Below are 70,416 nucleotides of genomic sequence, written 5' to 3'. Positions count from 1 at the left end.
TCCAAGCATACAGACTATGCAAACCTTCTCCCATCTCAAGGCTGTATTTGCTGCTGTCCTCTTCCTCCTGTAAGAACCCACCAACCCCCCTCAAAAAAATAATCCCTACCTGAGCTGGCTCCACTGCAGGAACCCATTTCTCTTCCTGTGTCATGGGAGGATGGGATGAGCTGGAGAAAAAACATGCGATGCATCATTCTGCAGCCTGGCAGGGCAAGAAGGGCAGTTGTGGAGGTTTCAGAACAGGCTTTAGTTAATTTCTGCAATATGCACGAGTCCCCAGGCCCTTTCCCTGCACACAGACATCGTAGACTCCACCATGCTGGGAACATGCTTGGTCTTTAATTACAGTGTAGACCTGGCCCTCCTGCAGAGGCTAAGCCCACAGTAGAGATATTTTTAACCTCCCTTCTCCCTCCCCTCACCCCCGTAAAATAAAGTCTCTCGAAACACAAGGCGGCTGAAAAGAGCCCAGAACCAAAGGAGTCACTGTGGGGATTCCTCAGACAGTGACCACAGGGGCAGCCACACACACTCCCTGGGCAGGGGAATATGGAGTCAAGAACTGGTTTTCTCCTCTGTCTGAGCCTTTTCTTGTTCACTGGAAAGTGGTTCCCTGCCCTAGGGGATGCTGCAATACATGTGTCTGGGTGGGACTAGAGAGCTGGAAATCTCCCCCACTCATTTCTCCCACTGCCCCTTTCAGTCTCTCCCTTCCCCTCTACTCTCTGCCTGCCCCTCCTGGCTGGGACAAAGTCCCATTCCTGGAGGCTTTGATTTCCCAGGGCTGGATTTTCTCCTGGCAACTACTAATGGGAGGAGAAATGGGGGGGAGGGGGCTGTTTGTGCAGAGTCACTTTCTTGCCAGTCCCCAGCACTTTTCCTGAGGTCTGTTACCTGGAGTCTGTGGTAGAATTTGTATTAACAGGGCCCAGGGCTGCCCTAGGGGCTAGGACAGCGGAGAAAGTCATCACTTTGGCAGGGCAGAAAAGAAGCTTTAATTAGGTCACTTCCCAGCAGAGAGGCCCACTGGGGAACAGCAGCTGCTAAGCCTGGTCTCCCAGATCACAATGGAGGCTGCAGCATCTGACCCAGGAAGCTGAACCCCAATATCCTGAGCAGAGAGGGACAGAGCCTTTGAGCAACTTCCCCCCTTTAGCTCTCTGGGGAGAGCAGCTCTGCTGATCTCAGTTGCCCCACTGTCCATCCGGAGTCACTCCTTGTCTTTCCAAGCAGTGACTCTGGATTAACGATAGTCTCAATGAAACCAGATTTCAGGAAGAATGAGTCCAGAGCAGCTGTGGAAGAGACGATTGTGTGGCATTTCTAGCCCCTTCCCATTCCTGCCGCACCCCAAGATCTAGGACAAGGACTTGAGGGGGGCATAGTCATATTCCCTCTTGGGACCAGAAGTTCCTGCAGTTTTCAAGAGGAGGAAAAGCAAAATCTGTGATTTCACCTGACAGTGTTTGAAGTAAGTGGATGAAAGTTACCAGGGTGAGTGGGCCTGGCTGGAGGCTGCCTGGCCGCGCTTGGAGCCAGGATTGTGGCACAAACTGATCCGGGAGCAGGATCAGGGTTAGCAGCAGCCCCCAGACACCCCCAGTGCCCAGGACCCCACAGCCGAGCTCCCAGACACCCCACAGCCCAGCCAGGGTCCTGCCAGATCTTCCCTGGCCCCCCAGTCCCCAGAGTCCTGGCCAGGGCCCCAGACACCCCAGAGCCCCACCAGCCCCAGGGAGCTGGACACTGGCGAAGGGGAGAGAAAATGGGGCACAATCGGGGGCAGGGAACTTCTCAGGGAGTTGGGGAGTGGGGTCACCCTGGGGCTGCTCGTGGCTCTAGGGAGAAAGGGGGCCCAGGGCAGGGGGTCCCCACGGGGGCAGCGGTAAATCCGAGGATCTCAGCCCCACTTTCTCTCCCCGCTCCTCAGGGTCACCAGCTCCCCCCCGGCCATGTCCGGGCTGCACCGACACTTCCCCCCGCCCCCGGGCGCGCGCCGGGACCTGGAGGCTGCAGCTCCGCAGGGGGGCGGAGCCCGGGCGCGAGAGGAGGGGTTAATGAAGGTCTCCCGCCGCGATCTGCGCATGCCCAGAGCCCCAGCGGCACAAACCTTCTCCGGCCGGGAGGCTCCAACGGCCCCCGCACGAGCCAGGCAGAACCGCAGCTCCCAGCGCGCGTTCACCTCCTCCGGCTCCGCCTCCCTGTCCGACGTCACTTCCGGTCCAGGGAGAGTCCGGAACTACATCTCCCAGCCTGCCTCGGGGGCGCGTCCGCCCTCTCCAGCCCGGGTGAGGGAGGGGTCAGCAGTTGGAACTGCGCATGCTCCGTGCGTGAGCCGCTGGCAGCGGGAGAACAAAACTGCTGCTGCCGCCTCCGTGTGAGCCGCAGTGAGTAGAGAGACCCCGGCGGGGCGGGCGTGACTCTGCCCCGGGGAACCTGGGAAGAAGCCTCGGGCCGCCTCGGGGGTGAGTCGGGGTTGCGGGGGTGTCATTGAGGCAGAGTAATTTGAACTGTTTGTGCAGCCAGGAAATTCCCCGGGAGGGTCCAGTTCACTGAATCCTGCCCTGTTTGTGCCACGTCCTCCCACGTACAAAGTCTGTCAAGTTTTCCCCTTACTACTCTCGTTATCACCCGGGGCTATAAAATCCAGGAGATTCCCTCCGATGATCAGCTCTGTAATCTCTCCCCATATTGCTCCTCTGGTCTCCCCACACACACAATTTCTCAAGTGTCCATTTAAAATCTCTCCCATGAGGTTCCCCTGTTTTACCTGCAGCGATTTGTCCTTTTTGTCCGGGTGGGAAATTGTCGCTCCTGGGTCAGTCCCCAGCCTTGCGTGGCTGCCCCTGGCCGTGTCTGGGGGTGAGATGCCGGTTCTCTGCCAGGGCGGGGACGGGAGGGGCACGTGTCCCCCGGGGGGGCGGCCCGGACCCCGGTTTCCCCGATCCAGTTACTGCCCCCAACTACCACCACATCCACCAGCCACCTGCCCATCCCCACTGCTGCCCCCTTCCCTCATCCAGGACCTGCCAGCTCCCCCTTTGCCCTCTTAAAGCAGCTCCTCAAAGGGCTCCCTGCTGCCTGTGGGAGGAATGGTGGCAGAGGGAGGTGCCATCACTTTGTGTCTATGTATTGGATAGTCTCATAAAATCCAGTCAAACAGCCCCCCTTTTCCCTCTAGTTATTTAATAGCAACATAAAATCCCCCCCAGATCTTGGTGTTTTTCTCTCGTGGTGTCAATTGCTTAGCTTGTTACACGTTTATCCCCTAAACATTTGCTCCACTTCCCTTTAGTTGTCTATTTCTAAGTGAATATCCCCAGAGATTTTTTCCTTGTCTCTCTAATGATAAAATAAAAAGGAAATCTGAGATTTACACCTTTCCTCAGATTCTTAAACATGGATAAAAAATGTTTGCAAATGTTGCCCATTTCTGCTCTATTCATTTATCAAATATTGATGTGAAATACACTCAGATTTTACCTCATACCAACAACTGATATAAAATACCTCCGATTTTACACTATCTTCTCTATAATTGGCAAAATGGATCCAAAATCGCTCAGATTTCCACCCTTTCTCTTTCATTTCTGAACATTGATCTCAAAGCCAAGGATTTCTCTTTCTACGCCATTATCAAATATCAATTAAAATCCTGTCGGGTTCGGGCTGTTCCCCATGTCTCTAAATCCCAGCAACTTCTCCTTCATTGAGGGGACCTGTTGCCCTAAGTCATTGTCCATCCTTGAGGTGGGGGTTAAATTGCCCAGTGATTATCTGTCCCCTCTCCTTTGAGAATCATTTGTTCCTCCTTTATCTCTGTTAAAATGTTTGCTGATGAAAGAGACCAGACACACGTTTAATACCCATCAAAGCCAGAGGCCTCCCCTGTTTGGGGATCAGTGGTTCCCAGCTGGTAACAGGAGAGTTGGCTGGACCCTTTTCTCCAGCTGACATGGGATGGAGGAGGTCACTGAGTGCAGCGTGGGTCCAGCAGTATCCCAAACCCCATGACAAATGGTCTCTGGGAGGGGCTGCTTCCCACATTGCTAGATGTAGCCTCCTTGGGTGGATCCATGGTGACCATTATTTGCTAGTGACAGGGCATGGACATGTCTTACCTTTCTGCTGAAGGGCAGGCGGGGGTCCTAGGCAGGCAGTGAGTTCTCAATTGGGGTCCCTGGCTGGTGGGGGCTCTTGGTGGGGGGAACCCTTTGGGATTCCTAGCCTGGCAGTGAAGATCTGGGGGGGGGTTCTCTGGCTGGTGGGGCTCTGAGGGGTATCTGGGGTCTCTGGCCAGGGATTCTGGGGGTTGGGTCCCAGGGAATATATGGTGGGACCCTGGCTGGGGGGGGTCTGGATTCTGGGTACTGGGGGTGTTTGGAGGCCCCTGGATGGAGGCTCTGGAGGCTGCTACTAACCATGCTCCTTCTATCTCATCAGCTTGTGCCAGAATCCTGGCTCCAAGCACTTCCTGGCATTCCCCAGCCAGGCCCAGTCACCATGATAACTTTCTATCCACTTATCAAACACTGTGAGGTGAAGTGACAGATTTTGCTTTTCTCTCCTCTTGAAAACTGCAGGAACTTCTGGTTTCATAGGGAAAATTCCTGCCCTGATTCCTTGTCCTAGATCTGGGGGATGAGGGAGGTGGGAAGGGGTTTATCACTATCTTCCACAGCATTCTGGACTCATTCTTTCTGAAATCTGGATTGATTGAGAACATTGTTAATCCAGAGTCACTGCATGGAAAGACAAGGAGTGACTCCGGATGCACAGTGGGGCAAATGAGATTCTCCCTGCGAGGAGGGGCTCTCATTAGCTGCTCTCCCCAGAGAGCTAAAGGATGGAAGCTGCTCAAAGGCTCTGTCCCTCTCTGCCCGGGATATTGGGGTTCAGCTTCCTGGGTCAGACGCTGCAGCCTCCATTGTGATCTGGGAGACCAGGCTTAGCAGCTGCTGCTCCCCCAGCAGGATTCTGTGCTGAGAAGTGACCTTAATTAAAGCTGCTTCTCTGCCCAGTCCAGGTGATGACTTTCTCCAGCTGGTACTAGCAGACCTGGGCTTTGTTAATACAAATTCTGAGCCACAGACTCCAGGTAACAGACAGACCTCAGAGAAAGTGCTGGGGACTGGCAGAAAGTGACTCTGCACAAACAGCGTCCCCACACACACAATTTCTCCTCCCATTAACAATTGCCAGAGCAAATCCAGCCATGGGAGAGCAAAACCCCAGGAATGGGACTGTCCCAGCCAGAGGGCAGGGAGAGGACAGGGAAGGAGAGACTGAAAGGGGCAGTGGGAGAAATGAGTGGGGAGAGATTTTCAGCCCTCTAGTCCACCCAGACACATGTATTGCAGCATCCCTGGGCAGAACCACTTTCCAGTGAACAAGAAAAGGATCAGACAGAGGAAAAAAGGGTTCCAGACTCCATATTCCCCCTGCTGGGGTGTGGCTGCCCTGGGGTCAGTGTCGAGGAATCCACCACAGTGACTCCTTAGGTTCTGCTCTTTTCTAGCTTTGTGTTCAGAGACAAAGGGCAGGTCTACACTACCACCGGATCGGCAGGTAGCGCTCTCCCATCAACTCCCGTACTCCACTGCCTCAAGGGGCGAATGTGGAGTCGATGGGTTAGCAGCAGCAGCAGTCGGATGCTGCAGTAAGTCGATCTAAGTAAGCTGACTTCACCTACGCTATTCTCATAGCTGAAGTTGCGTATCTTAGGGCTTGGCTACACTTACAAGTTGCAGCGCTGGTGGAGGCTTTCCAGCGCTGCAATTACACCCCGTCCACACTTGCAGGGCACAACCAGCGCTGCAACTCCCTGGTTGCAGCGCTGGCTGAAAACCCATCCCGGCAGGGGGTATAAAGTGCAGCGCTGGTGACACCAGCGCTGCTCAGCAGGTGTGGACACTCACCAGCGCTTTACCTGTCCTCCAGGGAATAAGGAGCTATCCCAGAATTCCTGTTCAGCCACTCTGCACATCAGTTTGCACTCTACTGCTCTTGCCTCAGGTGACCCGCCCTTTAAATGCCCCGGGAAATTTAAAAATCTCCTTCCTGTTTGCTGCAGCCAGGTGTGGAGTGCAATCAGTTAATCAGTTACAGGTGACCATGCCTCCACGCGGCAAACGAGCCCCAGCATGGAGCACAGGTGAATTGCAGGACCTCATCAGTGTTTGGGGTGAGTCATCTGTTCAGGCACAGCTGCGCTCCGGCCGTAGGAATTACGATATCTTTGAGCAGATATCAAGGGCCATGATCGGGACGCAGTACAATGCAGGGTGAAAGTTAAAGAGCTGCGGAGTGCCTATTACAAAGCCCGAGAGGGGAATCGACGATCCGGAGCTGCTCCCACGACCTGCCGTTTACAGGGAGATGGGCGAGATATGAGGTGACCCACTGCCAATCCCAGGATAACGATGGACACTTCTGAGCAGGCTGGGGACAGGAGGAGGAGGAGGCTGCACGGGGAGAGGAAACCGCAGTGAAGCTCCTGGGATGGGGAAGAAACCGCAGATTCCTGGAGGCATGCAGCCAGGAGCTCTTCTCAAGCCAGGAGGAAACTACCCAATCGCAGCAGCCAGCAGTTGCAGAAGGACAAGCAGAGGAGCGGTTTACGATGGCGGCTTTATTTTCTGAAGTGAAATGTTTCTGGAGAGGAAGGGGGGTTATGGATGCATGCATGGCAGCGTCTAGATGTGGAATAGCCCGTTGATGTGGTCTATCACGTCGCGGTAATCTGCTTCAGTTATCTCAGCAAAAGCTTCATCCAGGCGTGGGCAATATGCCTGCGCAGGTTTATCGGCAGCGCCACTGGGTCCCTTGTCCCAGTGACGGTGCCGCGTCCGCGCCACTCTTCGGCCAGTGGGGGGGGGACCATTTCTGAACACAGGCACGCCGCATAGGGTCCCGGGCGGAATCCACATTGCTCTAAAAGAGCCCCCCGCTGTTCCCTAGTGACTCGCAGGAGGGAAACATCTTCCAGGATTAAGTCCTGTGAAAAATGTTGGGAGACTCTTTAGTGAAGAGATAGGGAGATAAGATCACCCCTGCATCTGCATCTTCACTCAACCCCTCTAGCACTCCAGATTACCCAAGCAACCAGCTCCCCTCTCACTCAAGCCCCTCTTCTCCCTATATAAGTAAACACTCCTCACTCACCATTTCGTGGCTTCTGTTGTGTTTTCCTTTTGGGATAAAGAATGCAAGTGAGAACTTGCAAGTGAGAACTCCTCAGAGTAACAATTCATGTCTGGAGATAGTGGATACAATGCTGCCCGTGTTAAATGTTGTCATTTCTGTTTCTACAGTGACCTTGACTACTGGACTGCCCAGATGTTCAACATCACAGAGGCTTCAACATTTGAGAAAAAATCCCCGAAAGAGCAAAGAGGACATGCTGAAAACTGTTCTTCAGCACTCTGCTACAGAGAGAAAAGAATTGAAGGAGTGGCGAGAAAGAAAGCAGGACCAAGAGAAATGCAGTGGCCAGAGGAAAAGCATGGAGCGGCTGCTAAGCATCCTGGAGCGCCAAGCGAGTCTATAGAGTCACTCGTTTCCATGCAAGCAGAGCACTACCGTGCTACTCCCCACCCGCCCGTCCTTTGTGCCTTGTGCCCCAATGTCAGCTCAAACCACCTTTCCCCAGCATCCAGGCTCTTACCACCACCAGCTGCCTCCAACACCTGTCGTTCCCCAACCAGCCCTGATACCTACCACCACCCTTACCCTCTGCATTCAACCCCCATCACCATGCAGTATATGAACCCTGAAGTGCAGGATTCATTAAACAGCAATCCAGACAGGGCATATGCAAACTTGTGACTGTACAGTTCACCAACCCACACCCTTGCCCTCTTGTGTTAATGAAATGTTGTGTGTCTGTCTGTCTGTCAAGGAAGTTTTTTTCTTTTCAATAAAACAATTCTTGGCTTTGAAAACAGTCTTTATTATAGCAGATAGTGAAAGATACCTTAGCCCAGTGAAGAAAGAGGCACTGCAAATCATATTATTATTATGGATAATAGAATAACAGTGTAAGCAGTGCAATTCACTCCCATGCAAGGCAGCAAACATTACTGTTGGCTTTCAGCCTCAAATTCTTCCCTCAAGGCATCCCTAATCCTTGTAGCCCTGTGCTGGGCCTCTCTATTAGCCCTGCTCTCTGGCTGTGCATATTCAGCCTCCAGGACTTGAACCTCGGTGGTCCATGCCTCACTGAATGTTTCACCCTTCCCTTCACAAATATTATGGAGGGTACAGCAAGCGCTTATAACCGCGGGGATGCTGCTTTCCCCCAAGTCTAGCTTCCCATACAAACATCTCCAGCGAGCTTTTAAACGCCCAAAAGCACACTCCACAGTCATTCTGCACCGGCTCAGCCTGTAGTTGAACCGGTCCTTGCTCCTGTCAAGCTTCCTGTATAGGGTTTCATGAGCCAAGGCAGTAACGGTCAGCGAGGTCTCCAAGGATCACAGTGGGCATTTCGACATCCCCTACTGTGATCTTCCTGTCTGGGAAAAAGTCCCTGCCTGCATCTTCCTGAACAGGCCACTGTTCCGAAGATGCGTGCATCATGCACCTTTCCAGGCCAGCCTGTGTAAATGTCAATGAAACGCCCGCGGTGATCTACAAGCGCCTGGAGAACCATAGAGAAATACCCTTACGATTAACGTACTCTGATGCCAGGTGGGGGCCAGAATAGAATATGCGTCCCATCTATCGCCCCTCCACAGTTAGGGAAACCCATTTGTGCAAAGCCATCCACAATGTCCTGCACGCTCCCGGAGTCACGGTCTTTCTTAGCAGGATGCGATTAATTGCCTTGCAAACTTGCATCAAACGATTCCCACGGTCGACTTTCCCACACCAAACTGGTTCCCGACCGACCGGTAGCTGTCTGGATTTGCCATCTTCCAGATTGCAATAGCCACCCGCTTTTCCACCGTCAGGGCAGCTCTCAATCTTGTGTCCTTGCGCCGCAGACACCGGGCGAGCTCAGCACACAGTCCCATGAAAGTGGCTTTTCTCATACGAAAGTTCTGCAGCCACTGCTCATCATCCCAGACTTCCATGACGATGTGATCCCACCACTCAGTGCTTGTTTCCCGAGCCCAAAAGCGGCGTTCAACGGTGCTGAGCATTTCCGTGAATGCCGCAAGCACTGTAGTGTCACACGCGGCAGACAAATCCATATTAATATCATCGTCGGACTCCTCACTGTCACTTTGGAGCTGAAGGAATAACTCGACTGCCAAACGTGTTGTGCTGGTGACACTCATCAGCAGAGTCCTCAGCAGATCGGGCTCCATTTGCCACAGAAATCGCGATTCACAGAGAGTAACAGAAAGACACTCACAATGGCGCCAAACGCTGCCGGAAAGAGTGAATGCTGGGATGTGAAGCGATGCACCACGGGGCGCTGGCAAACAGGAAGCGGAATGACCCGCACACTTCCTTCCCCTTCCCACAATACTCAGCGCCAAAATGGGACGAGGTGCTCTGTGGGATAGCTGCCCACAATGCACCTCTCAATACAGCGCTGGAAAGTGCTGCAAGTGTGGCCACACTGCAGCGCTGGTAGCTGTCAGTGTGGCCACACTCCAGCGCTGGCCCTTACACAGCTGCATGACCAGCGCTGTAACTCCCAGCGCTGCAACTTGTAAGTGTAGCCAAGCCCATAATCTGTTTCCAAAACTGGTTTCTGTAAAATCGGAATAATCCCATAGTGTAGACATACCCTGAGACAGCTTTAGAACCCTCTATGCACTATACAGCCAGGAGACAGCAACTGTCAGATCCTGAGTGGATTGTCTGATGTGCTTGGGGCCAAGAGCAAACTGCGTACCCCCTGCCAGAGCAGGAAAAGTAAAAATAGGGGCTTCCCAAAAATGGGAAGGGAGAAGCGGAGAGGCAAGTGGAAAAGGAAGAGAACATGCAGACACAGGACCCTACCTAAATTCTGAAATGGATTACAAGAAAAAAAGAGATAGAGCAGCATAAAGAAATTTTAAATTTTTTTCAGTAAGTACTGAACTAGAAACCTTTAAAACACCATTTCCACACTACCTTTACTTTTCTTTCAAAATCTACCAAAACAAATTAAGACTCACCACTAAACAGATCTCAACAAAAGCTTTAAACAAATTCAGATAACAGAAAAGAAAACCAAAACATTTATTTTTAAACTTGCTTTATAGGAATTAATTATTTAGTCTTTGTTCTTTCTCTTTCAGCTTCCCAAAAAGAAAACAAGAACAGTCATGAATAGCAAATAGCAGCTGTATTAAAAAACACTGTCCACTCACTTTATGCTCAGAAAAGAACACTTTAACTTCTTCTCATGATTAGCAAGATCAGACTCTTTCACCCACACTTCTCTAATTACAAACTATAGAAACAATTTCTGAAAGTATAATCTTAACAAAACTGTACTTGGCTACACACCCAGGCTAATGTGCACAAGTTTTCTTCCCATACAACGGGTTTCACCTCCAGCGAATTAAAGAACAAAAATCTAAAACCAGGTCCCCATTTCATTAAGCACAATTGAGACAGCTTTAGCACACTGTCCATTAGAAGATGTTTATGTCGCTATTTACAGAAACACACCTCCTGATTAGCATGTGGAGCTCCTAGCAACTAATCAAACCCTCTTGCTTTGCCATACCTCTCACAAGCTCCTCTGTACCACATGACAGCCTGTCAGGCACAGAGAATCCGGACAGGTCAGCCCTTTCTAGCATGCTCCACAGCTGTTTCTCTCTGGCTTGCCCTCAAATTCATCTGCACTAGAAGTTTTTGCAGGGTTCTATGTTACCGGTGGTACCTGCACTAAATCAGTGGGTCTTAACCTTTAGAGACACCTGTACCCCTTTCAGGAGTCTGATTTCTCTTGCATACCCCCAAGTTTTACCTCACTTAAAAACTACTTGCTTACATAATCAGATGCAATATTTATAAAAATAAATCCCTTGAATATAAGTATTGTACTTACATTTCAGTGTATAGTAGAGAGAACAGTATAAACAAATCAAAGTATGAATTTTAATTTGTTACGAATTTGCTAGTGCTTTCTATGTAGCCTGTTGTAAATCTAGGCAAATATCTAGATGAGTTGATGTACCCCCTGGAAGACCATTGGATACCCCTGTTTGAGAACCACAGCACTAAATCACCCTTACTTTTAGAACTGGTGCCACTTGACCCAAGGCATTCTGAACCATTTCAGTGCTAGTAGACAGTGGCAACACAGCTGCACTAGGTCTGTTGTTCCTCCCTGTACAATTCCCACTTGGAAAGAAGAGAACTTCTGGTCTGACTTTATTTACTGTTGTGAGCTGCATAGGCAACTTTCTCTGTGTTATGTGAGCAGACTCCACACACTATATACTACCTGTGTGGCAGCAGCCATGGGTGGCGGGGAGCCCCCCCCCCCCCACTGCGTATGGACCCTGCAGCTCCTACGAGCGGACCCCAGAGCTCCCAGCCGCTGCGGATGGACCCAGGATTCCCCAACAGGCCTTGATGGCGGGAGGACCCCGCAGCCCCACGTCGTTGCTCACAGACCCTGCAGCGCCGCAGCCCCGGGAGCTCCCAGCCGCCCCGGGCAGGAGAGGAGCCCCCGGCGCTCAGACCCCGCCGGCCGCGCCCGCCGCGCCCCGTCACGGGGGGGGGGGGTGAGGAGAAGCCGCAGCCCCGGGAGCTCCCGGCCGCCCCGGGCAGGAGAGGAGCCCCCGGCGCTCAGACACCGTAGGCAGAGCCCGAGCTCCCAGTCACGGGGTGAGGAGGAGCCGCAGCCCGGGAGCTCCCGGCCGCCCGGGCAGGAGGAGCCCCGCGCCAGACACCGCAGGCAGAGCCCGGAGCTCCCAGTCACCGGGGTGAGGAGCCGCAGCCCGGGAGCTCCGCCCGCCCTTGGGCAGGAGGAGCCCCGGCGCCAGACACCGCAGGCAGAGCCCGGAGCTCCCAGTCACCGGGGGTGAGGAGCCGCAGCCCCGGCCAGTGCAGGGGCCCCGCAGCTCCCAGCCGCCGCGGGCGGGCGGACGCCAGAGCCCCGCTGCCATCGGGACCCGCGGCTGCCCCGGCAGGACCCGTCACCCGCGACCGGCAGGAAACAGCCGCCGCGAAGCGCCTCGCGCCCTGTGACCCCGGTGCTGCGGCTTCGCCAGGCGGGAGGCGGCGCGCGGCTGCGGTCTCGGTCCTCCGCCCGGCAGCGGGACCCGCCTCGCGGCCTCGCGCGCTTCGCGGGCGGCGCTGAGCTCTGAGCGCACAAGGCCCTGGCGGCTCCGCCCCGCATCGCTGTCAGACAACGCGTCACCAATGGGAGCTGAGCCTGTCAGAAACGTCAGGTGGGGAGGGCCCAATGGGAGACCAGCTTTCAGAGACCCGCCCCGCGTGAGGGCCAATCAGAGATCAGCTGTCAGAAAACACTAGGCAGGCCGGCACCAGCCAACCAGGAACCGCCCCTCATCTCAAGCACCCAGACAGCCCCGCCCCCACCTGTTTATGCCTCACAGCAGCAGCCAGCGCCGGGTGTCTGGTGTGACGCCCCCACAGCAACCCCCAAAGCAAAGTTTCAATTCCCCGCCCCCACCCCGGCTCTGCATGAGACAACAAGACACAAAAAAAGAAAAGAGATTTTTACCTTCCACAACCCCCTTCCCCTCGCAGCCCCTTCCCCATGTCTGGCCACATGCTCCAAGCTCAGGGTGACCACACCCCGTCGGGCAGGCTCTGCTCAGCCCGGCTCCCCACAGCCTGCACTAAACATGTGGGGCCCAACCCCAAAACTTACTCCTATTTTACCCCAATGGCCCCAAACTGCCGCTGTTAATATATGCAAATAAGGTGCTGTTACGCTACGGCCACACCCCAGCTCTCCTGTGGAGCCACCCCGCAGAGAACCAGGTGATATTTAAATTAGCCAGGACGTCGCTCAGTCATTGCCCTCTGCTCCCAGCAGGTGGCGCCGGAGAGCTCCGAGCTCGCTCCCTTCCCTTTCTCGCGTGGGCTTCAGCCCCCGGGTTACAAAAGCACCAACCGGGGAGCAGGAGTGCGGGGCAGCTCCAGGGTGACCAGATGTCCCATGTTTAAAGGGACAGGCCGGTCTGGGAGGACTTTTTCTTATATAGGAGCCTATTACCCCCCCCCACCCCCGTCCCGTTTTCCACAGTTTCTTCAATGTCACCCTATGGGGCAGCTCTGCGGGGATGGACTTGCACACTTGGAAGCCATCAGCCGGATCTGCGTGCCTGGGAAGCTGCGTCCCTCCAGAGGCGCTTGAGAAGCCAAAGGGGCTGTGGGTGAGTTTGTGATGAGGTGAGTGTGAAGTGTGGAAGGGGGAGGGTGGCAAGAGGAGGTTTTGAGAGGAAAAAAGGTGCTGCTGAGCTGGTAGGGGAGGGCAAGGTCCCAGGCGGGTGTTGTGTGAGGAGCTGTGTAGGCCCGGAAAGGCGTCGTGCTGGGCAAGGGCAGGTGAGGAGGGCCAGGGCTTTTCCCAGGGCTGTTGCTGCGGCCAAAGCCTTTGGGACGCAGAAGAGGGCCAGGGGTGTTGTTGCCTGCTGGGAGCCATGCGACGGTGTAGGTGTACGCTGACCATAGCTGGTCTGTGGGAGCTGGGGCCACTCCACGTGCCCGTTTCCTCGTTAGTATAGTGGTGAGTATCCCTGCCTGTCACGCGGGAGACCGGGGTTCGATTCCCCTACGGGGAGGGTGACCCCTTTTGAAGGGGGGACAAAGAAATCCCTGGCCTGCCCGCCACATGCCTTGCATTCTCCTTCGACGGCCACTTCCCCTCGCACCCCGCACTGATGACTTTCACCTCCAGAGAGACAGTTACCTCGCAAGGACACGCTCGCCCTAGCCAAAGCCTCCCCCGGGGCCTGCACGTGGGGGCACGTTTCAGAGCGGCAAAGGGAAATAGGCTGGCAAGGGCCATGAGGATAATGGCCCAGACAAACGGGGAGGGACTTGGTCCAGGGGTGGAGGAAGACAGAAAAAGTGACAGGCATGGGATTGGCTTGCTGGCTTTTTTCCTTTGCTCAGCATTTGACCTGTGACTGTAATGGGGAGACTTGAGAAAGACCTGTGGCCGCCGGCGAGGTAGGTGGACGCCCCGAGGGTGCACAGCTGAGCATTTGCCACAGGGCTGCTGCCTGCCATCCCAGCACCTGGCCATGATCGTATAGTGGTTAGTACTCTGCGCCGTGGCCGCAGCAACCTCGGTTCGAATCCGGGTCATGGCATTAATTTTTGGTGGGGAGGGGCTATCCTGCAGCACGCCTCGTGGCTCAGTCTGATGGCGTCCGTTTGCAAAGAGAGCCATCAGCCGGTCCTTAGTCTCTGCTTGGTAAAGGCAAGTCAGTGGGGTCCATCCATCAGAAAAAGAGTCTCAGGACTTCTTGCTGGGCGCCAGGGTCCAAAAGCTGCACATTCTCTCCTGAAAAAGACTGTGTTTCACACGTCCGTCCAGTGCGCATTGAACAGAAGGATCTGCGTGCCTGGGAAGTTATAAGGAAGAATGATGAAGGTGCCCAAAAGTACAGGACCTGTGGAAAAAGAGCACTCCCAAAATTACAGAAAAAAACCCTGCTCTCCTTAGAGTCTATTTTGCAGTGCACTAAGCCTAAGCAACCCACTTTTGGTTTTCTGTTGTTCCAACCAATTGCCAGGGGAGAGTACGAACACAGTCCCCCACTACCACAAATTATGCAGTTGAGTTTCCCGCATTTGGGGAAATCGCAGGGGTTAGCACACCCACAGTGCAATGGATGGCCCTCACCCTGGGAAAACCATCCTCATGATCATGGTATCTCCCCTACCAGGTAAATATGAGTTCCTGCTGCCCGGCCGCCGCCCGCCCTCGCTCGCCCCGCACTTATAACACACGGGGCGGACCGCTGCGCCCCCACCGACGGCCTCGCCCACACCGGCCCCCACTGCCGACAGCCGCCCCGACACGTCCCCCGGAGCCCCTCCCTTCTCCACGCCGAGCTCCCGGTGCCAAAGTCGGGCCCTGCCTGGCAGCCTGCGTCCGCTCCCACAATGCTCTGCTCGCACACAGATCTGCATACCCACTCACGTGGCTCCGCCCCTCCGCTCGGGCCCCTCCCCCTGCCCGCCCGGGCCGCCGCTCTTGCCTGGCCTGTAGCGGTAGCCGGGTCCCGTCCCGGGAAGCCAGGCCAGCAGAGAGACCACGTGGCCCACCTGCTGGTGGGGATAGTGCGGAGCTTGAGTGTAGCTCATCTCTCTCTCGCGCTCTCTCTCTCTCTCCCCACCGGAAGCTGGTCCAATACAAGAATGACCTCCCCTCCCCTCGCAAAAAACCCACCTTTCCAAACAGTCCTTTCCCAGCCCCCTAATTTGCTTTCACACCCTGGGACCATCTCCTCTCTTTGTCTCCCCCCCACCCCCCAGGTAAAGCAGAGATGGAGGCAACTTCAGCCACTGGAGACAGCCCCAGCGAGCGCTGCAGCCCGCCCCGGGGGAGGGTGTGTGTGTTTGCAGACAGAATATATATATTCCAGAATTCCAGCCCTGGGACACTGAGGAGGGGAGGAGTCAAAAATGCCCCCTTCAATTATTACCTCCTCTCCAGAGCTCAGGTGAGAATCTACAATCCTTTCTCCCCCACCAGCCCCTGTGCCAGGATCCCTCAAGCAGAGCCTGGAGTCCTGCCCATGGCGTCTGTTCTATTGACAAAGACTAAATGACAGGGACAAAACACTCAAATCCCGCCTGGTGCGGGGAGCCAGGTTTGCTCTTCAAATTCTGTCGTTGGTACATTTCCAGGTCTGGGAATGTCCCACAACAGCATTTAATGGGAAGCTGCCTGCAGAACAGTTACACTGCACAGAGCTCCTGTGGAGGAGGGGTGGGAATTAGTAACTTTTTGAGGATCGTTTGGGAAATGAGCCTTTGCTGACAAGGTTTGTCTCTGTTCATATTTCACCTTCAGGTGTTATGTTGAGGGATCTTTAGTATAGTTTTGGGAGGTTAATAACTATCTCCTCAACTTAAAAATTGGTGTCATTTGATTTTTGCATCTCCCTGTGAAAATACAACTGACACGTGTGGCTTTCTACAGGGGGTCATGATGTTAAAGTTGGGGAATTCAGTCTCTGTACTTCTTGGGGGGAGGGTTGCTTTTTTACAGCTGCCTCACTGCCAGGCACACCGGGCTGTTAGCTGCACCCACTGTCCTTGCCAGGGGCCCCTGCTGAACCCTGGGCGGCTGCACTGCCGTGCTGGGGTGACTCTGCAGGGGGAGAAGCTGCTGTGGAGCAATGTAGAACAGGTGCAGGAAGGAGACGAGGTCACTATTCACATTCTGAACTGCACAGTTTTCCAAATTTGGGAATAGATTCATAGATTCATAGACTTAAGGTCAGAAGGGACCATTATGATCATCTAGTCTGACCTCCTGCACAATGCAGGCCACAGAATCTCACTCATCCACTCCTGTAACAAACCCATAACCTATGTCTGAGTTATTGAAGTCCTCAGATGGTGGCTTAAAGACCTCAAGGTGCAGGGAATCCTCCAGCAAGTGACCTGTGCCCCACGCTGCAGAGGAAGGCGAATGTCCGAGAACAAGTCTAAGGGGAAGGTGAATGCAGAGCAATGGCACTGGAGATGCCCAGACCTCCAGTGGGGGCAGCGTGAAAATTAATAATGGGAAGATCATTTGCGAAATTATTCATCACCGACAAGATTTGTCTCTGTTCCTATTTCAAACTGTGGTGTTAATTAGAGGAATCAGTACAGATTTTACTATATTAATTAAACAATTTTATTTAACCAAGCTAAAAACTTAGTGTCACTTATTTTTTCTCTGTCCTAGCAAGAATGAATTGAATTTTGTGACTTTCTGGAAAGTGCAGCGAGATTAAATGTGGGAAATTCAGTCTCTGTGTTTGTGAGCTGATGTTTTCCTCTCACAGGTCAGTGCCTGCATTGAAATACCAAGAGGATCTAAGGGCTGGTGTACGCTGGGCACTGAACTGGCAGAGCGACGTCTCTCAGGGTGTGACCCCCCCAACCCAACCCAACCCATAGAGTTAAGGTGACCTAAGCCCTGGTTAGATAGTGCTAAAGAAAAGGAAGAATGGTTTTGTCCATGTAGCTATTACAGGGATGGGAAAACCCCTCCAGTCACTGTCTACTCCAAAGTGCTATAGCAGTGCCACAGCAGCATTTTAAGTGTAGACAGAGTGAAACTAGATTTATCTCCAGTTCGCACTGTGGATGGTCAGGCACTAAGACTACAATAATAACAACAGCAGCACAGCGCTTGCATAGTTAGCAGGATTTGAACCTGCACAGGGAGACCCCCAATGGATTTCTAATCCATTGCCTTAACCACTCAGCCACAACTACTTAATCTACAGGTGTTCTATTACATGATGATTCTGTTCTCACTGAATTGTCGCTTCAAATTGTTTGCTCAGACCAGCTTCCCCAGCACACTCATGGCTGCATTAGTGTAAGAGTGTCCTTGGCTGAACAGCGAGAATTCCTGCCCATTTCCCTTCTGGTTGGAGCAGGATGAGAGTGTGTTTGTGTGAATGACATTGCTGTAGATTGTTGTTCATTCCCCACTCTGACAATTCAGACAGTCCCTTTCCTATTCAAATCTCCAGCACATCATTCCAATAGCAGGGGGCAGGATTTCTCTAGGGCACTGAGGGCTGGTGCATGAACTCAGCCTTGCATTCCACCCTTGATGTTTCATGGTCTACGAACAGCAGCAGAAAGAAAGAGCCGAGCCAATATCTCCCTGCCAGTGATGCAGGTGCCACGTCCCCTCTGTCTGACCATCGCCATTGCAGGAGAGAAGGGTTCACTGGAATCAAATGCCCTGGCTCAGACCAGAGACACAGGAAGATTTTGCTGTTCATGGATCTGTGCAAAGGAAATTTTGTCTCTGTGTGAAACTGAGGTCAGAAATGAAACGTCCACATGGTGGCCCAATGCTCCAGGGAATGTGGGTGAAGGACTCGGGCTGAGAAATGATTTAACAGGGGTTTGTTTCAATTTATTGCCCCGATTAAAATCTATGGCTAAAAGGCAGCCACTGTTGTTAGTACTTGTACCTTTGTTGGGACACCCCAGTGGGTGTCAAGTCCATTGCCTTCACCAGGGGCAGTCGATTATTTTATCAGAGTACAAATTTCTTGGCCAAGGTATAGTCAAGGTCTAGACTCCAGAGAAAACAATACACTGCTGATAAGAAGAAGTACATCAAAAGATTTTGCAGCCACCGTGGGCATAACTATGATGTGTCGTGTTTCACTCTTTATACCTGGTGCCACCTCCTTTCCCTTTAGCCTTGTAGTTGACCAAGGGCAAAGCTGAACATCTCCTCAGATACCAGGGAGTGTTTATGTCCATTCCCGCGAGCTACACGGGGGTTGGATGTTGCTGCTTTCAGTCCTCTGGCTCTGGCGGGATAAGGAACAATTCAGGCTGTCACTGAACTGAAGGAGGACGATCAGTTTTTGACAGGCAGAGGGACGCCTCCTCTTAAAGGTGTTTGTCTGGCTGGCAGTCCTGGTTCCCAGGTCTCGCCCGTGGGGCTCCAGCAGTTTTGGGACCAGGTCACTCCCTTAGCCGCACCTGCTGCCCCCAGGCGCTCCCTGCCAGGGACCCCAGCAGTGCAGCGGAGCTGAGCAGCATCTGCCTGCTCGCTCCAGTGGCTGCCGGCCCCTCCCCATGGCAGGGCAGGGTGGGGCTGTGCCTCCGCGCGCTGCCCCCGCAGCCAATGGGACACTGCGGGGGTGATGCCTGGGGGCAGAAGCACACGGAGGCCCCCCAGCCTGCCCCACCTTGGAGCCCCAGGTAAGCACCACACTCCTGACCCCCTCCTGAGCCTGCACCCCCACCCCATCCTCATATACTCACTCCCACCCCCAAACTCCCTCCCAGAGCCTGCACCCCAATCCCCAGCCCCAACCCAGGGCCTGCACCCCAGACCTCCTCCCCCCACTCAAACTCCCTCCCAGAGCCTTAGGCAGGTGGGGGGGTGGAGTTTTGGGGGGCGGGTTCTGGGCAGTATGAGTGACATTATTGGCCCACTGGGAGGACTGGAGGACTGGCACTGGCCCTAAGGTAAATTGAGGTTGAGACCCTGCTTTAAGGGATTGGAGCAACGCTGGAGAGACTGACGGGCAGGGAGCTGGGGAGCTGTGTGTGCCCCAAGGAGAGTTGTTGTTGTGCTCTGGTGACACGGAGCGGGGGTGGGGAGTTTGTAAGCTGTGGTGTTTGTATAGAGATAAAGTTTACTAACCCCCAGGTTAAAAACTGGTCCTGCTCTGGGCTATACATGATACTCTTTGTTGAGAGTGTAGGTCAGTGGGTGAATGTTTCCTTGTCGGATAATAGGTTTGTAGTTCCAATCCAAGTGATTCCCTTTAAAAACTTTTTCAAAGGAAAATCAATTTCCAGACCCATCTCCAGTATGTTCAGGAGTTCGCTGAATGGGGGCAGGGGGCTTGAAATGAATTTAAACACTCAGCATTTTCCTGTGCAAATGAATAAAGACCTAGCAGAGCTGTCCAGCAGCTGAAATCAGTTCCAGTCCTCGGCGTGTCTAAGAGGGACACTCGGTAGTTGAGGCATGTGGGACACCTCTGTGGTGAGGACAGGTGAAAAAATGCTGGATTCAATGAAAGCTGAGCCCATAGGAGGGGAAGGTGAATGGCAGCACCACACAGGGTCATAACACTCAGACACGGGGCTTCACTGCAACTGCCCCTGTGTTTTCCATCATTTCTATCCTAAGGAACACACCCTCCCCAACCCCCACACACTGTCACATACAACCTTCTCCCCTTGAGCCCCATCCCACCCCTCCCCCTCTCCCCCACACACGCCATGGGACACAGCCTCTCGGTGACTCACCCAGATGGGGGCTTGTCTCTGCATCTCCCCAACAGGGGAGCAGAGCCGAAAGGGCCACAGGAGACCAATGGAGCTAGACAGGGATAGAAAAGACTTCCCCGCCGTTCTCTTCTCAAGAGTCCCGTTAATCTCACCCATGGGATGTTCCAGCACCGGGTGGGCTCAAAGCACCAACCTTCCCCTCAGCAACGGAAGGGGGAACCAGCTCTATCACATGGAAGGAGACTCCCCACCTCTGCTGCTGCAATTCTGCAGCCATTAATATGGATTTGTTTTCGCTAATGCAACCCCCTCAACCCCTAATCCATCCATGAATCAAGGAGACAAGACCCTTAAGTAAGCCCCAGAGGTGCAATGGGTTAGGGCACAGGACTTATAATAGCAGGGCTGAGTGGAGCAATGCTGAGCTTGTGAGTTCAAACCTCACCTAGAGCACTAGTTTCCTTTAAGCAAATGGCTTCTGCCAATCATTTTGCCTTGCAGAAAATACAATTGCAGCTCAGAAGACACCGAGGTCCCCTTGCTTTACAGAGAGCAGGGCAGATTCCACAGATCTACCAGGCTCTGCTCTCCAGCAGCCGCCTGTGTCAGGAGGGGTCGAGCAGAGCCCAGAGCACTGCCCCCGACTCCCCCTCAGTCTTTGCTCCCCAAACCACCTGTGTGCTCACCCTCTTCACTGTGAGACTCAAACCCTGCCTGGCTTTCTGTACGTTGGGTTTTTGTTGTCTGTCGTGTTGCTGTGCATGTGGGTCCTGTGTGATTTTTGTGGATGACATGCATAGTTTTGTGTGTGTGTGTGTGTGTGTGACTTTTGCATGCAGATTGTTTTTTGCTAAGTATTATTTTGGTATGTGGTTTTTGTGCTTTCCTGTTGTGGGCTTTTGCTGTATTTTTTGGTGTGGATTTGTTCTCTGTTTTGTGTGACTTTCCCTTATGTGTCTATGGCTCTGTGTGCTGTGCGGGTTTGGTTTTTGTTTATGTCTGTGTGGACCTGTGCAGTCTGTGATGTTCTCTTTCTCTCTAGTTGTCTCTCTGTTTGTATCTTCATGTGTAAATTCACTGGACCTTTTCAAACTCTCCACAGCTTTGCCAATTTTCACCAGGAATTTTACTCATTAACAAATTCTCACTTGTTCCCTACCAGTTGGTGACCATTGCCCCAGGGGCATGTCAGTCTCAGGGTCCTGATTTCCCATTGACCCTTCCCCCTTCTATTGGGACTGGGAACTAGTCAACCAAAAAACCCCACTCAGTTTTAGTAAAGGGCCAACAGTCCCTTACACAAGCTGGGCCTGTGAGGGAGGGAGAGCTCAGTGGTTTGAGTATTGGACTGCTAAACCCAGGTGTGTGAGCTCAGCCCTTGAGAGGGCCATTTAGGGATCTGGGATAAAAATCTGTCTGTGGCTTGGCCCTGCTCTGAGCAGGGGGTTGGACTAGATGACCTCCTGAAGTCCCTTCTAACCCTGCTATTCTATGATAGTGTTGCCGGCACAGAGGGCCGAGGACAGCAACAGTGGGGGTTCGTTGCCCGGTATGCGCCACATTAATTAACACACCAGGGTGGAGAAGCAAAACCAGGTTTATTTGAGCCCAAATAAGGTGCAAGGGAGACATAGCAATCTCAAATCCTGCACACAGATACAAACAGCTCTCTCTCTTTATACATGATTTCAGCTAAGCATTTCCATTCCCCCCACACTCCTCATCCCCCTTTACCCCCCTTCTTGCCCCTCCCGTCTATTCCCATGTACCAAATACACTTTGCAATAGCAATTACACTAAACAGGTTAAATCATACTTGGCAAAAACCACTTTAGCTCATTAGTACCTCTTCTGTTAACAGTTATCGGTACTTTCCCACCGTGGAGGCTACGTTCTCATGCATATAACTTTAATTACAGCATCTGCTTTCCACCTATCTTATTTAGTATTGGCTACATCTAGTGTCAAGCAGCCTTGCAGCTGCCAGAAGTCAGCACATAACACAAGAGGTTACAAAAGTTTAGTAAGGCTAACAAAAGCACTTTACATAAAGGTACTTTGGGTCACATAGGCCCAAAGCCATCCTCCCGAGTTACCTAGATTTATGCCTAGTGACACCAACAATAGGGTCACCAATGTTCAGAGAAACTAGCACAAGCTGGGCCCATGGTGTAATGTTTGGCATGCTGAAATCTGAGTTCAAATCTCAGTGGGACCTTGTGGTAAATCCCTGGAGATCCAAGTGCTTTCCTATCTCCAGCTGTCTAAGAATGAGTTGTTTACCTTGTGCTGAGTGACTCATACCCACGTCTTTGGTTGGAATGGGGTCTAGAAGTGGCTGTGGTTTGACTGGGTGTTTGGGATTTCTGATGCCCACAAGTTTGGCCCTTGTGCTTTCTACCACACTCTTCCTCTTGCCCACATGGCGCTTGAAGAAAGGAGTGTCAGGGCCAGGTTCCATAGTCAGGGAAAGGCAGGAGGGAGGAAGAGTCCCAGGCTGGAGCCCAGCACCTCTCCTCCTCTGGGCACCTAGGACAGAGGTGGCTGGTGCTGACAGCTCCAAGGGAAGCTTAAAAGCCACAGAGCAACCAAGGGTAAGGCAAGAGGAGGGGAGAACCATGCCTATGCGTGGCCAGCAGACAGCCACAGAGACACCCGGCCAGACTGCTCCCTGCCATGCAGAACCCCCACTGAAAACCACCAACAGCCAGCTGCTGATGCTCTGCGGCCAACATCACAAGATGGTGGGAAAGCAGGGCCAGCCCCCATGGATGGGCCTCTGACTGGTCCCACTCAAGGTGCTCACTTTTGCAGTGCGGCAGGAGATTTTTCCCCAAGAGGCTTTTCCCCAGCTGGTGAGAAGCAGAGGAACACCCAGGCTCTGAAGGTGCTATGTAGCAATCCCCTCAAGCACAGGGACAGGCGCACACTTGGAAGAGGGAAACTGCTCCACACTCTAGCCCGGGCAGCCGCCCAGTTTCTTTGGCAAGTCAGGAACGGCAAAGGGGAGACCGGAAGCACCTGGGGCTCATGCCCCAGCATTTGTGACACCCAACCCGCAACTCCTTCCCGGGGCTCTAGCTGAAGCCAGAGCATTGTCCTGAGCAGCCAAGAAGAGGTTCCAGCCCTGAAAGGAGCAGGACATTCAGCACAAAGGTTAAACTACACAAGCACAACCACGAAGGGACTCGAATCCTCAATTACCTGATCCAAAGTCAGACGCCTTATTCCTTAGGCCACGTAAACAAAACCTTTCCAAGCACTGATTTGGCAAAGGCAGACACTGTGTTTCTCAGGTCCTCTACTGAGTGGGGCCGAGACTCTCTGGGCACATGAAGTCGAGTTCCCAGTGAGATGTGAGACAATTCTCTGGAGCCAGGTGCAGGACTTTGGCAGGGAGGCTCAGGCATTGGGGTGCAGCGGACAGACCAGCTATCTAGGTGCTTAGATTTGGTCTCACTGAGGAGAAGGAGGAGGAATCCTGCTGACAGGCAGTGGCTGTGGAGAAAAAGAGGGATGTCCAGGCTGCTCAGGTCTCCTTCTTCCAGCTCCTCATCTGGCTGAGCTGCTCCACCGGCCTGGACAAGTCCTCTGCATGCACAGCAAATAGCCCAAGAGCCATTTCTGCCCAAACCTGTGTTGGGGGGTGAGCTTCTGTCTTCCCTGTCCCATCCGCGCTAGAGCAGACCACTAGATTGAGAGAGACAGTCAACAACTATTAAGGCTAAGATTATATAAAGGGGGTCACAGAATTTGTGACTTTCAGAGATCTCAGTGACATTTTCCACCTCAGCCCTGGGCCAGCAAGACTGGAGCTGTCGGCCGGTGGGGGCCTCACAGCTATCAGCCACCAGTGTTGGAAGGGGCTCCCACAGGCCCATGCCACCACGGATGGACCCCACAGCTCCCAGCTGCTGTGGGTGGATCCAAGAGCTCCCAGCAACCACATGTGACAGGGGGACCATGGAGCTCCCAGTCAGGTGACCGGGTTATAACTCCGGTCAGCCATGCTGCGGGGCTCAGGCAGGCTGGTCCCTAGTGCCCCGCGCTGCGCCCTGGAAATGGCCAGTCGGTCCCCCCTGCGGCGCCGCTGACCCGGAGCCGCCTGAGGTAAGTCTGCACCCCACCCCACGGCCCCCGCCCTGACCCCCCCCAAACCCAGAGCCCCCTCTTGCACCCCAGAGCCCGCCCCCCCCTGCCCCAGCCCAGAGCGTCCTCCCACACCTGGACCCCCTCATCCCTGCCCCCACCCCAGAGCCATCACCCCGTCCTGGACCCCGACCCCTGCCTCAACCCACAGCCCCTCCTGCACTGCGAATCCCTCGGCCCCACCCTGCAGCCTGGAGCCCTCCCCACCCCAACCCCCTCGTCTCCCCACAGCTCCCACAGGCAGACCCTGGGGCTCCCAGCAGCCATGGGTGGCGGGGAGCCCCCCAGCCCCACCCCACTGCCTATGGACCCTGCAGCTCCTCCGAGTGACCCCAGAGCTCCCAGCCACTGCGGATGGACCCAGGGTTTCCCAACAGGCCTTGATGGTGGGAGGGCCCCGCAGCCCACGTCGTTGCTCACAGACCCTGCAGCGCCGCAGCCCGGGAGCTCCCGGCCGCCCGGGCAGGAGAGGAGCCCCGGCGCTCAGACACCGCAGGCAGAGCCCGGAGCTCCCAGTCACCGGGGTGAGGAGAAGCCGCAGCCCGGGAGCTCCCGCCGCCCCAGGCAGGAGAGGAGCCCCGGCGCTCAGACACCGCAGGCAGAGCCCAGAGCTCCCAGTCACCGGGGGTGAGGAGCAGCCGCAGCCCCGGGAGCTCCCGCCCGCCGCGGGCAGGAGAGGAGCCCCCGGCGCTCAGACACCGCAGGCAGAGCCCGGAGCTCCCAGTCACCGGGGCGTGAGGAAGCCGCAGCCCGGAGCTCCCGGCCGCCCCGGGCAGGAGGAGCCCCGGCGCTCAGACACCGCAGGCGGAGCCCGGAGCTCCCAGTCACCGGGGTGAGGAGGAGCCGCAGCCCCGGCCAGTGCAGGGGCCCTGCAGCTCCCAGCCGCCGCGGGCGGGCGGACGCCAGAGCCCCCGCTGCCATCGGGACCCCGCGGCTGCCCCGGGCAGGACCCGTCACCCCGCGACCGGCAGGAAACAGCCGCGCGCGGAAGCGCCTCGCGCCCTGTGACCCCGGCGCTGCGGCTTCTCGCCAGGCGGGAGGCGGCGCCGCGGCTGCGGTCTCGGTCCCTCCGCCCGGCAGCGGGAGCCGCCCCGCGCGGCCTCGCGCCGCTTCTCGCAGGCGGCGCTGAGCTCTGAGCGCACAAGGCCCTGGCGGCTCCGCCCCGCGTCGCTGTCAGACAACGTCACCAATGGGAGATGAGCCTGTCGGAAACGTCAGGTGGGGAGGGCCCAATGGGAGACCAGCTTTCAGAGACCCGCCCCGGGCTAGGGCCAATGGGAGATCAGCTGTCAGAAAACACTAGGCAGGCCGGCACCAGCCAACCAGGAACCGCCCGTGATCTCAAGCACCCAAACAGCCCCGCCCCCACCGGTCCTAGGCCCCACAGCAGCAGGCAGCACCGGGTGGCTCGTGTCACCCCCCCCAGCAACCCCCAAAGCAGAGTCTCAAGTCCCCGCCCCCACCGCTGCTCTGCATTAGGTAACAAAAACCCCGCCCAGGCACGCAAAAAAGGGGAAACTTTCTGCTTCCCACAACCAACCCCCCCCCCCGCAGTCCCGTCCCCATGTCTGGCCACACGCTCCCAGCTCAGGGTGACCACACTCCCCGTCGGGGCAGGCTCTGCTCAGCCCGGCTCCCCACAGCCTGCACTAAACATGTGGGGCCCAACCCCAAAACTTACTCATATTTTACCCCAATGGCCCCAAACTGCCGCTTTTAATATGCAAATAAGGTGCTGCCACACTCAGGCCACGCCCCAGCTCTCCAGTGGAGCCACCCCAGAGAACCAGGTGATATTTAAATTAGCCAGGACATCGCTCAGTCATTGCCCTCTGCTCCCAGCAGGTGGCGCCGGAGAGCTCCGAGCTCGCTCATTTCCCTTTCTCGCGTCGGCTTCAGCCCCCGGGTCACAAACGCACCAACCGGGGAGCAGGAGTGCGGGGCTGCTCCAGGGTGACCAGATGTCCCATGTTTAAAGGGACAGGCCGGTTTGGCTGGACTTTTTCTTATATAGGAGCCTATTACCCCCCCACCCCCGTCCCGTTTTCCACAGTTGCTTTAAGGTCACCCTATGAGGCTGCTCTGCGGGGACGGACTTGCACACTTGGGATGTTAGTGCAAAAAACTTCTCCTGGGCTGAGTAAAGGGCAGAGACCCGCCCTGAGCCTGCCCTGAGTGGGGGTCACCCAAACCGACCCTCACTTGCCAGGCAGGTGTCACCCTTCTGCCTGGGGAAAAGGCAACAGGCCCCCACTCCCCAGCTCTGCGCGGGCAGAGAGCCAATGAGAACTTCTATTAAAAGGGAAAGAGAATCTAGCCTGAGTTTGGGAAAAACCCACAACCACATTCACATCTACGCTCATCAGCAACCCCCCACCCCAGAGTACGCTGGGCAGTGCTGTGCCTCAGTTTCTCGCCTTGCAGTGTGACAGGCCAATCCAATGTTCCTTCAACAGACCCCTCCGCTCTCCTTCCCCCAAACCCCACTCCCCTTGGGCAGCAAAGCCCCAGGGGTGGGGGAGGGAAGGGAAGGCATCAAGCGAAACCTCAGCTTCTGCTGCCGACACTCCTTCAACTGGCTCTCGGTTTGCCCTGTTCACTCTGCGTCGCTGCCGCTCCACGGCATTGTCCTTCACCCTGCTGCTGAGAGCTCCTGTGTCGCCACTTCCCCTGCTGCCCCCTGCCTGTCTCCTGCAGCCTCTGCGCGGCCACGTAGTGGGGGAACCTCGCTACAAGTGCAGCCTGGGCAGCCTCTGTCATTGCAACACCATGGGCAGGGCGTGAACCACCAGCTGGGGGAGACTAACGCCCTGCCCCGCCCCTTGCACCTGAGACCCCACCCCTCCTGCAAACACCCCTGTGCCCAGCGTACACCAGCCCTTAGATCCCTCTTGGTATTTCAATGCAGGCACTGACCTGTGAGAGGAAAACATCAGCTCACAAACACAGAGACTGAATTCCCCACATTTAATCTCGCTGCACTTTCCAGAAAGTCACAAAATTCATTTAGTTCTTGCTAGGACAGAGAAAAAATAAGTGACACTAAGTTTTTGGCTTAGTTAAATAAAATTAAGTGTTTAATTAATATAGTAATACTATGTCCTGATTCTGCTAAATAACACCATAGCGTGAAATAGGAACAGAGACAAATCTTGTCAGTGACGACTAATTTCGCAAATGATCTTCCCATTATTAATTTCCACACCGCCCCCGTTGCAGGTCTGGGCACCTCCAGTGTCACTGCTCTGCATTCACCTTCCCCTTAGAATTGTTCTTGGACATTCCCAAATTTGGAAAATTGTGCAGTTCAGAATGTGAATAGTGACCCGGCTCCTTCCTGCACCTGCTCTACATTGTTCCACGGCAGCTTCTCCCCCTGCAGAGTCACCCCAGCACTGCAGTGCAGCCGCCCAGGGTTTTGCAAAAATTAATAATACAGAGTTTGGAGGAAAGTAAACATTTGGGAGTTGTGGAAAAAGTAAAAGGCAACAGTTGTGGTGTTACAAGAAGGCAGTTTTTGGATTACTAATAAAACCCAGTTATATAAATGTAACTGTATGTGCAGCTCTGCGCACTCACGTTGGATGGAAGCTTCGTAATTAAATTATACAAGAGGGTCAGGTAAAGTGCCTACTACCACCACTGTGTTTTGTCCTGAGAAGCCTTTACAGCCATTCTGAGGGGAAATGGGCCCTTTCCCACAGAAATGGTCAATACGGGATGACTGCAGGCAGCAGGCGGAGAGATAATCTCATCAAAATGATTTGACTCCTGGGTAATGTAAGCAATATCACTAAAGGAATGTCCGGGGTTTCTATTGGCACTTAACTTGCCTGCCCCTGGCTGTCCCTGGTTGTACAAGATGGAAGTGTAATCGGGGTACAGTTGTGTAAAAAAAAATTATTGCAGTGCAAGGGATGTTAGACAAAATTTTTTGTATGTAATTGTGTAAGGTTTTAAAAACCTAAACTGAGACTTATGGTTTGTAATATAATGTTATGAAGGTTAAACTATGAAAGGAATGTGCGTTTTCCCAGGATGTGTGCAGTGTATATTGGAGAAGGGGTAAAAGGAATGCAAACAAAACATGGTACTTAGCTCAAACCCTATTAGGACTCCAAAGGGAGCCGCAATAGGTTGTGGTTTCTTTTTCAGATCTGTGTGTTTTGAAGCAGAAGATGAAAGTGGAAAGTAATCAGAACTCGGGTGGAAGTTGTTTGTGTCCCTTTTAAGACAGTCTCTGAGCTGCTGATGGTTTTGGACCCAAAAGCAAGCCCGAAAGCCTGTGTGAATGCAAATGACCTAGCTGATGGGGGAAGGAGAGAACTGCCCATAAGTAGCAGCATAAAGGAGCTGCAAATAATAAATACATCTGGTCAGCAAACAAGCTACTAGAAGACTCAGACTGTGGCCCTCCAGGAAAGGGAGGTGAAAAAACAAGTCAAGCTTGAAAATAAGGGGGACAGGTTAACCCTAAGGAGTGTGTGTTTCTCTGTGTGTGTGTGTGTGCGTGCATACGTACAGTGCTAAAGCTGTCTCTCAGATATTACCCAAGAATAATCTTGAAGCTTGGTACAGTAGAGAAACTATTGCAAACCGTGTCTGTTGTACAAGAGGGGACACTGAGGCACAACACCTCATGAATTTCATAAATGACCCGCGAGTGGGGTAATTCACTATCTGACTACAGAACAAAATAAGGACAGCCTGGAGGTAATTCTTCTGTTTTTCCTGCAATTAGCAAGGAAATTTGTAAAAAGAAGTGGTATTATTATTATTAATCACTAATCTGTCCCTACCGGGGGTGTGTGTGGAAATTGTTTCTTTTGTTTTTCACACACTCTACAAGCAAGCTGGTGCCAGCAAAAGACTAACCCATAATACCATGAATCTATGTTTTGTGTTGTTTGTCTGTGGTGTTTGTTTTGTTGTTAGCATTGTTGTGTTTCAATGAACATAAAGCCTCATGACATGGGTGGGGATGGCTTCAAAAGGCTGACCTGGGGGAAGATGTGTGTGGAAATTCAAAATGCTCGACTAGGAGGCCAGCACCTGTGTAATAGCTACCGTGGTGCCTGGAAGTGAATGGGCAGCTAAGGTGGGCCCCACAAGCCCTGTGGGAATAATGAGAAGGGGATTTGCTCGCTGGGAATCAATGGAGGGGTGTGTAAAATGGTGTAAATCCAGAGAAGATGTTTGACTGTGCCCCTCCCTGATGGCCATGGAGGAGCACACCCAATGGCCCGTGGCAAGGGGTGGACAATTGGGTGTACTGTGTATGAGGTGTTTTGCTGGAAATGTACGTATTATTGGGGGCACAATTACACCAGCCCCTAACCAAATTCCACACTACACACTGCTCTCTGGGCTTTGGCGCACAGATAGATCTGTGACTCTTACTGCTGTGAATAATCGAACCAGCGCATACAGCCTGATTCCACACCATGTGGTTAAGTTGGTTTGGACAATAACCCATTTCTCTGTGGACATTCAATGGACTTATGATATGGACAAAAGCACGAAAACCTGCAGCGGCAGCGTATTGCAGCTGCCAGCAACTGGGCATGTTAAGAGCTTGACCCCGTCGAAGGAGGAGAGGAGGTGTTTCGGTGGTGGCCGGGATGTTGGACCATGCGGCAGTGCTCAGGTCTCTCGGTGTTGCTGTGGATTGTTACAGCGGCTGGTGTATTGCTAAGTATACTTGTGATACGTTGCCTACAGAAATAACCTAGAAGTAATGGAGTAAGCCCCTCCCCCCTGTACTAGACAACCTGGACCCAACCTTCTTGGGCCCACTATAGTGGGAAGTCTGGAACACTAATTGGAACAGGTGTGACACACCCGTATGAGAGAAGGTGCAGGGCACTGCACTACGCATGGGGCAGTGGGACAAATGGAATATCAACACCTTCCACCTTGATGCCTGGCCCTATCAGGAAATGTGTCACCATATGTCCTATGTTTTGCTAAGGGGGAGAATGGGAGCAGGGACACAGGCAAGGCTCTGTGGTGTCAGGGCTGGGATGGGGACACTGAGGAAGGAAACTGGAATCATTGCTTGCTGGAAGTTCAATCTAATAAACATCTCATTGTTTGCACCTTCGGACTTTGGGTATTGCTGCTCTGTGTGTATGCAAGAAGGACCCGGTAATGGGAGGGTGAATGGATAAACCCTCTAACACTAAGTAACATCTAACACATTTCAACCTCTTCTTTTCACACCATTGCTCGTTCTCAGGGGCTGCTTTGTCTCCAGACAGATCCATTCTCTTTCAGGACGGCCTTGCTCTTTCTGTCTGTTTCACTCACTGAGGTGTTGGAGTAAACACTCCCCTTCCCTCTAGTCTCAGACAAACACTAGCATTAATTGTTTGCTACTGATGGGTTTAGAAAGCATTTGTCAAAATACCATTTCTGGGGCATTTTTCCCAAGATCCAATATTTTGTGTTCAAACATCTCCCAGCTTCCTTGGTGAAAATAAGGCCAAGGTTTCCTTGCAATGTAGAGGCAGTTTTTCACCCCAGATGGGACTTGAACCCACAATCTCTGACTTAGAAAGCCATTGCCTTGTCCATTAGGCCACTGGGGCCCTGTGCAAAAATGGAAATTCAATCTCCTAAATGCATATTTCTCATATTAACTTGGAAGCCAAATACCCTCTTTCTGCACCTTACAGAAATGTCTGCATCCCCTGGCAGCGAGGCTACTGGGGAGGTCGCTTACAGAGCTGAGCACCACTTTTCTGCCAGCCATCTTTAGAGAAGAAGGCTCTTTTCCCTGACAGCCACACAGCGCTGCCTAGCATCCCGAGAGCCTCCCTCGTGTTCTCCCGCAGCAGCCGCCTGCCCGTGTGGGTGGGAAAAGGGGACGAGGAAGCACTGCGGCCTCAGGCCGGGACAGGAGGCCCTCGCCACGCCCAGGCCTGCCTCTTGCCTTCAGCCCAGGCAGCCAGAGGTGCCAGGGAGCTCCCTGGCAGGCCGCCGCCTCATCCAGGAAATAAGGAAAAGGGGATGAATGAAGAAGTCAGGAAATAACAAGGAAATGAAGAGGTTTGTCGAACAGGTTTCTGCCCAATTTACCATCTTCTCAGCTACCGCTCAAAGTTAAAGACCTAAAGTCAACCTATCGGCATAAGTACAGATGGTTGGATGGGAATTAAAAGGAGCTGCTGTCACAAGTGTTAGGTGCCTGCAAGCAGCATGCAGAGCATTTAAAACCGCCGCAATTAGAGGCTCAGATGAAACGTTTGCCCTAAATCAGAAACGACAATAGGACGACCAGCAGAACGCCACTCTAGGTAAACGTCCGAATAATGGAAGTTGTTAGAGGCAAAAAGTCATTCCTCAAAATTTGGAAATCAGATCCTAGTGAGGATAATAGGAAGGTGCACAAACTCTGGCCTGTTAAGTGCCAAAGTGTAACAAGTCAGGCTAAGAAAGAATCTGAGAAGCAACATGCAAAAGACAAAAAAGCTAAGCATAAATCCGGTCAGTGCGAGTCCTGGTCTGTCCCTGCAGAAAGGTGAACCCCCTCTGTGGCTGGAGTGAGCTCCTCCAAGCCGACCTCACTACAGACCTGCGCCAGGTAGTGCTCATTGTAAAAATGTTTCCTCTGACGGTTGGGAACACGGGACCAGCGGTGCTCAGGCCGGCTGACACAATTAAAATCCCCCCCAACACCAAACATCATGCAGTCCAGAGGAAGGGAGCCTTTGAGCTTCCCTCTCATGCCTTAACTGGGGACCATACACACTAATATAGCCGTAACCAGTGCCACAAAGCCCACCAGAAATGCCCTCCCTGGTCGGAGCTCCAGCCCCTTCTGTACTCGCACCGCGAATGTGAAGAACAAGACTCCAGCCCCATCATTCTTCCCTGGCCCTTCCTCCAATCACCCTCTGCCTATTGAGCTACCCTAGAGTTGTTAATGTGCATTTCCTGAACACCCACCATGGCCAAGTCCAGCTGCTCCAAGGCACTGAACATCAAGCGCCTCCTCCTGGGCCCCCAAATCCCTGCCACCTTCCACAGGGCCACTTTTACAGACTCCCCTTCCCTGGTACTGCCCTCGCTCAGCTGCACAGAGGAGTTTTCATCCCCAATCCCTGCCTGTCACTGCCCAGCAGCCCTCTGGCACCATTCCTGAGGGTCACCCTGCCTTGCTCTCTTCCTGCCATGTTGGGAAAGACAGCTCCCATCTCTCCTTGTTAAAAGTCAGGTGGGCCAACTAGGGGCAGAAGCCCATTCTATGTTTTCCTACTGCAGAGCCCAAGATCAGAGACACGCTTTCAGGGCCACCCAGAGGGGAGGCAAGTGGGGCAATTTGTTCCAGGCCCCACAGGGGCCCCATGATAATACAGTATTGCAACTTTTTTTAATGGAAGGGGCCCCCAAAATTGCCTTGCCCCACAGCAGCTCTGCTCACCCTGGGTGCAAGTACCACTGGGCTGCCAGAGAACAAGCTGCCCCCCTGTACAAAGAGAATGAAAGAACCTGTCAAAGCCTGGGATTGAACCAGGAACCTTTAGATCTTCAGTCTAACGCTCGCCCAACTGAGCTACTTTGGCAGCTGTATTGCAGTATTTTGGCCTGTTGCTTTTCTGTCCTGGATGTTTTTGCAGCAGTTTTACACAAAAAGGACGTCATTGTGAGGTGCCCATGAAGACAAGACTCACTTTTGCCTGCCTTGCTCAGCTTGACTTGCTGCCTCACCCCGTTCCTGCCCTAGTGCCTGGGTTGACCTGGTGGTGGAAGGGGACTGGGGGCCAGTGGCACGGGGAGGAAGTTGAGCTGGACCCTGAGCTAGACTAGACCCTGGCGGTGAGAGTCTGGCCACCACTTGCCGCCCCACCTGTTGTCCTGGCTTCCCCCACTGGGCGTCATTTCAGGAGGGACGTGGGGCTTCTGCCTCCCCTCCCCGATTTTCACACCGCAGAGGAGTGTGAACAGGAAAACGAACGGCTGCTCCACACCCCCACTGGAGGAACCCGACGCCCTTAGCTGTGGGGAGTAAGAAGTGGCTGTTGGCTGACAGGGCCTGTCCCCGAGGAGCTGGAACAGCAGCTGCCGCCTCCCCCTCGGCTCCAGGCTGTGGGAAATGCTCATTGCCTGGCTGCATGGGCGGCTGCTGCTCCGTGCTCTGGAGAGCATCTGTATTGCTCTGTCAACCCCCCGTCTTCACTGCGCCAGTCTGGTAAGGTCCCACATGCCCCCTCCGGCCTGGCAGCTGAGAGTCTGTGCAGACATCAGCCCCCCTGCCAGCCCCACAGGCAGCAGCAGCGCCAGCCCCCCAGCACCACAGGGGCACTCAATGCACTTCCTGTGGGGAAATGGCTCCTTGGCATCCAGCTGCTAGAGTGAGAGCCAGGAGAGAGCAGTGTCTGGCTCACCGTGGGGGAGAGAAGAGACCTGGTGAGTGCGGATCTCCCTCAGCCTCCCCCGCAAAGCTGGTCAGTTGTATTGTCACTGTGATAGTCGGTGCTTCCCTTCAGGGCCGGCCTAGAGGGATCCGGGGTATGGGACAAATCCCCCCTTTTCTCCCCAGGCCCTGTCCCCACTCCACCCCTTCCCCCAAGCCCCCACCCCTCTCCCACCTCTTCCTGCCCTGCACCTTCCTGCCCCATTCCTTTCCCTCTCCCACTCTCCCTGCTCCTCCTCCTCCCCCCCCAGCGCCTCCTGCACCCCACTGAACAGCTGATCACTGGCAAGTGTGAGGAGCTTGTCAGCAAGGCCTGTAGTGGGTGGGGGGGAGCTGGCTGCCAGTGGGCACTGAGCACCTTTTTTTCTCTCTGTTGGTTCTGCAGCCCCGTAGCTCCCATGGAGTCGCTGACTCAGCTCCTTTCACATGCTAGAGAGAGGAGCAGAACCAGGGCTATGGCTGATCTATGGGGCACCAGGTGAGTGGCAGAGGCTTCAGGTGCTGAGAGTTTGCCCAACCCCTCAACAACACAGTGTGAGGTGGTGTCCCAGGCATCTCGATGAAAGGAGCAGAACAGGATTTACTTGGGGTGGGGAGAGAATTGAGAGTGTCTCAGGGGGTTGTACAGAGGTATTGCCCAGGTGAGAGACTGGCTAAAACACAGGCCTCGCTGTGAGCAGGATTTGAACCTGCGGAGGGGAACCCTATTGGATTTCAAGTCCAACGCCTTAACCACTCGGCCATCACAGCTGTAAGCACAAAACTGCCCCAATGCTAGAGAAACTGGTAAATAATCCCAATGCCCAAGCGTGAAGTCATCTGAACTACAGAATTCCCACAGCAAACCTGGCTCCCAAAGCACAGGGGGGATTTGGGGTTTGTTCTGTTTGCTTAGCCAGGTGCCACAGGAGTCTTTGCTGCTTTTACAAATCCAGACTAACACAGCCCCTCTGATACTCCTAGTGACACTCTCCAATGGATCCCCATCCTCCACCCACCTTGAGCTAGGTAGGAGCGGATCATCATTATCCCTACTTGAGAGAGGGAGAAGCTAAGGCTGAGAAAGGAGAATTGACTTGTCTTAGGTCACACAGCCAGCCAGTGGCAGAGTTGGGAATAGGACCCAAGAGCCCTGATTTTGAAACTAACGATCAGATCGTGAATTTCAAACACTGAATGACCTGAATAAAGTGCTCTCAGATGAGCTCCAGACCAACAACAGTTCACAGTAATTATTCAGCAAGTATTTGAGGAGAACTGCAATGTTAGAGAGAATCATGAACTGCTCAGAGACGATTAATGCAGCAAAGCAGCAAAATTTGTCAACATATAACAGGTTATGACTTATTTCCTTGGTCTTAAAAGAGAACAACAAGGACCTGAATCTCCTCCCTGTCAATAACCCCCTGCTCAGCCAATCAGGGTAGAGACTGAGGACGGGAGGCTGAGGGTTCTCACCAGAGAGCCCAAAGGATGGCCCAGGTCACTGGTGGGGATCATTGCCCGAGCACTATTTCAGCCCCACATTTTTGGGTGGACCTCCCACAGTGGGAGCTGCAGAGCACTCCCCCGCAACACACACATATACACACACACACACACACACCCCGCTCCTGGTGTTGGGAGGGGAACAGGTGAAAGGACAAAAGAAGCAAGAGACAAAGAGAAAGGAGGGAGGGATGGATGGAGGAAAAGGTGAAACAGAAAGGACAAACCCTAATGTCCCCACTGATTCTATGGGACAAAATCCCAGGTGCAGAATAAAATTCTGCCTCCTTAAGTTCGTGTTTTCCATGCCTAGAATTCAACTGTCACCAGATGGATCAGACTGAACAGGTTTCAAACCTCGAGGAGGCTTCAACCTTCTAAACAGGGATGGCTGTTTTCTAGTAAAATCAGGAAAAGGGAAGGAGAAAACTCAAAAGAGGTTCCTCCTGGCACTCACGTCCGTGAACCCAAATACTCTCTCAGTCCTCAAAGAGAGACCTGGAGAAGGAGACTTGCTGAAGCAAAGCCACAGGGGTCTCTGAGGTTTCCCTGGCCCCTCACCCCTGTCCTGCCTGGCTGATGTCAGCATCTCTCTGTGAGGTCACCACCTCCCCACCACCTTTGACCAATAGTCTGAGGTCCTGCAAAAGGCCTTTGTGATGTCACTGCCACACCCCTCCCTTGCTGTGCTAATGTCCTGCCCCTGCCCAGGCACTATGGAGGTTTGAGCTACTCCCTGTGGATCACCCCACTCAAGGAGCGTTCGTTCGAGGAAGCAAGCCGGCTAGACAGGAAAACATCAGATGCTGCTCCCAATGCTACACTCAGTTTTTCAGAAATTAGTCGACTTTATGGCCAGAAGAGACCATTAGAGCATCTAATCTGACCCCCTGCATATCACAGGCCTCCTGTATGACACAATATCTACTTTTGGGGCAAACACATTCCAGAAAGATAGCTAGTCTTCATGAAATGACATCAGGAGATGGCGAATCCACCACTTTCCTTGAGAGATTGTTCCTGTGGTGAATCATCCTCGATGTTGAATATTTGTGCCTTAGTTGTAATATGAATTTGTCTCTTTTCACCTTCCAGCCATTGCGTCTTTTTACGCCTTTCTCTGCGAGAGTAAAGAGCCCTTTAATACCCCATCTTTTCTCTCCATTAAGGCCCTTCAACACTTCAATGAAGTCACCTTTCAATCTTCTTTTGATAAGCTAAACAGGTTGAGCTCATTCAATAGCTCACTAGAAGGCATTTTTCTCCAGCCCTCAGAACACTTCGTGGCTCTTTGGTCATCAGATTCCTGAACTGCAACTGGATGTGGTTCTTGTTCTTCTGCACAACATAGCTCCTGGAGAAGAGGGATCTGCGAATGTACATTCGTATGATACCTTTGTTTAACTGATGAAAACATAAACTAGACACTTAGAGGATTGGAACTGATTTCAGCTGATGGACAGCTTTGCTAGGTTTTTATGCATTTGGACAGCAAAATGTTGAGTGTTTACATTAATATCAAGCACTCCTGTATAGAGGAGCCCCTGAACATAATGGAGAATGGAAATGAAAATGTTTAACTTTAAAAAAAAAAAGAAAGAAGGTTATAAGAGAACACGGGGGTTTGAACTGAGGACTACGTGAAAACTGCAATTAAGCACTCTAACACTGAGCAATATCCTCAATGACAACAGGAGTATGGAATTGTGATGTCCAGGACTTTGAAGGACAAACCCTGATTCATCGAGGTCCTTTGCCATTCCCAGACCACAGGTGGTTTTCAAAATGGGGTTTGATTAAACTTCTTAAATGTGGTAAACACCACAGCTTGCACACCCATCGATATAGCTTCTCCCACTGACATAGCTGCCACCTCTTGGGAAGTGGATTAACTGCACCCACAGGAAAACTCTCTCCCCTCAGTATAGAGGAGTGGTTCTCAAACTGTGTCAGGACCCCAAAGTGGGTCATAACCCTGTTTTAATGGGGTCGCCAGGGCTGCCATTAGACTTGTTGGTGCCTGGGGCTGAAACCAAAAGTCTGAGCCCCACCACCCAGGGCTGAATCCCTCAAGCTCTGGTTTTGCCCTCCCCTAACCGGGGCAGGGCTCAGGCTTTGTCTCCTCTGCCTGTGCTCAGTGTAGAGGGTCTTGGTGTGTCTTTCTAGGGTCATGTAGTAAGTTTTTTGTTTTTTTTTTTGCAAAAAGGGGTTGTAGTGAAAGGAAGTTTGAGGAACCCTGGCATAGAGCCTCTGAATATGTCTAGACTTGGCTCCCTGGGGCAGATCAGACACTGAAAGTACAGCCATGGAGACACCACACACCAGCCTGGCCTAGCAGGCAAAAATCAAACCTCCACAGAAAGATGCCCATTGCTTTATAACCCGTCTTCCTAAGCCCTCAGCCACAGCCACTTAACAAAGGGGCTTTTCTACACTATGGTTCTGGTCTCACTGAAGGGTCATTTCCAATTGTTTGCTCAGACCAGCATTAGGGGAAATGGTGCCCTGGGCAAAGCTTGTACTTTGGCACTTCCCCATTGCCCCTGGACGATCCCCACTCCCCCTTTACCGCTAGCTCCTGCACTCCCAACCCTTGCACCTCCTTCACCCCTAACTCCTGCCCCCTCCTGTGCCCCCTTTGCCCTTAACTCCCTGTGCCACCAGCCATTGCCCCTCTCCTGCAGCCCCTTCACATGGCTCCAGTGCTGGGGGCCCCACACTTGTTCTCCCTTTCCCTGGGCTTTGGCATCACTATCCCCTGCTTAGCGAGTAGGGTTCAGTGGTCCCCAAAAAGTGGGGCATGACTCCTAGGGGGACACAGAGGAACATTCATGGAGTCAATGAAATCAATTGAGCTTCTTCAGTCTCTCACTGCAGACATTTCCCTTGTTTTTAAAGGCAAAAATCCTGATCTTTCCAACGGGAGCTGCTGCTTCAGTGTTCAGTTTGGGGAGGGATTTGGCTGCGCTCAGAGATCTGCCCGCGGGTTACAATCTGCGATCCGAAGGGCCGAACGCAAACAGCCTTTAGACGGGACCGTTTGTGCCGCCCCTGTGTGGCCAAAGATTAGAACTGACCAGCAGAGTTTACAGCTGGAGCCTGGGATGCTCCTGAACAAACTGGGCACGAAGCCTCTCGCGTGGGATCCTCGCTGTGCAGCAGGAGGCGGAGGGAAGCTGATTGTCAGGGCTCAGGGCAGCTCCCTGCCAGGCTGAGCCGGTGTCTGTGCTAAGCTCGGCATCAATCAGGTGATTCTGGGCAGTTCGGGGTCATGCTATCATGTGGGCGGCTTGTTTAGTTTACAGCAAAGGTTGAGTCCTACTTTGTGCACCGTGTGTGAGAATGAAAATCCTAAACCTCCCTTTGAAATATCGAATGCAGCAGGACGTGTTATTGTCCCTGCCCCCAAGCAGACAGACCAATGGTAATAATCTGCTGCCATTTTACCATTTTTGTTTGCTAAACTCCTTCTTATCTGCCCGGCCCAGGCTGTCCTCTGCCTCAGCTGCTGCTCCCGGCCTGCTCTAGAGTCAAACACGCAGGGCCCCGAGGGGAACAGAGGCTGGGACAGGGCAGCAGACTGGGCTGGGCTGGGAAGATGCTGGGAGTTCTCGTTCCCTGAGAACTGGCCCGGCTCCCTTCTCAACAGCAAACAAATCAATTCCACGTCCCCTCCCCAGAAAAACCAGCCTGGAGCCAAGGGCAGCAGGGGACGATTCCCTGCAGTTCCCACCGAGGCAGGAGAGATAACAGGCAGTTCCAGTTTAAGCTCAGTGTTTTTAACAATTTCTACAACATTAAATAACCCTTTAATCATAGTGTCACCATCCATAAAATTGCTTCAGCCTCCTAAGTGCCCAACTAAACATCTCTTCAAATCCAAGGGAGTGGAGATCACTCAATGTTCAGAGTCATCCCACATAAAAGAACCATGTTGTGGTACATACTGGCCCCATCACGTGGCCATCGCCTTTCCCTCCTCCTCCAGAGTCAGAATGTGACCAGCTCCCACTGAGGGGGTGCAACACCCCTCCCTTGGTCTCTATGCCAGAGCTCCTATCAGCTCAGCGTCCTTCCCACAAGAGTTGGCTGCTGAGAGGGTTGTGATGGGGTAAATGAAGGCAGAGGAGGATTGTTCCTCATGGGTTTTCTTTGTGTGGCCCTGTGATCCTGCTGGAGGAAGCATCATTTGTGCTTGTTTCAGTAGCTTGAGTTGGTCTCAGGTTGTGACCCTGAGTACAGGAATTCCTGCACTCTCTGCTCTTAGCCCCTCAGGGAACGGACAATGGAGCAGCTTCAGAAATTGGATAGAAAGTAGCCTAAGAAAGTGTAACATAAGTGAGAAGAAAAACAGCATCTGCCCCTCCCTGGTGGTTAGGATTTGGCACTTTTACTGCCAAGGCCTGGGTTCAATTCCCAGTCAGGGAAAAGTGACTTTAAACCAAAACTGTTTTTGTTATTCTTCACTTACAACATAAACGAATCCATGGTATTTTCCTGATTCCCCCCATCTTCCCAGTGTCTCCATGGCAGGGCTGGCTCCAGGCACCAGCCCAGCAAGCAGGTGCCTGGGGCGGTCAATGGAAAGGGGAGGCTTCAGCAGCAATTCGTCCCTCTCAGAGGGAAGGACTTGTGGCCAAAAGCAGCAGAGGTAGAGCTGCCATTGATTGCAGCTTTTTTATTTTTTTTTCCACTTGGGGTGGCAAAAACACTGGAACTGGCCCTGCTCCATGAAAGACAATTTGTTAAATCCCAGATGAGTGGAGTTAAATCAGTTCTCAGCCTGAGTTCTTAGGTCTTAATCCTGAGGATATTGTCCCATCATGGGGCCATTTCCCTCCTCTCTTTCATACAGAAACACAATTTTCTTTGCACAGACACAGGAACAGCAAGATCCTTCTCTGTCCCTTGTGCAAAGCAGGGGGCCAAATTCCATGGAAACAATGGACAAGCAGGGGGCCCTGGGCACATCCAGCCCTGGCCGTGAGATGTTCCCTCCCCTCTTTCTTTATGCCTCTGTTGTTATTTCATGGATTGTCTGGGATGGGGGAAAAGCTGAGTTCACTCCAGGTGGAGGGTAAAAAGGACCCTGAAAATCTCAGGCCCCAACCCCTGCTACCAGGATCACTGAGGTGCTGGGGATTTGAGTAGGAAAGGGACGGTGTGAATTGTCAAGGTGGGGAATGAATAACAATCTACAACTAGATCCACCTCATTAATCACTGACACAGGCTAATCCTGCTGCAGATAGAAGGGCTCTTCCAAGGCTCTATCTTGCTTTCTCCAATGCCATGAAAGCCTGTCTTTTGCCCGCTAGCTGTTGTGACTTGAGCACAAGAGGGGATGTTTGATCCAGAAGCCTGGCCATGCCTGGAGTCCTGTAGGTAGGGATGCGAGCTCCATTTCCTCTGAGTCCTGAAGCTGGGCTGCAGCCTGGCCTAGGAGGCAGCCCTATTGGTTGACCTACTGGCCCAAAGTCACTTGGGTGGTGTTGTCTTTCCCCAGGGATGCTGAAGGGCCTAAGGGAGGGAGGCTCAATACTCCCCCCATCAGTCAGGGTGGAAGAGGAGGGCTGCAAGAGTGGGCAGGTTGATGGCTGGGCCTTCTAGTGTTCGGTTGGGGATGAGGTGGGGAATGCGAACTGGGAGAAATGGTTGCTGGCCTGTGAGGAATGGCTCAGCCGGTGGCGTAAGTGGACCTTGTCATTACCTACAAGGTTGTCATGCTCAAGACCCATCTGTGGTGAATTTCCTCACCCAGGTATTTCCCCCTGCTCCACGAGTGCTGCTGAGACCGAACACGATGGCCTTCCACTTCTTGTGGGCCCATAGGACGTCCCTACCTAGTCAGGAGAAGCGTGGCTTTTCTGCCATATTAGAAGAGGGGTTGGGCCTGGTGGGCTTTGAAGCCTTGTACGGCTCTACTGTTTTGTGTTTCAATTTTCAGTGGTGGCTGAGCTGGAGGGCAGGTCAGGCCCGAGGGGAATGGTGGGGCAACCGCAAAGAACGCAACTGACTCTTCCGATATGGCCGTACTTTTTTTACCCCCCTAGGTGCAGCACCGGATATGGGATGGCGAATAGTGGGGGAAGGGGGATGCCCTCCCCCTCTAGTGTTCTTCTACCCACACCTTACACCCTACATGATTTTCAGTGGGTGGCTAGGTGGAAGGTGCTTGCAGGATGGCTTCATCCGCAACAGTGGCCACCCTCACAGCAGCGGCAGCCACAGCAGCGAGGCCCCCCCCCACATTTGGCTCAGTCTGAACAGAGGTCAATGTACCACTGGGTGAGACAGGCCAATTTTAGGGAGCTTCCTCTGATGGTGAGCAACTGTCCCCAGAACTTACTGACAGGAGCTTTAAAGTATTTGCAAATGTGCACGGCCGGCATGTGCAGAGCAAAGGCTGCCCGGGAGCACTGTGTCAGGCTCTGGCACCGCTTGAGACAATGGACCATCTTCAGCCACCAGGCGACCCAGGATCTAACGCAGGAATGGGATGAGGAAACAAGTCAAGCTGAGCAAGGCAGGCAAAAATTCATCTCGCCTTCGTGGGCGCTCACAATGATACCCTTTTTGTGTGCCAGAGCTGACAGAAACCTCCCAGACAGAGAAGCAGCAGGCCAAAAAAGCCCTCTACACCAACATTCCACACAAAGATGAACTACAAGCCACCAGGAACAGTATCCCCGATAATGTCACGGCAAACCTGGTGGCTGAACTTTGTGACTTTGTCCTCACTCATAACAGATTTGGGGACAATCTATACCTTCAAGTCAGCAGCACTGCTATGGGTACCCGCATGGCCCCACAGTATGCCAACATTTTTATGGCTGACTTAGAACAACGCTTCCTCAGCTCTCATCCCCTAATGCCCCTACTCTACTTGCACTACACTGATGACATCTTCATCATCTGGACCCATAGAAAAGAAAACCCTTGAGGAATTCCACCATGAGTTCAACAATTTCCATCCCACCATCAACCTCAGCCTGGACCAGTCCACACAAGAAATCCACTTCCTGGACACTACAGTGCTAATAAGCGATGGTCACATAAACACCACCCTATACCGTAAACCTACTGACCATTATACTTACCTACATGCCTCTAGCTTTCACCAGAGCACACCACACAATCCATTGTCTATAGCCAAGCTCTAAGATACAACTGCATTTGCTCCAACCCCTCAGACAGAGACAACACCTACAAGATCTCTATCAGCTGTTCTTACAACTACAATACCCACCTGCTGAAGTGAAAAAACAGATTGTCAGAGCCAGAAGAGTACCCAGAAATCACCTACTACAGGACAGGCCCAACAAAGAAAGTAACAGAACCCCACTAGCCATCACCTTCAGCCCCCAACTGAAACCTCTGCAGTGCATCATCAAGGATCTACAACCTATCCCTCACTCTCACAGATCTTGGGAGACAGGCCAGTCCTTGCTTACAGACAGCCCCCCAACCTGAAGCAAATACTTACCAACAACCACACAACAAAAAACACTAACCCAGGAACCTATCCTTGCAACAAAGCCCGTTGCCAACTCTGTCCACATATCTATTCAGGGGACACCATCATAGGACCTAATCACATCAGCCACACTATCAGAGGCTCGTTCACCTGCACATCTACCAATGTGATATATGCTATTATGTGCCAGTAATGCCCCTCTGCCATGTACATTGGCCAAACCAGACAGTCTCTACGTAAAAGAATAAATGGACATAAATCACATGTCAAGAATTATAACATTCAAAAACCAGTTGAACACTTCAGTTTCTCTGGTCACTCATTTACAGACCTAAAAGTCGCAATATTACAACAAATAATCTTCAAAACCCGACTCCCACGAGAGACTGCTGAAGTGGAATTAATTTGCAAAGTGGACACCGTTAAATTAGGCTTGAATAAAGACTGGGAGTGGATGGGTCATTACACAAAGTCAAACTATTTCCCCATGTTTATTTGTCCCCCTACTGTTACTCACACCTTCCTGTCAACTGTTGCAAATGGGCCATCCCAATAATCACTACAAAAGGTTATTTTCTCCTGCTGATAATAGCTCACCTTAACTGCTCACTCTTGCTATAGTGTGTATGGCAACACCCATTTTTTCATGTTCTCTGTGTATATATCTTCCTGCTGCATTTTCCACTGCATGCATCTGATCAAGTGGGTTTTAGCCCACAAAAGCTTATGCTCAAATAAATTTGTAAGTCTCTAAGGTGCCACAAGTACTCCTCTTTCTTTTTGCAGATAAATGAATGGAGGTTAAGTCCATGAATGGCTATTAGCCAGGATGGGTAAAGAATGGTGTCCCTAGACTCTGTTTGTCAGAGAGTGGAGATGGATGGCAGGAGAGAGATCATTTGGTCATTACCTGTTAGGTTCAGTCTCTCTGGGGCACCTGGCATTGGCCACTGTTGGCAGATAGGATGCGGGGTTGGATGGACTTTTGGTCTGACCCAGTATGGCCATTCTTATGTTCTTATGAAAGGAGGGGCAAGTGCCTATGACAGAGTTTCTGTAGTGTAGTGGTTATCACGTTTGCCTAACACGCAAAAGGTCCCTGGTTCGAAACATGCTGGTTTGATTTTCCCAGCTCCTACTGGCCTGTCCCTGCTGTTGTAAGAGCAGCAGTGATTTCTATGCTCAAAAGGTCTCTTATACTTCCCCTGCTCCCACTTTTGTCTCCTGTCCCTCTCTGAATGCCTGTGAAGTGGCTTTCCCCCTCCCGCTCCCCCCTGGAATGCTGGTGGGATGAATGGGCTGGTTGAAGAGCAGAAGAGCTCCCAGGTAGACAAGGCGTCTGGGACTCTAATTAGGCAGCACTCACACACCCAGAGCATGGACACTGCCCAAGGTGGAGTGTGACCAACCAGATGCAGCCAAGTCATCTCTAGTCGCAGGCCATGAGGTGCAGGCCCTTAAAAGGGAAAGGGCCCTGTGCTCAGGAGAGCACTCACAAGCTTGTACCTCCAGTGAATGCCCTTCGCCCGGACCGCCTGGCCAGTGGTTCTCTGCGTTGTATTTCATTGTGCCTCAGGAAGATTTACCTTCATCACACCATCCATAGCTGCGCTGTGGGACACTTACCTTGCCGAATCCTGACATCTCCAGTGCTGTGCCCGTCCTGGGAGTGTGAGTATGCGAGTGCGAGTGTGACACCCCCCACTTCTTCTTTTGAGCTTAGCTGTCAGTATAATAAATGTGCTGCTTTCTGCCAAACTCTGGTGGGTCATTAGTCCTCCCTACGCTTACTAGCTGGCCCAATTGTGGGTAACATCTGCGATAAACTCAACCCCTGCAGGGCAGAGGGTGGTGAAATGAGCTGAGAAAAAGCCTTGGCATCAGCAGGGGAAAGCTAGTGGATCTGGGCTGGTCACCTTTTGAAGCCTTGTGGCTTGGTCTCCTCTGCCCTTGGAGGTTGGCCTATGGCGGCCGGCTCTTGCTGCTGGCCTCCTTTGTGTGACTTGCCAAAGGAGGGAGTGGGGCAGGAATGGGGCAAAAGAGGAAAGTTGAGCTGAGGAAGGCAGGGCAGAAGCTAAGCGCCTTAGTGCGGCTAAGTGGGGTTAGTAGAGCGCCACCAGTCGTTCTGCAAAGCCTGGGGAGGTGCGGTTGGCTGCTGGGAGGTAGAATCCTGTGCCTGCCTCTTGGCTTCCCAGGCATGGCTACTTGCAGCCCAGGAGAAGAAGGACAGTTCTGGGTGAAAGGAAGACAAACAAAGCTCTGTGAGGAAATTTGGGTGCAGGGTGCTGGCTCTGCGCTGGGGGAGGGGGTTGGGGTGCAGGAGGGGTGGCGCTTACCCCGGCCAGTGCAGTTCCCAAAGTGCCTGGTACACACAACCCTCTGGCAGCAGCTCCTAGGTGGGCCGTGCCAGGGGGGTCTCTGCACCGCTGCCTGCAGGTGCTGCCCCCAGAGCTCCCAGTGGCCAATGGGGGCTGCGGAGTTGGTACTCGGGGCAGGGGCAGTGAATGGAGACACTCCCCCTACCCCAGGGGATGCTGGGACATGCCAACCACTTCTGGGAGTGGCACGGAGGGATGGAGGCAGAGTGGGCAGGGAGCCACCTCAGTGCTGCTGGCACATCTCTGCACACCCATTGGGGGAGGGGAGCAGAGGGCCTCCATGTGCTGCCTGGGGTAGGGGCAGTGCACAGAGCTGCCTCCCCTCCCGGGTCTATTACAGGAGTGGGTGGGTGGGGTCTTTTGGCCTGCAAGGTGCAGCAGGTCGGACTAGATGATCACACTGGTCCCTTCTGACCTTAAAGGCTCCGAGTCTAAAAGGGAGAGGGAAGTAAAGAATTTTTTTAAAATAAATAAAACAAACATTGTAATACCAGGATGACTCCAACAGCTCATTGTATAGTCCCACCCCTTTCTTCCTCCACTGGGTGTTTAATGACCTGCAGCACATTGATTCTCTCATTCCTTTGGTAAACTGATACAATGTGACTGAAATTAAACCAATTCCCAGCAGAGAAAACATCACATCCCTGCGTTGGCTGGGAATCAAACCCAGGTCAACTGCTTAAAAGGCAGCTATGCACACCACTATACCACCAATGCATTTAGCAAAAGTGTCACTTATGCTTGCCCAATAAGGCTAGACCCGCATTGAGGCGCTTTTCTGCCTGTTAAAATGTACTGGATTCTCATCACTAAAAAAAAACAAACTCCATCTTCACCTGCATTTGAACCATCAGCCTTTCAATTAGCCACCAAAGTTATTAATCACAGGGTATGTCTACACTATGGGATTATTCCAATTTTACATAAACTGTTTTTTGGAAAGATTGTATAAAGTCGAGTGCACGCAGCCACACTAAGCACATTAATTCGGAGGTGTGCGTCCATGTACTGAGGCTAGTGTCGATTTCCGGAGCGTTGCACTGTGGGTAGCTATCCCATAGCTATCCCGTAGTTCCCACAGCCTCCCCCACCCACTGGAATTCTGGGTTGAGATCCCAGTGCCTGATGGGGCAAAAACAGTGTCGTGGGTGATTCTGGGTAAATGTCGTCACTCAATCCTCCCTCCGTGAAAGAAACGGCAGACAATCATTTTGTGCCATTTTCCCTGGATTGCCCGGGCAGACGCCAAAGCACGGCAACCATGGAGCTTGTTCAGCCTTTTTTCACTGTCACCGTATCTCTACTGGATGGTGCTGACAGACGCAGTACTGCAGCGCTACGCAGCAGCATCCCCTTGCCTTTTGCAAGTCTGCAGAGATGGTTACCAGCCATACCGTCCCATCTGCTGCTTTGCAAGTTGACAATGACAGTTGCCAGTTATACTGTACCATTTGCTGCTGTCATGGGTTCTCCTGGCTTGCCTTGGTGAGGTTGGCTGGGGGCACATGGACAAAAATGGGAATGACTCCCCAGGTCATTTCCTTCTTTAAGTTTTGTCTAAAGGGAGAGTCAGTTCTATCAGGCAAGCCCACAAAAGAACCAGAGAAGCAAACGGACGCTCCAGGTCAGAGCCCCCGACATCTGGCAGAAATGATGAGCTGCATGCCATTCTAGGGGGTGCCCCTGCAACAACCCCATCCATTGCTTCCCTCCTCCCCCACCCCTCCTGGGCTACCGTGGCAGTTATCCCCCCATTTCTGTGATGAAGTAATAAAGAATGCAGGAATTTGAAACAACACTGACTTTATTGCCTCTGCAAGTAGAGCTCAAAGGGGGGAGGGGAGGGCAGCCTCCAGCTGCTATGATATTCCAGGCAGGACTGAATCTCCATTAGACAAAGCTTAAAGAAGAGAATGATCTGGGAGTCATTCCCATTTTTGCCCAGGCGCCCTCGGGTGACATCACCGAGGTCAGCCAGGAGCACTCACAGGACGGCGAGGACAGATACCAGTCCTAGTGTACCATCTGCCGTCCGCAAGGGAAGAGAAGGGGATGCTGCTGTGTAGCGCTGCAGCACCGCGTCTGACAGCAGCATCCAGTAGACATACGGTGACATTGAAAAAAGGCGAGAAATGATTTTTTTCCCTTTGCTTTCACGGGGGGAGGGGGGCGACATAAACCCTGAACCACCCGCAACAATGTTTTTGACCCTTCAGGCTTTGGGAACTCAGCCAAGAATTCAAATGGTTTTCGGAGAGTGCGGGAACTGTGGGATAGCTACAGACGTCAGTCGCCCCTCCCTCCATGAGCGTCCATTTCATTCTTTGGCTTTCTGGTACGCTTGTCTCAGCTCCTTAAGTTTCAGCACTGTATTGAGTCCCTGTTGTGGCCTCTGTCTATCATGGCCTTGGAGATTTTTTCAAATGCTTTGGCATTTTGTCTTTTGGAACCGATTTCTGATAGAACAGATTCAGCTCCCCATACAGAGATCAGTTTCAGTATCTCCCATATGGTCCATGCTGGAGCTCTTTTTTGATTCTGGGACTTCATGGTCACCTGTGCTGATCAGCGCTACACGCTGGGCAAACAGGAAATTAAATTCAAAAGTTCGCGGGGCTTTTCCTGTCAACCTGGCCAGTGCATCCGAGTTCAGATTGCTGTCCAGAGGGGTCACAATGGTGCACTGTGGGATAGTGCCCGGATGCCAATACAATCGAATTGCGGCCACACTAACCCTAATCCGACATGGCAATACCGATTTCAGCGCTACTCCCTTCGTCGGGGAGGAGTACAGATACCGGTATTAAGAGCCCTTTATATCGATATAAAGGGCTTCGTTGTGTGGATGGGTGCAAGGTTAATGCGATTTAACACTGCTAAATTCGATATAAACTCGTAGTGTTGAATGAGGCTAATCATCTAGTGGAACAAGCTCCGCAAGGGACGTGGTTAATTCCCCATCACTGCCCTGTGTAAATCAAGACCGCAGCTCTTGCTGCGGGACACCTGGTGTGTGGGTGTCCCTGTTCCCCCTTCAGAACCTCTGGTACATGGTGCTTCCCTCCTCCAAGTTCAAGATCCCCATCGTGTGGGTGCTCCCATCCAGGATCTCTGGTGGGTGTCTCTGTCCCCCACCCCATGAACTAGCTCCAGTGTGTGGTTTCCCCTGCCTGCCCCCATCCGGGATCTGTGGGTGTGTCTGTTCCCCTTTTCAAGATCCGTGTTGCTTGGGTGCGTCCCTCCCCCCAAGTCAGAATCCCCAGCGTGTGGGTGCTCCCATCCCCCCCGCCAGGCTCAGCGGGGGGTGTCTGTGTAAAAAGAAAGTGTGTTTCACTGTCTTGCCCAGGCTATGCTGCAGGGGCTATTCACAAGTGCAATCCCACTACTGATCAGCACGGGAGTTTTAACCTGCTCCATTTCTGACCTGGGCCGGTTCACCCCTCCTTAGGCAACCTGGGGACCCGAAGCTTCCCCAGGATCACCATATTGATGCTGAACTTAGTGCGGACACCTGATCGGCATAGCCCCCTGCAGCCTAGAACTCCCGAGCTCAAGTGATCCACAGGTCTCAGCCTCCCCAGGTGCTGGGATCACAGGCACCAGCCACAGAGCCTGGCTGATTTTATTGCTTGGCAGCTGGAGCTTTAAACTCTGCTTGTGAGCTCTGTGCCTTGGCCAGACGGGGACAGCCTGGAACTGGGAAATGCTCCTGCTTCCCACGCCCCCGTCTCATGTCTGGGTGCAGGCTCCTCTCTCCTCTCATGTAAGATCCCAGATGTTTCAGTGCCTCCCATCCCCCGTCCAGGAGCCCAGGTGTCCAGGTAACTCTGCCCCCCCTACAAGATCCTGGGTGTGTGGGTGCCACTCTCCCCCCAGCAGATCTCTGGTGGGTGGGTCCCCAGGGTGTGAGTGCTCCCCTCCCCCGATACAGGCTGGAGGGGGGTATAACTGGCTCTCCCTGTCCTGCCCAGGCGGTGCTACAGCAGCTGTTCACAGGGGCAGCAACCCCACTGTCACCCTGCAGCTTTAACCTGCTCCAGGGGTGACCTGCTTCACCCTCCTGTGGGAGCCCGGGGACCCCGAACTGCCCAGAATCACCTGACTGATGCCGAGCTTAGCACAGACACCGGCTCAGCATGGCAGGGAGCTGCCCTGAGCCCTGACAATCAGCTGCCCGCAGCCTCCTACTGCACAGCGAGGATCCCACGTGAAAGGCTCGTGCCCCGCATGTCCTGCCAGGTCCCTCTCAGCTCCAGCTTTCAACTCTGCTTGTGAGCTCCCCTCTCTGGCCAGACAGGGGCAGCACTAATGGCCTCGTCTAAATTTGACCCTTCAGACTGCAGATTATAACCCAGAAAGCCAAATTCTTCCCCAAACTGACAGTTGAAGCAGAAGATCCCATTGGAAAGATGAGGATTTTTGCCTTTAAAAACAAGGAAAATGTGCATTGTTCTCTTCTGTCTACAGCGAGAGATTGAAGAAGCTCAATTGATTTCATTGCCTGGAGGTTAAGAGGCGATTTAATCACTGGTTTAAATACGTTTTACAAATTCCCAGAGGGGGGAATATGTGATTTAAAGGGTTCTTTAATTCACCAGACAAAGATTGAACAAGACCCCCGGGGCTTGTAGTCGATGTCAGAAAATGCCAACTGGAAATAACCATTTTTTAACCGTGAGGCTAATTATCTAGTGGAACAAGCTCTGCAAGGGAGGTGGTAAATTCCCCATCACCTGCAGTTTGTAAATCAAGACTGCAGCTCTTGCTGCAAGACACCTGGTGTGTGGGTGTCCCTGTTCCGCGTTTCGGGATCCCTGGTACATGGTGTCTCCCTCCCACCAGTTCAGGATCCCCACAATGGGTGCTCCCATCCCCCCATACAGTCTCTGCGGGGGATGGAGGGTGTCTAAAAAGAGACCGTGGTACTGTCTTGCCCAGGCTAAGCTACAGGGGCTAGTCACAGGCGCGACCCCACTACTGACCAGCACGGGAGATTTGACCTGCTCCGTTTCTGACCTGGGCCGGTTCACCTCTCCTTAGGCAACCTGGGGACCCTAAGCTTCCCCGGGATCACCATATTGATGCCAAACTTAGTGCGGACACCCGATCGGCACAACCCCCCGTGGCTGGGAGCTCTGGGATCCACCCACAGTAGCTGGGAGCTGTGGGGTCCATCCGTGGTGGCATGGGCCTGTTGGAGCCCCTTCCGACACTGGTGGCTGATAGCTGTGGGGCCCCCACTGGCCAACAGCTCCAGTCTTGCTGCCCCAGGGCTGAGGTGGAAAATGTCACTGAGATCTCTGAAAGTCACAAATTCTGTGACCCCCTTTATATAATCTGAGCCTTAATCGTTGTTGACTGTCTCTCTCAATCTAGTGGTCTGCTCTAGCGCAGATGGGACAGGGAAGACAGACGCTCACCCCCCAGCACAGGTTTGGGCAGCAATGGCTCTTGGGCTATTTGCTGAGCATGCAGAGGACTTGTCCAGGCTGGTGGAGCAGCTCAGCCAGATGAGGAGCTGGAAGAAGGAGACCTGAGCAGCCTGAAGATCCCTCTTTTTCTCCACAGCCACTGCCTGTCAGCAGGATTCCTCCTTCTCCTCAGTGAGACCAAATCTAAGCACCTAGACAGCCGGTCCGTCCACTGCACCCCAATCCCCCATGCCTGAGCCTCCCTGCCAAAGTCCTGCACCTGGCTCCAGAGAATTATCTCACATCTCACTGGGAATTCAACTTCTTGTGCCCAGAGAGTCTCCGTCCCACTCAATAGAGGACCTGAGAAACCCAGTGTCTGCCTTTTCCAAATAAGTGCTTGGAAACACTGCTACATAGCACCTTGGGAGCCTGGGTGTTTCTCTGCTTCTCGCCAGCTGGGGAAAAGCCTCTTGGGGTAAAATCTCCTGCCCCACTGCCAAAGTGAGCACCTGGAGTGGGAACAGTAAGAGGCCCCACCAGGAGGCTGGCCCTGCTTTCCTACCATCTTCTGATGTTGGCCACAAAGCATCAGCAGCTGGCTGTGGGTGGTTTTCAGTGGGGGTTCGGCATGCCAGGGAGCAGCCTGGCTGGGTGTCTCTGTGGCTGTCTGCTGGCCACACATAGTCATGGTTCTCGCCTCCTCTTGCCCTACCCTTGGTTGCTCTGTGGCTTTTAAGCCTTCCCTTGGAGCTGTCAGCACCAGCCGCCTCTGTCCTAGGTGCCCAGAGGAGGAGAGGTGTGCTGGGCTCCAGCCTGGGACTCTGCCTCCCTCCTGCCTAGCCCTGACTATGAAACCTGGCCCTGACACTCCTTTCTTCAAGCGCCATGTGGGCAAGAGGAAAAGTGTGGTAGAAAGCACAAGGGCCAAACTTGTGGGCATCAGAAATCCCAAACACCCAGTCAAACCATAGCCACTTCTAAACCCCATTCCAACCAAAGACCTGGCTCCAGGGGGTATGAGTCACTCAGCACAACGTAAACAACTCATTCTTATGCAGCTGGAGATAGGAAAGCACTTGGATCTCCAGGGATTTGCCACAAGGTCCCACTGAGATTTGAACTCAGATTTCAGCCTGCCAACCATTACACCATGGGCTCAGCTTGTGCTAGTTTCTCTGAACATTGGTGACCCTATCATAGAATACCAGGGTTGGAAGGGACTTCAGGAGGTCATGTAGTCCAACCCCCTGCTCAAAGCAGGGCCAATCCACAGATAGATTTTTATCCCTGATCCCTAAATGGCTCTGTCAAGGACTGAGCTCACACACCTGGGTTTAACAGGCCAATACTCAAACCACTGAGCTCTCCCTCCCCCACAGGGCCAGCTTGTGTAAGGGACAGTTGGCCCTTTACTAAAACTGAGTGGGGTTTTTTGGTTGGCTAGTTCCCAGTCCCAATAGAAGGGGGAAGGGTCAATGGGAAATCAGGACCCTGAGACTGACAGGCCCCTGGGGCACTGGTCACCAACTGGTAGGGAACAAGTGAGAATTTGTTAATGAGTAAAATTCCTGGTGAAAATTGGCAAAGCTGTGGAGAGTTTGAAAAGTTCCAGTGAATTTACACATGAAGATACAAACAGAGAGACAACTAGAGAGAAAGAGAACATCACAGACTGCACAGGCCCACACAGACATAAACAAAAACCAAACCCACCCAGCACACAGAGCTATATACACAGCGGTGAGCTCCAGCCAGTTTGCACCGGTTCGCAAGAACCGGTTGTTAAATTTAAAATTAGAATTGTTCCAGGACAACCGGTTCTAAAAAGCTTTTAAATTTAACAAAGGCTCGGGCAGCTGTCTGCCTGGTCCCAGCTCACCTTCCTCTCTCCCCTGAATGCTCCGCCCTCCTTCTCCTCCCCTTCTCCTGCTTCCCACGAATCAAATGTTCACGGAAAGCCTGAAAAAAGCAGCAGCTGCAGCAGGCAGGTAAGCCGGGTGCGGGCGGGACGGCTCCCCCTGGCCCCGGCCGAGTGCCCCAGCCAAGTACCCCTGGCTCGGGCTGGTTCCGGCTGCGCGGCAGAGCAGCTCCAGCCCCGGTGCCGGCCCGGCCCGGGGAGTCGGGGCCCACGGCTCCAGCCCCGGTGCCGACCCAGCCCGGGGAGTCGGGCCCGGTGGCTCCAGCCCCAGTGCCGGCCCAGCCCGGGGAGTCGGGCCCGGTGGCTCCAGCCCTGGTGCTGGCCCGGCCCGGGGTGTCGGGCCCCATGGCTCCGGCCCCAGGCAGTGTGGTAAGGGGGCAGGGAGGGGGTATTCGCTGGGTTGTGGGGGGGTGGATAGGGGTCAGGGCGGTCAGAGGGCAGGAAACAGGGGGATTGAATGGGGGCAAGGATCCCGGGGGGCAATCAGGAAAGAGCAGGGGTTGGATGAGGTGGTGGGGCCACTCAGGGACAGAGAGAAGGGGTGGTTGGATGGGGCAGCGGTCCTGGGGGGCCATCAAGAATGAGAGGAGGGGTTGGATGGGGCTGCAAAGGGCAGTCAGGGGACAGGGAAGGGGGGGATAGGTCCTGGGGGGGGTGTCAAAAAACATGGGGGGTTGGATGGGGCATGACCCCCTGGGTGGGCACGACCCCTTCATGAGGTGAGGAGGAGGGAACCAGTTGTTACTATTTTGGCAGCTCATCACTGCATAAGAGAAAAGCCACACAAAACATAGAACAAATCCACACCAAAAATACAGCAAAAGCCCACAACAGGAAAGCACAAAAACCACATACCAAAAGAATACTTAGCAAAAACCAATCTGCATGCAAAAGTCACACACACACACACACACACACACAAAACTACACAAGGCATCCACCAAAATCACACAGGACCCACATGCACATCAACACAACAGATGAAAACCACACCGACATACAGAAAGTCAGGCAGGGTTTGAGTCTCACAGCGAAGAGGGTGAGCACACAGGTGGTTTGGGGAGCAAAGACTGAGGGGAGTCAGGGGCAGTGCCCTGGGCTCTGCCTGACCCCTCCTGACACAGGCGGCTGGTGGAGAGCAGAGCCTGGTGGATCTGTGGAATCTGCCCTGCTCTCTGTAAAACAAGGGGACCTCGGTGTCTTCTGAGCTGCAATTGTATTTTCTGCAGGTAAAATGATTGGCTGAAGCCATTTGCTTAAAGGAAACTAGTGCTGTAGGTGAGGTTTGAACTCACAACCTCAGCATGACTCCACTCAGCACTGCTCTGGAAGTACTGGGCACTAACCCATTGCACCACTGGGCCCTCTTTTCAGGAGCTTATCTCCATGTTTCATGGATGGATTAGCGGAGTGTGTGGGGGGGGTTGCATTAGCTAAAACAAATCCATATTAAAGGCTGCAGGATGGCAGCAGCAGAGGTGGGGAGCCTCCTTCCATGTGATAGAGCTGGTTCCCCCTTCCGTTGCTCAGGGGAAGGTTGGTGCTTTGAGCCCACCCGGTGCTGGAACGTCCCATGGGTGAGATTAACGGGACTCTTGGGAAGGGAGGGGAAGTCTTTTCTATCCCTGCCTAGCTCCATTGGTCTCCTGTGGCCCTTTCGGCTCTCTGCTGCCCTGCTGGGGAGATGCAGAGACAAGCCCCCATCGGGGTGAGTCACCGAGAGGCTGTGTCCCATGGCGTGTGTGGGGGGGAGGGGTAGGGGTTGGATTGGGCTCAAGGGGAGAAGGTTGTGTGTGACAGTGTGTGGGGGAGGGGGAGGGTGTGTTCCTTAGGATAGAAATGATGGAAAACACAGGGGCAGTGACAGTGAAGCCCCGTGTCTGAGTGTTCTGACCCTGTGTGGTGCTGCCGTTCACCTTCCCCTCCTATGGGCTCATCTTTCATTGAATCCAGCATTTTTTCACCTGTCCTCACCACAGAGGTGTCCCAGATGCCTCAGCTACTGAGTGTCCCTCTTAGAGACGCCGAGGACTGGAACTGATTTCAGCTGCTGGACAGCTCTGCTAGGTCTTTATTCATTTGCACAGGAAAATGCTGAGAGTTTAAATTCATTTTAACGCCCCCCCCCCCCGCCTTCAGCGAACTCCTGAACATACTGGAGATGGGTCTGGAAATCTATTTTCATTCGAAAAAGTTTTTAAAGGGAATCACTTGGGTTGGAACCCATTATCCTGCAAGGAAACATTCACCCACTGACCTACCCTCACAACAGAGAGTGCCATGTATAGCCCAGAGCAGGAACAGTTTTTAACCTGGGAGTTAGTAAACTTTCTCTCTATACAAACACCACAGCTTACAAACTCCCCACCCCCGCTCTGTGTCACCAGAGCACAACAACAACTCTCCTTGGGGCACACACAGCTCCCCAGCTCCCTGCCCATCAGTCTCTCCAGCGTTGCTCCAATCCCTTAAAGCAGAGTCTCAACCTCAATTTACCTTAGGGCCAGTGCCAGTCCTCCAGTCCTCCCAGTGGGCCAATAATGTCACTCACACTGCCCAGAACCCGCCCCCCAAAACTCTGCCCCTCACCTGCCTAAGGCTCTGGGAGGGAGTTTGGGTGGGGGGAGGAGGTCTAGGATGCAGGCCCTGGGCTGGGGCTGGGGATTGGGGTGCAGGAGGGGTGCAGGGTCTGGGAGGGAGTTTGGGTGCAGAAGGGGTGAGAGGCTGGTCTCTGGGAGGGAGTTTGGGTTGGGGAGGGGGTCTGGGCTGCAGGCTCTGGGATGGAGTTTGGGTGCTGGTGCAGGCTCTGCGCTGGGGCAGGGGGTCGCGGGAACAGGAGTAGGGGTGGGGTTGCGGGCTGTGGGAGGAAGATTGGGGGCTGGGGTGTGTGGAGGGAGGTGGTGCAGGCTCTGGGAGAGAGTTTGGGGGTGGGACGGAGTATGTGAGTAGGGGGTGGCGGTGCAGGCTCAGAAAGGGGGTCAGGAGTGTGGCGCTTACCTGGGGCTCCAAGGCGGGGTGGGCTGGGTGTCCGCCGCATGCTGCTGCCCCCAGGCATCACCTCGACAGCGTCCCATTGGCCACAGGGGTGAAAAGGCACGGGCAGCGCGTGGAGGCACAGACCCACCCTGCCCTGACATGCGGAGGGGCCGGCAGCCACTGGAGTGAGCAGGCAGACGCTGCTCAGCTCCACTGCACTGACGGGGCCCCTGGGTGTGGGGAGCGCCTGGGGGCAGCAGGTGGGGCCAAGGGAGTGACCCAGTCCCAAAACTGCTGGAGCCCCACGGGCGAGACCTGGGAACCAGGACTGCCAGCCAGACAAACACCTTTAAGAGGAGGCGTCCCTCTCCCTGTCAAAACCTGATCTTCCTCCTTCAGTTCAGTGTCAGCCTGAATTGTTCCTTATCCCGGCAGAGCCGGAGGATTGAAAGCAGCAACATCAAACCCCTGTGTAGCTCGCAGGAATGGACATAAACACTCCCTGGTATCTGAGGAGATGTTCAGCTTTACCCTTGGTCAACTACAAGGCTAAAGGGAAAGTAGGTGGCGCCAGGTATAAAGAGTGAAACACGACACATCATAGTTATGCCCATGGTGGCTGCAAAATCTTCTGATGTACTTCTTCTTATCAGCAGTGTATTGTTTTCTCTGGAGTCCAGGCCTTGACCAAGAAATTTGTATCTTGATAAAATAATCGACTGCCCCTGGTGAAGACAATGGACTTGACACCCACTGGGGTGTCCCTACACAGGTACAAGTACTAACAACAGTGGCTGCCTTTAGCCATAGATTTTAATCGGGGCAATAAATACAAACCCCTGTTAAATCATTTCTCAGCCCGAGTCCTTCACCCACATTCCCTAGAGCATTGGGCCACCATGTGGACGTTTCATTTCCGACCTCAGTTTCACACAGAGACAAAATTTCCTTTACACAGATCCATGAACAGCAAAACCTCCCTGTGTCTCTGGTCTGAGCCAGGGCATTCGATTCCAGTGAACCCTTCTCTCCTGCAATGGAGACGGTCAGACTGAGGGGACGTGGCACCTGCATCCCTGCCAGGGAGATATTGGCTCGGCTCTTTCTTTCTGCTGCTGCTGTTAGTCCATGAAACATCAAGGGTGAAATGCAAGACTGAATTCACGCACCAGCCCTCAGTGCCCCAGAGAAATCCTGCCCCCTGCTATTGGAACGATGTGCTGGAGATTTGACTAGGAAAGGGACTGTCTGAATTGTCAGAGTGGGGAATGAACAACAATCTACAGCAACGTCATTCACACAAACACACTCTCATCCTGCTCCAACCGGAAGGGAAATGGGCAGGAATTCTCGCTGTTCAGCCAAGGACACTCTTACACTAACGCAGCCGTGAGTGTGCTGGGGAAGCTGGTCTGAGCAAACAATTTGAAGTGACAATTCTGTGAGAACAGAATCATCATATAGTGGAACAACTGTAGCTTAAGTAGTTGTGGCCGAGTGGTTAAGGCGATGAACCACAAATCCATTGTGGGTCTCCCTGCGCAGGTTCAAATCCTGCCAACTACGCAAGCTCTATGTTGCTGTTGTTATTATAGTCTTAGTACCTGAGCATCCACAGTGCAAACTGGAGCCAGATCTAGTTTCACTCTGTCTACACTTAAAATGCTGCTGTGGCACTGCTATAGCACTTTGGAGTAGACAGTGATTGGAGAGGTTTTCCCATCCCTGTAATAGCTACATGGACAAAACCATTCTTCCTTTTCTTTAGCACTAGCTAACCAGGGCTTAGGTCACCTTAACTCTATGGGTTTGGGGGGGGGGTGGTCACACCTTGAGAGATGTCGCTCTGCCAGTTCAGTGCCCAGCGTACACCAGCCCTTAGATCCCTCTTGGTATTTCAAAGCAGGCACTGACCTGTGAGAGGAAAACATCAGCTCACAAACACAGAGACTGAATTCCCCACATTTAATCTCGCTGCACTTTCCAGAAAGTCACAAAATTCAATTCATTCTTGCTAGGACAGAGAAAAAATAAGTGACATTAAGTTTTTGGCTTGGGTAAATAAAATTAAATGTTTAATCAATATAGTAAAAAAATCTGTACTGATTCTTCTAACTAACACCACAGCGTGAAATAGGAACAGAGACAAATCTTGTCAGTGACGACTAATTTCACAAATGATCTTCCCATTATTAATTTCCACGCTGCCCCCCATTGGAGGTCTGGGCATCGCCAGTGTCATTGCTCTGCATTCACCTTCCCCTTGGAATTGCTCTCGGACATTCGCCTTCCTCGGCAGCGTGGGGCTCGGGTCATTTGCTGGAGGATTCCCTGCACCTTGAGGTCTTTAAGCCACGATTTGAGGACTTCAATAACTCAGACATAGCTTAGGGGTTTGTTACAGGAGTGGGTGGGTGAGATTCTGGGGCCTGTATTGTGCAGGAGGTCAGACTAGATGATCATAATGGTCCCTTCTGACCTTAAGTCTATGAATCTAGTCCCAAATTTGGAAAATTGTGCAGTTCAGAATGTGAATAGTGACCTCGTCTCCTTCCTGCACCTGCTCTACATTGCTCCACAGCAGCTTCTCCCCCTGCAGAGTCACCCCAGTATGGCAGTGCAGCCGCCCAGTGTTCAGCAGGGGCCTCTGGCAAGGACAGTGGGTGCAGCTAACAGCCCGGTGTGCCTGGCCGTGAGGCAGCTGTAAGAAAGCAACACCCCCCCCGCCAGAAGTAGAGACTGAATTCCCCAACTATAACATCATGACCCCCTGTAGAAAGCCACACGTGTCAGTTGTATTTTCACAGGGAGATGCAAAAATCAAGTGACACCAATTTTTAAGTTGAGTAAATAAAGTTGAGGAGATAGTTATTAACCTCACAAAAATACACTAAAGATCCCTCAACATGACCCATGAAGGTGAAATATGAACAGAGACAAACCTTGTCAGCAAAGGCTCATTTACCAAACGATCCTCAAATAGTTACTATTCCCACCCCTCCTCCGCAGGAGCTCTGTGCAGTGTAACTGTTCTGCAGGCAGCTTCCCATAAAATGTTGTTGTGGGACATTCCCAGGCCTGGAAATGTACCAACGACAGAATTTGAAGAGCAAACCTGGCTCCCTGCACCAGGCGGGATTTGAGAGTTTTGTCTTTGTCAATAGTACAGACGCCAGGGGCAGGACTCCAGGCTCTGCTTGAGGGATCCTGGCCCAGGGGCTGGAGGGGAGAAAGGATTGTAGATTCTCACCTGCGCTCTAGAGAGGAGGTAATAAGTGAAGGGGGCCTTTTTGACTCTGCCCCTCCTCAGTGTCCCCAGGGCTGGACTACAGGCCAAATGAGGGGGTGACACCACTTCGTTAATGAAAACCAGTGCTCCAGGTGAGGCTTGAACTCACAACCTCAGCATAGCTCCTCTCAGCACTGCTCTATAAGTACTGTGCGCTAACCAATTGCGCCACTGGAGCACCTGTCCAGTGTGATTCTCCCAGTTCCCTAGGTTGATACAGCCAAGGAGTGACCCCAAAACATTCTCAGTGGAGCTGAGAGCCGGTAGCGACAAGTGTTGTACTCGGTGGGGTGGATTCTTCTTAAGGGTTCCAGGCCCCATTTGACCCTTTTGTTCTTCCCTGTGTAATAACAGAGCTGATTAAGACTCAATGGAGAGTCTTGCTGCAGACCAACGGATCTGAAATCACTGATAACCAGCTCTAAGCATTAGTCCTGCTTTGGGACAGTGTCTCTCATGCAAGAAACTGCCCAGTCTGCGCTAGCAGTGAGGCTCCCTCACTAACAGCTGAAATCAGGGAGAGCTGTGTGAAGTGCAGGGCCCCAGGGGTGCCTGAACAGGGGGGAACAACACCCCAGGACTTTTAAAAATGGGAGGGCTCTGCCTTGCCACTTTGTAATGACCGTAAGGGCGAGTGAGGGTGGGGAGGGGGTGGAGAGCAGTGAGCGGGAGGCGTGGTCTGGGGGTAAGAGGCAGCGTAGGAGGGGAGCGTGGGGGAGAGGGGTGGGGCAGGGGCGTGGAGTTGAGTAGAAGGGGTGGGGCTACTGTTCGGGGTCTGAGGCCACTACTTTTAGGAAGCCTGTTCCGCTCCTGGTGGGACCACAAGACGTCCCAGAGCAGAGAGGGTGGCCAGCAGAGCAGTGACAGGGTGGAACGGCAAGTGGCCGGCAATGTGGCCAGACAGCGGAGGGAGAAAGGGGCTTTCCCCCCAGGAGGTGAGAGGTGAACTCTGGGTTTTCACTGACCCAGGACAGCAGCTGTGGGTGAGGTGCAGTGAAGGGAGGGGCACATCCACAGAGCTTCTGGTGTCTGGATTTAAGAGCCCGAGGCAAAAGGCCACTACCCAGCGCACTGTGGGGGGTGTTTTGCTCATAGTGTTGTGTTATGAATCCTGATTGTGGTGTTTTCCCAAGTTAATACAAGGTGATTATCGTCCTTTTTATTAAAGTTTCTTCCCTGCACTCAGTGGTTGTGAGTGGGGAAAGTATCACCTCTTAGAGGCACCCAGTGGCCAGGGTTAGTTTCCCCAGGTTACTGGGTGGGGGCTTAGGCACATTGTGTGTTGTATTGTTGAAGAGGAGCCCCAAGCACCCAGACAGAAAATTGTAACTTCAACCTTCAGAGTAAGAGCCAGAGGTGCTGCCAGCTGAGCTAGCCAGGCCGGCTAAATGTATTAACCCCTTTCACCGCAAGAGCAAACACACCGGGTACTTCTGTGCTTCTCAGCCGCTGGGAAAAAGCCTCTTGGGGGAAATATCTCCTGCCCCACCGCCAAAAGGAGCCCCTTGAGTGGGAACAGTCAGAGGCCCCACTCAGGGGCTGGCCCTGCTTTCCTACCGCCTTGTGATGCTGGCCGCTGAACGAATGCTGGTCTGTGGGTGGCCTTCAGTGGGGGTTTGGCATAGCAGGGATCAGGCTGGCCGGGTGTCTTTGTGGCCGTCTGCTGGCCACGCATAGGCATGGTCCTGCCCTCCTCTGGCCCTGCCCTCGGTTGCTCTGTGGCTTTTAAGCCTTCCCTTGGAGCTGTCAGCACCAGCTGCCTCTGCTCCAGGTGCCCAGAGGAGGAGAGGTGCTGGGCTCCAGCCTGGGACTCTGCCTCCCTCCTGCCTAGCCCTGACTATGAAGCCTGGCCCTGGCCCTCCTTTCTTCAAGTGCCAGGTGGACAAGAGGTAACATGTGGCTGCAAGCAAAATGGCCAAACTTGTGGGCCTCATGTGATGCAGCAAGAATCCCAACCACCTGGTCAAACCACAGGCATCAGGGTCACAAGTTCTAGAGCCCCAACCAATTTTGGCCATCAGACCTGGCTCCAGTAGGCAAGTCACCCAGCAGGAGGGGAAAGATTTGCTTTTGCACAGCTGGAGACAGGGAAGTTGAGCACTGTGAGCTCCAGGGCTTTACCACAACCCAACACAAGGTCCCACTGAGATTTGAACTCAAATTGCAGGATTCAGAGTCCTGAGTGCTGCCCTTTACACCATGGGACCCGGCGGCTCAGGCATTAGCGGCTGGAGCACGTGGCCGGGCTCCTCATGCTGCACGGGCGGCAGCGGCAGCCGGGACGCGGGGCTGGGATCCCCCGGCGGCTCGGGCAGGGGCCGCCGGGACACGGGCCTGGGATCCCCGGCGGCTCGGGCAGCGGCCGCCGGGCACGGGCCTGGGATCCCCGGCGGCTCGGGCAGCGGCCGCCGAGGCACGGGCCGATCCCCGGCGGCTCGGGCAGCGGCCGCGGGGCACGGGCGGGATCCCCGGCGGCTCGGGCAGCGGCCGCCGGGGCACGGGGCCGGGATCCCCCGGCGGCTCGGGCAGCGGCCGCCGGGGCACGGGGCCGGGATCCCCCGGCGGCTCGGGCAGCGGCAGCCGAAGCACGGGCCGATCCCCGGCTCGGGCAGCGGCCGCGGGGCACGGGCCGAGATCCCGGCGGCTCGGGCAGCGGCAGCCGAGGCACGGAGCAGGAGTCCCCGGGCAGCCCGAGCAGCGGCGTCAGGAGAGCGCCGCGGGGCTCCCCGGTCCGCCCGGGCGGCAGCAGCCGGGGCGCGGGGCCGGGATCTCCCAGCGGCTCAAGCGGCGGCCACTGGGGTGCGGGGCAGGAGTTCCCCGGCGGCTCGAGCGGCGGGGGCGCGCCGCGGGGCCCCCCAGGAAGCGGCAATCGGGCCGCGGGCCAGGAGTCCCGCGGCGGCTCCAGCAGCAGCGGCAGGAGCACGCGGCAGGGCTCCCGGGCTGCTCGGCCGCGGGCGCGGGCGGGATCTCCCGGCGGCTCGGGCGGCCGCCAGGGTGCGGGCCGGGATCCCCGGGCGGCGGCGGCGGCCGGGATCCCAGCGGCTCGGGCAGCGCCACCAAGGCACGGAGCAGGAGTGCCCGGGCAGCCCGAGTAGCGGCGGCAGGAGAGCGCCGCTGGGCTCCCGGTCCGCCAGGCGGCAGCAGCCGGGCACGGGTTCGGGATCTCCGGCGGCTCGGCGGCGGCCGCCGGGCGCGGGCCGGATCCCCAGCGGCTCGGGCGGCGCGCCGGGCGCTGGGCCGATCCCAGCGGCTCGGGCGGCGGCGCCGGATCCCAGCGGCTCGGGCAGCGGCCACCAAGGCACGGAGCAGGAGTCCCGGGCAGCCCGAGTAGCGGCGGCAGGAGAGCGCCGCGGGGCTCCCAGTCCGCCCAGGCGGCAGCAGCAGCCGGGCACGGGTTCGGGATCTCCCGGCTCGGCGGCGGCCGCCGGGCGCGGTGCAGGAGTCCCAGCGGCTCGGGCGGCGGCAGCCGGGCCCACCGGCGGCTCGGGCGGCCGCTGGGGCGCGGGCCGATCTCCGGCGGCTTGGGCGACGGCCGCCGGGGCGTGGGGCAGGGGTCCCCCGGCGGCCCGAGTAGGAGCGGCACGCCGGGGGGCTCCCCCGACCGCCAGGGCAGCAGCAGCTGGGGCACATGGCGGTGCTTCCCCGGCGAGCGCATCGGCCAGGGCATGGGGCAGGGACTCTTCCGTGTCTCAGGCAGTGGCCCGAGTACGCGGTGGGGCTCCCCAGGTAGCCCCTGCAGCAGCGGCGCAGGGCAGGGAACTCCCGGTAGCGGGGCTGTGGGGGGGTCCCCCTGGGGGGTCCGGGGCTGGGGTGTAGTGGGGCACTTACCCATGGGGAGTAGCAGTTGGTCAGTGGGCGTCTCCTCCGGCAGTTGAGGCGGGCGGGAACGCGCTCCAGCTGGTATTAGCGATCACGAGGCTGTAGGTTCCTCCAGCGGTGGGGGGTGCTCTTTCTGTAGCAGCTGGCGCTCGGCAGTCGGGTCGGCTCCTTGCAGCTGCTGGTCATCAGGGAGAGGTTTCTTAGGCTGTGGTTGTTGATGAGTATCCAGGGGTTTGTCTGGCGGCAGGCGGATAGCAGGGTGGTCCACTGGCAGCTGGGCAGCGTGACGCCTGCTCCCCCGTGTGGTGGGGTCTCTCTCCGTTGGTTTTGGGATGCGGGAGCTGCTTGCAGCAGCACCTCGGTCTCCAGACTTCCTGGCTCGGCATGTCCCTGGGACCCTAGGGGCTACTATAGCCGGGAGCCTGTGCAGGGCAGCAGAGTGCTCCTGGACAGGGGTTGGCTCCCTGGGATGTAGTGCAGGAGCCGCAGGGTCCATCTTTTGGGACATTGCCAGGTCCCCTCAGTATAGCATCTCATAGTAAAAGAGATTAAACTGATAAGAACAGACACTATGATTTGATCTTAGCTCTAAGGAGCCAAGAAGCTGTAATTTGACTCGCTTTGTGTCTGCGGTAATATATCAGGACAAAATCATTCCAGTGATTGTGACCCTGGGATTGAGGGGGCTTGGTCTTATTAAAATGTAACTAGCATGTTACACATGTGTTTTTAAAGGTGGCTTCCCCAAGCAATCCCAAGTTGTTCTTCCCACAGATGGCTGATGGGGGGCAGCAGGGGATCTCCCCAATCTGGGGGAATCTCTCTGGGCCCCACTGTTAGTTCTCCATCCTTTCTCCCCCTAACCATGCCCACCCCTCCCCTCCCCATTATCAGTGTTTTGGAGCGACCCCTCCCTCCTTTTATGGGATACAGACTCTCTGTGACAGAGACTGAGTGGGGCTCCTCTCTGCACGGCCCCAGTGGGGAAGGAAAGAAACGGGGGGGGGGGGAGAGAAGACGGGCAAAAGGAGTCAAATGGGGCTAAACCAGAATCGAGGCGATTTTCTTCCTGTTGAAATGTCCTGGAGTCTCATGGCTGAAAAGCCGCATCTTGAGTTAGGTTTGATGCATCAGCTTTTCAATTACCAGGCAAAGGTGTGACCCCCAGAGACTGATAACTGCCTGCTGCCCAGCTTTGTCTAAGAAGCACCTGCCGTGGTGCAACTGGTTAGTGCAAAGGGGGCTCATGCTGGGGTTATGAGTTCAACCCTTATCTAGAGCACTGGTTTCTATTACCTGTGCAGTTTCCTCAACATTTTTGCCTAACTCAAGTGGAAAGTGCCATGGTGGGAAAAGGAGAGCAAGTTCTAAAACGTTGAAGTAGGTGCATAGCTTGGAAATATCCACCCTGTGCTGCCATTAGTTCCAAGAGATTGTTCACTGGCAGCGTGAATTGATTTATTTGCTGCTGAGAAACCTGCCAGGACAGGTCTCTGGTCACCAAATCTCCCTGCTTCTTCCAGACACCCCCAGCTCCCTCCCTGCCCCCGTCAGTGCTGGAGGAGGGTCTTGTATGCACTGAGCCTAAAACTTTTTTGAAGCCTTCTTAGTGCAGGTGGCAGCACATGACTCTCATAATCTGAAGGCCATGAGTTCCCAGCCTCAGAAAAGACAATGGTTTTTGCTCCCTGCTTCAGATTTTCTAAAGGAAATCAGAGAAAAGAAACTATAGGGGAGTGGTTTCTAGACACCCTCCTCGCACACACAGAGACACTTTTCTAGGGAATTAATGTTTCCTTCTCTGTGGAGTTTCTATTCTCCATAAAGCAAAATAAAACAAAAACATGCAAGTCTAAGCCTAATACAGATAAAAATCTCACCCTCAGAGATCTTCCAATAAGCTTCTTTTGCAGACTAGACTTATTTCTAGCCTGGGTACAACCTTTTCACCTAGTATAGTCCTTGTTCCAGCTCAGATGGTAGCTAAGGGATTTCTCATGACTGCAGCTATCTTTGTTCTGTTCCACCCCTTTATACAGCTTTGGTACAAAGCAGGAATCTTTTCTCTCTCCTCTGGTAAGTATGCCCAGTGGTTTGGGATGGGATGGTATCTGAGTTACTACAGAGAATTCTTTCCTGGGTGCTGGCTGGTGAGTCTTACCCACATGCTCAGGGTTTAACTGATCACCATATTTGGGGTCTGGAAGGAATTTTCCTCCAGGGCAGATTGGCAGAGGCCCTGGGAGGTTTTTCGCCTTCCTCTGCAGCATGGGGCATGGATCACTTGTTGGAAGATTCTCTGCAGCTCAAACCACACTTTGAGGACTTCAATAACTCAGACATAGGTTAGGGGTTTGTTATAGAAGTGGATGGGTGAGATTGTATGGCCTGCGTTGTGCAGGAGGTCAGACTAGATGATCATAATGGTCCCTTCTGATCTTAAAGTCTATGAGTCTATGGGGAAAAGCCCTAGGTTTAAGATGGATTCCTGTACATGGGGACATGGTCACATGTCCTGTGAGACCCAAGCCTTCATTCTTCCTGGCCTGACTCACAGATGGTGTGGGACAGAGCCATCTCCAGTCAATTGTCCTGGTTAATGGGAGCCATCAAGAGTCCAAACCACTATTAATGGCCCACACTTTGCATCATTACAACAGGACCTCAGAGTTATAGTTCATATTTCTAGTTTCAGATACAAGAATGATCGGTTCATACAAATAGGATGAACACACACAGTAGATTATAAGCTTTGTAATGATACTATACAGGAGACCTTTTGCATGAAGCATAGTCCAGTTACATTATATTCACACTCTAGCATATGTCACAGCAGGGAAAGGGTTTTACTGCAGCACCTGGGAGCAGTTGAGTTGCATGTTCAGGCTGTGGTATGAGTTCCTCCAGGTTTCTCGTAAGCACACAGGGACCTTAGCAGGTGCTCTCGATACAGGAATGGCCCAGACATGATAAAGTGATGGGGATTCAATTCCCTTTTTTATATTTGTATTTCCAATGACATTTCTGTTTGATTTCGTTTTGCTTTGTATAATTGTGTTTTCTCCTTATTTTGATATTTAACAGGCTAACTCTAACAGCTAATAACACGAAACTTCCAAGCAGGGCCTAGGCAAATGGAAAAACAACTGTAAGAGATGCTGGTTTTCGACCTTGTGTTAGAGAAGAATAGAATGCAGACTGTAGCAGAAATTGCTGAGAGAAGTAAGAGATCAGAAAGGAATATGTACAAACAAAATGCAGTTGTTGCTCATTACTGTATGTCACAAAAGGTATAAATGCTTGCCTTAACTGTTTATCTAACCGAGACCTACCTCAGGAGGGGAAACTCTGCCCGTGTATACTCTCCCGACTAACTGCAGTTGCTCAAAATAAACTGCATAATATAATAACATTTAACATCCCTGTGGTGGGAAGAACATTTCAACAGCCCAACACTGTGGCATTTAATTTAAAAAAGGGGAACTATGCAAAAATGAGGGGGTTAGTTAAACAGAAATTAAAAGGTCCAGTGACTAAAGTGAAATCCCTGCAAGCTGCATGGACGCTTTTTAAAGACACCATAATAGAGGACTGTAACGGGTTGGGACTCACCACCTGGCCCCTCCCACTGGTGACTCCGGGAATTAGCTCTGTCCAGTGGAGCGCCCCCTCCTGGTGGTGTCCCGTCCGTCGTTCTGCCCTCTGTTGCTGTCTCTGGACCCGCGTTGCTGCCTGCTCAGCGGCGTCCTCTTCGAGGCCACTGCTCTCTGGCAGTGCCCCATAGTCCATCTGCACCCCCTTCCGGGGGTCGGTGATCAGCAGTCCTACACCCCAGCCACTATGTCCAACCGCCCTCTGAGTCCAATCCCTCTTGTCAGGGATCTGGGGTAGTACAATGGCCACTCCCTACGGCCATTGGCTGGGTGTACTGCAAGGAGGAAGTGTGGGGGGGGACCCAGGCCCACCCTCTACTCTGGGTCCCGGCCCAGGGACCCTCTGGCCTCAGCCTCGCTGTCCTTCTCTCCCCTCCGCTGTCTGTTTCCCTGGGCCACTTCCCCTATGGCCCCTTCCCGCTAGGCCCTTCCCTTCAGGGCCTGCAGCCTGGCAGGCTACGGGCTCAAGCTCTCTAGCCTCCCCGAGCCCAGGCCCAGGCCAGCACTGCGCTGTCCGCGGTGCTAGTCTCCACCCTTGGAGACTGACCTTCCCCTCTCAAAGGCCAGGGACAGACTGACTGCTCCCTTCCTGCGCAGCCTTTATATATGTCTGAGCCTGGCCCTGATTGGCTGTCTCCAAACTGGGCCCTGATTGGCTCACAATAAGCCCTTTTCTGATTGGCTCCCTGTCTGCGCAGGCACCCTGGCCTGCCACAGCCCACTTTCACAGGGAGTGGGGCAGTCCGCCCCACTACACAGACCAACTTAAATGTATACTCCAAATTAAGAGAAACAGTAAAAACTAAAAATGAGCCACCGGGGCTTAGCAACCATGTAAAAGAAGCAATGAGAGATAAAAAGGCATCTTTTAAAAAGTGGAAGTCAAACCCTAGTGAGGTAAATAGAAAGGAGCATAAGCACTGCCACATTAAGTGAAAAATTTAATAAGAAAAGCCAAAGAGGAGTTTGAAGAATGGCTAGCCAAAAACTCACAAGGTAATAAAATGTTTTTTAAGTATATCAGAAGCAGAAAGCCTGCTGAACAACCAGTGGGGCCCCTTGATGATCGACATACAAAAGGAGCGCTTAAAGATGATAAAGCCATTGAGAAACTAAATGGATTCTCTGTGTCAGTCTTCACGGCTGAGGATGTTAGGGAGATTCCCAAACCTGAGCTGGCTTTTGTAGGTGACAAATCTGAGGAACTGTCACAGATTGAAGTATCACTAAAAGAGGTTTTGGAATTCATTGTTAATGTTGAGTTTATCAAGTCACTGGGACCAGATGGCATTCACCCAAGAGTTCTGAAAGAACTCAAATGTGAAGTTGCAGAACTATTAACTATGGTTTGTAACCTGTCCTTTAAATCGGCTTCTGTACCCAATGACTGGAAGATAGCTAATGTAACGTCAATATTTAGAAAGCGCTCTAGAGGTGATCCCGGCAATTACAGACCAGTAAGTCTAACGTCAGTACTGGGGAAATTAGTTGAAACAATAAATAGAATAAAATTGTCAGACACATAGAAGAACATAAATTGTTGGGCAAAAGTCAACATGGTTTCTGTAAAGGGAAATCGTATCTTACTAATCTATTAGAGTTCTTTGAAGGGATCAACAAACATGTGGACAAGGGGGATCCGGTGGACATAGTGTACTTAGATTTCCAGAAAGCCTTTGACAAGGTCCCTCACCAAAGGCTGTTACGTAAATTAAGTTGTCATGGGATAAAAGGGAAGGTCCTTTCATGGATTGAGAACTGGTTAAAAGACAGGGAACAAAGGGTAGGAATAAATGGTAAATTCTCAGAATGGAGAGGGGTAACTAGTGGTGTTCCCCAAGGGTCAGTCCGAGGACCAATCCTATTCACCTTATTCATAAATGATCTGGAGAAAGGGGTAAAAAGTGAGGTGGCAAAGTTTGCAGATGACACTAAATTGCTCAAGATAGTTAAGACCAAACGAGACTGTGAAGAACTTCAAAAACAGCTCACAAAACTAAGTGACTGAACAACAAAATGGCAAATGAAATTTAATGTGGAAAAATGTAAAGTAATGCACATTGGAAAAAATAACCCCAATTATACATACAATATAATGGGGGCTAATTTAGCTACAACAAATCAGGAAAAAGATCTTCGAGTCATCATGGATAGTTCTCTGAAGATGTCCACGCAGTGTGCAGAGGCAATCAAAAAAGCAAACAGGATGTTAGGAATCATTAAAAAGGGGATAGAGAATAAGACGGAGGATATATTATTGCCCTTATATAGCTCCATGGTACGCCCACATCTTGAATACTACCTACAGATGTGGTCTCCTCATGTCAAAAAAGATATACTGGCATTAGAAAAGGTTCAGAGAAGGGCAATTAAAATGATTAGGGGTTTGGAACGGGTCCCATATGAGGAGAGATTAAAGAGGCTAGGACTTTTCAGCTTGGAAAAGAGGAGACTAAGGGGGAATATGATAGAGGTATATAAAATCATGAGTGATGTGGAGAAAGTAGATAAGGAAAAGATATTTACTTACTCCCATAATACAAGAACTAGGGGCCACCAAATGAAATTAATGGGTAGCAGGTTTAAAATAAATAAAAGGAAGTTCTTCACACAGCGCACAGTCAACTTGTGGAACTTCTTGCCTGAGGCGGTTGTGAAGGCTAGGACTATAACAGGGTTTAAAAGAGAACTGGATAAATTCATGGAGGTTAAGTCCATTAACGGCTATTAGCCAGGATGGGTAAGGAATGGTGTCCCTAGCCTGTTTGTCAGAGGGTGGAGATGGATGGCAGGAGAGAGATCACTTGATCATTACCTGTTAGGTTCACTCTCTGGGCTGCTTCTGCTCTACAACTATGATTGTCTTTTTACACCAAAATCACTAACTTGAGCAGCCAATTCCATGTACAATCCTAGTGGATGTAAGACACAGGTAGCTTTTGCCTCAGGGTAGCTTGTTGGCATCAACCCTCTCCCCGACCTGGAGCTGATGAACATTCCTGGCTGGAGGGACACACGCTCCTACAAGTCAAAAGGAAAGGAGTTGATAGAAAAGATCACAGAACTGACCCCAAAGAAGGGTGAGCTGCAAAAGGCAGAAGGAGGCAACTCATCTGGGGAGCTGAGAGACCATGGTGAAGATGGTGCGAAGATCACTATACTGGTATTAACAAATGTGATTTAAATAAAAAAACAAAAACAAAAAAAAATCTTTGGCCAGCCCTAATCAAGGCATTTCTTACAGTTCTCTCCCGTTTGGATTTTCTGATATCTAATAGGAATGACCTCTGATCGAAGCTTTTCCCAAATGCAGAGCATGTGCAGAGTCTCTCTCCACTGTGGATTCTATGATGTCTGACAAGGTCTGAGCATTCAATGAAGCTTTTCCCACACTCAGAGGATGTGTAGGGTCTCTCTTGTGTGGATTCTACGATGTGAGATAAGGTGTGAGTTTTGACTGAAGCTTTTCCCACACTCAGAGCACATGTAGGGTGTCTCTCTTGTGTGGATTCTCTGATGTACGATAAGGGTTGAGCTCCGATTGAAGCTTTTCCCGCATCCAGAGCATGTGTAGGGTTTCTCTCCAGTGTGGATTCTCTGATGTTTGATAAGGTCTGAGCTCCGATTGAAGCTTTTCCCACACTCAGAGCATGTGTAGGGCATCTCTCTCATGTGGATTCTCTGATGTGCGATAAGGTTTGAGCTCCGATTGAAGCTTTTCCCACACTCAGAGCATGTGTAAGGCGTCTCTCCGGTGTGGATTCTCCTGTGTGCGATAAGGGTAGAGCTCTGACTGAAGCTTTTCCCACACTCAGAGCATGTGTAGGGCGTCTCTCCAGTGTGGATTCTATGATGTTTGATAAGGTCTGAGCTCCAATTGAAACTTTTCCCGCACTCAGAGCATGTGTAGGGCGTCTCTCCAGTGTGGATTCTACGATGTGTGATAAGGTTTGAGCTGCAACTGAAGCTTTTCCCACATTCCGAGCATGTGTGGGGCTTCTCTCCTGTGTGGATTCTACGATGTTTGATAAGGTTTGAGTGCCATTTAAAGCTTTTCCCGCACTCAGAGCATGTGTAGGGCGTCTCTCCTGTGTGGATTCTCCTGTGTGCGATAAGGGTAGAGCTCCGACTGAAGCCTTTCCCACACTCAGAGCACATGTAGGGTCTCTCTCCTCTGTGGATTCTCTGATGTGTGAAAATGTCTGAGCTCTCATTGAAGCTTTCCCCACACTCATGCCATGTGTAACGTGTCTCTTCGAAGTTGATTCTCTTGTGTGTAATAAGGTCTGAGAGGCTACTGAAGTTTTCTTCTGGCCTCTGCTCAGTCTCACAGGCTTTTGCTTTTTCTGGGAGTGCACAACTCCCGGAAACATTCCCTTTGGGTCTTCCTGATAACATCCCATGTGGTTCTACTTGCTCAGCTTCTTCCTGCTGGGGTGTCTCCTCATTCTCACTCGCCATCCCATCACCTGATGGGAGACAGAGAGAATCCAGACATAGGTCACTCCCTGTGCCTGAGAAAAAGGAAGTCTCAGAGACAGGAATTTAAAA

General features: G+C 53.0%; 7 non-coding genes across 7 annotated transcripts; 1 reads left to right on the top strand and 6 right to left on the bottom strand.

Moving 5' to 3' along the window:
• Positions 1-10,211: 10,211 nt before the first annotated feature.
• On the bottom strand, positions 10,212-10,427 carry LOC120376600. Its single transcript, XR_005587455.1, has one exon. It is a non-coding gene; the product is annotated as a small nucleolar RNA U3 (small nucleolar RNA).
• Positions 10,428-14,669: 4,242 nt separating this feature from the next.
• On the bottom strand, positions 14,670-14,833 carry LOC120376228. The gene has a single exon (XR_005587133.1). It is a non-coding gene; the product is annotated as a U1 spliceosomal RNA (small nuclear RNA).
• A 2,463-nt stretch (positions 14,834-17,296) lies between these two features.
• TRNAS-AGA lies at positions 17,297-17,379 on the bottom strand. Its single transcript has one exon. It is a non-coding gene; the product is annotated as a tRNA-Ser (tRNA).
• Positions 17,380-30,550: 13,171 nt separating this feature from the next.
• On the bottom strand, positions 30,551-30,623 carry TRNAR-UCU. The gene has a single exon. It is a non-coding gene; the product is annotated as a tRNA-Arg (tRNA).
• Positions 30,624-34,119: 3,496 nt separating this feature from the next.
• TRNAS-UGA lies at positions 34,120-34,201 on the bottom strand. The gene has a single exon. It is a non-coding gene; the product is annotated as a tRNA-Ser (tRNA).
• A 22,386-nt stretch (positions 34,202-56,587) lies between these two features.
• On the top strand, positions 56,588-56,670 carry TRNAC-ACA. The gene has a single exon. It is a non-coding gene; the product is annotated as a tRNA-Cys (tRNA).
• Positions 56,671-58,477: 1,807 nt separating this feature from the next.
• TRNAI-UAU lies at positions 58,478-58,571 on the bottom strand. The gene is made up of 2 exons: positions 58,534-58,571; positions 58,478-58,513 (listed from the first exon to the last, which is right to left on the bottom strand). It is a non-coding gene; the product is annotated as a tRNA-Ile (tRNA).
• Positions 58,572-70,416: the final 11,845 nt, after the last annotated feature.

Source organism: Mauremys reevesii, linkage group 12 (genome assembly GCF_016161935.1).
Source record: "Mauremys reevesii isolate NIE-2019 linkage group 12, ASM1616193v1, whole genome shotgun sequence".
Classification (NCBI taxonomy): domain Eukaryota; kingdom Metazoa; phylum Chordata; order Testudines; family Geoemydidae; genus Mauremys; species Mauremys reevesii.
This window is presented reverse-complemented; position numbering and strand designations above follow the sequence as displayed.